A 72089-nucleotide genomic window follows, 5' to 3' on the forward strand; every position below is an offset into this window, starting at 1 on the left:
AGGTCAATAGAACTACCATGCACTGACTTCTTTTTAAACTTGTGATTTGGGTAAAAGTTTACAGAGCAAATTGCTTTTCCATTCAACCACTCCTATACATTTTGTGTTGTGACATTAATTGCAATCCCCACAATGCAACCGGATCATCCTTTCCCCCCCCCCACCCCCATTCATCCTTCTTAACGATCCCTTCCTGCTTCTGAGCTATCTCCCGGACAAATGCTGCTCTTTTGAGCTCATTTGGCTGATTGTTCCATGGCACGCATGGCTCTCTGCTATTTTTCACCTTCTAGGTCTGTCTGCAGGTTGTTTTAAAGTTGAGCCACGATGGTGAGTTCAGCTCCAAGCTTGACGTTGCATCTTAAATGGCCACTCACAGGCTTTTCAGACCACTAATTGCTACTCACGGATGTTGGATGTAGAACATTGTCTTTGTGGACCATGTTATGCCAGTTGACTTTGGTGTCCCCTGAGACTATGGTCTTAAGCCTCCAAGCCCAGTGACTCATTCCTTCAAGGTAAGTAGTTATGGCTAAGAAGTTTTAAAAAGTTTTCTCCTCTGATGTTCTACTGTAAGGAGCCTCAGGGGCACGGCCCGAAAGGGACTGAACTACATTAACCACAAGGTTGATGCTTCAAGCCTACCAGGTGCTCCCTGGGAGAAAGTGACGCTAACTACTCCCAGGAAGATTTAGAGACTCAAAAACACTATAGGGTCACGATGACTCAGAATCCACGTGATAGCAGTGGGGTTGGCTTTGAGTTTGGTCTATACTTTACTATATTCATGGATATACTTTCAGCCCATATACAGGTAAGTACATATGTAGAAATGTTCCCTTTCAAATTGTTTATTAATGGGTATACTCCAATTTGCCTTCCCACATCTGTCCAGCCTGAAGCCCATGCATCCCAGCCTCAGTAATCCGAGATGGTGCCTGGCGCCTCCACCACTTGTCCGTCAGTGTGTCATATTGTGGCGGCTTCTGTGTTGCTCTGATCCTGGAAGCGATGTCATTGGTAGTTCAAGTAACAGCAGGGTCACCAGAAGTGAGCAGGTTTCAGCAGAGCTTCCAGATGAAGATCAAACAACCAAGAAGGACTCGGCTCCCCACTTCAGAGGAAGAAACCGCTGACAACCCGGTGCAGAGCTTCAAGTCACGGTCAAATAATGACAGAGTAAACAAAGGAAGCAAACCACTGTCTTCTCTACTGCCAGAGGTCCGAGGGCACTCAAAATGTGATTGAAGAGGAGCTGATTTCTTAGAGGGGAGTTGACATGGTAAAGGCTGTGGGAATGAAGCCTTCGGGGCCTTCATTTGCTGATGGGGCATGACTCAAGGTAAAGAGAAACAGCTGCAAAAATCTGCTGATGACTGGAAATTGGAATGTGAAGAGTATGAATTTAGGAAAATTGGGAGTGGTCAAAATGAATCGGAACTCATGAAGATTGATATCCTAAACATTTGTGAGCTGAAATGGATGGCTATTGACCATTTGGAATCAGAACATATGGTTTACTATGCCAGGAATAACCCAATCAAGAGGAATGGCATGGAATTCATTGTAAGAAAGGATCTTGATAAACCCATCATGGAGTACAGTGCAGATTATATATATATCTGCCTTCAAGGAAATCCAATCAATACAACTATAATTCAATGTTATGCACAAAACACAAAAGCTAGTGATGAAGAAATCTAAGAATTCTACCACTGACTTCAGTCAGAAATTTGATCAAATATAATCAAGATGCAATGACAGTTATTGGTGATTGGAATGCAAAAGTTGGAAACAAAGAGGAACAGTAGTTGGAAATTATGGACTTGATGACAGAAATGAAGCTGGAGATCACATGAGAGAATTTTGCAAATCCAATTACTTGTTCATAGCACATACCTTTTTTCAACAGCACAAAAGGTTTCAATATATATGGACTTACACCAGATGGGATACATAGAAATCAAATTGACTGCATCTACAGGAAAACATGATGGAGAAGCTCAGTTTCAGCAGCTGAACTCAGAACAGGGGCCGACTCTGGAACAGACCATCAATTGCCCACAGGTAAGTTCAGGATAAAGCTGAAGAAAATTAAAACAAATCCACAGAGTCAAAATACAACCTTGTGTCTATCACATCTGAATTTTGAGAGACATCTCAAGAACAGACTTGACCAATTCAACACTAATAACAGAAGACCTGATGTGCTGTGGGAGGACATCAAGACCATCATTCATGAAGAAAGCAAAAGGTCATTAAAAAGACAGGAAAGAAAGAAAAGATAGAAGTGGACGACATAAGAGATGCTGACACTCGGTCTCAATCAAAGAGTAGCTAAAGCAAATGGAAGAGTGGATGAAGTCAAGAGCTGAATAGAAAATTCCAAGGGGCAGATTGAGAAGACAGAGACAAATATTATAATGAAATGTGCAAAAACCTGTACCTAGAAAATCAAAAGCGAAGAGCACACTCTGCCTATCTGAAACAAAAAGAACCCAAGGAAAAAAAAATCAAGCCTCGAGTTGCAATTCTGAAAGATTCTAGAAGCAAAATATTGAATGATGCAGAAAGCATCAAGAGAAGATGGAAAGAATGCACAGTCACAGCACCACAAAGAACAAGTCAACCGTCCATCGTTTCAGGAGGCAGCATATGAGCAAGAAACAATGGTGCTGAAGGAAGAAGTTCAAACTACACGGAATGCATTAGCTGAAAATAAGTCTACAGGAAAAAGAATAAGTCTACAGGAATTAATGGAATGCCAATTAAAATGTTTCAGCAAACTGAAGCAACACTGGAAGCACTCACTCATCTATGCTAGGACATTTGGAAGACAGCTTCTTGGCCAACTTACTGGAAAAGATCCATATTTGTTCCCATATCAAAGAAAGGTGACCCAACAGAATGCTCAAACTATAGAGCGATATTGATATCACACACAAGTAAAATTTTGCTTAAGTTCATCCAACAATGGTTGCAGCAGGTCACTGACAGGGAGCTGCCAAAAGTTCAGGGCAGATTCAGAAGAGGCTGTGAAATGGGATATCATTGCTGATGTCAAATGGATCTTGGCTCAAAGCAGAGAATGCCAGAAAGATGCTTACTTGTGTTTCATTGACTATGAAAAGGCATTCGATTGTGTGGACCATAGTAAACTGTAGAAAACCTTGAGCAGAATTGGAATTCCAAAACACTTCATTATGCTCATTCTGACCTTGTATAGGGATCAAGAGGCAAGGTTTCAGATCAGGAAAGGTGTGCATCAGGGTTTATCCTTTATGCTTGTACGGGCTATATGCTGAGCACGTCAGCAGAGAAGCTAGATTATATGAAGAGCAGTGTGGCATCAGGACTGGAGGAAGGTGTATTAACAACCTGCAATATACAGATGACACCATCTTGCTTGCTGAATGTAAGGAGAACTTGAAGTGCTTGCTGACGAAGACCAGGGATCACAGCCTTCAGTAGGGATTACAACTGCAAAGAAGACCAAAATCCTCACCACTGGACTACTAGGGAACATCATGATAAATGCAGAAAAGGTTGGACTTGTCAAGGGTTTTGTCTTCCTTGGATCCATCAGCAATGCTCCTGGAAGCAGCAGTTCAGAGATCAAAAGATGCATCGCATTGTGTACATCTGCTGCACAGGACCTCTTCAGAGTATCGAAAGGCAAGGGTGTTACTTTGAGGACTAAAAATGTGCCTGACCCAAGCCATGGTATTCTCCATTGCATCACATGCTTGTGGAAGTTGGACACTGAATAAGCAAGACTGTAGAAGAATCAATCCTCTGAAGTGTGGTGCCGGAGAAGAATACTGAACGTACTAAGGACTGCTAAAAGGACAGACCCATCTGTACCGGAAGAAGTGAGGCCAGAATACTCCTTTTCAACGCAAGGATTGCAAGACTTCATCTTACATACTTAGGACTTGTTATCAAGAGACCAGTCCCTGGAGAAAGACGTCATGTGTGGCAAAGTGGAAGGGTGGTGAAACAGAGAAAGACCGTCCATGAGATGGATCGAAACAGTGGCTGTATCCGTGGGCTCAGGGACAGGAACAATTGTGAGGTTGGTGCTGGATGGAGCAGGGTTTCGTTCTGTTGGTTGGAGCTGACTCAGTGGCATCTAACAACAATATCTGGCTAGAGATCACAATATCTGAAAGGGATCACAATAGAAGATCCTAGATAGAAAGCCTCAGATAAAGAACAAATTGTTCTCATGATGTGGCCATCTCAGGAGTGAGCCCTCATCTACCGATCACTGCAGACATGGATGCATGGCAAAATGTGGTGAAGAATCAGATGGCTCCCAGCTCCCAGAAAAAAGAGCGTCTGGGTTTTCATGGCTTGCCTCGAAACAAGCAGCTGTCTAAGTGAAGTGTCGGGTAAGTCCACCAGAAGGCACACACCAGCCTGCACGGTCAAAGGATTATTAATAGTACAATCCATAATCAGAGGGAAGAATGGTATTTGAGTTTAAATTTTGAGTACTTTGGAAGGCTATAACAGTGGGGCACAAAAATCCATTCCCAGAGTCCCCCACATAAATCACATCTCTACCAAGTTCCTTCTGATCATTAACCAAGGGTGTATTGTCTTAAACCTATCTCATAGATAATGAGATAATTTAGATGAAGAGTGGAGAAATGATACGGGGAAGTGGAAGAGTTAGCCTGCTATTATTCAATATTAGAAATATAACAAGCTTTAAGATTTAACTTAATATTGCTTTTAAACTTAATCAGCAGGGATGTTCCAATTTGGGAAAGAGGTTAACAAGGTCATTAAGATAAGTAGCATCAGACACGGCAGACACGAAGCATCACCCCAATTTTGGTAAATATGGGTGCATGAAGCTTCAGGGGAGGGTAGTCTAATGGCCCCTGGATTCACACTGTCATCATATCCCAATGATCATTGTAAAACCTGCCTCCTTAGAGCACCAATTGTATCTTGTGACTCTGTAAGAACCCGCTCATCTCTTCCTGTAATCCTTGTAACAAACCTGTTTCTTGACACATATGAACTTGCTGGGTCAACACTGAACTCTGAAGCAGCTCTGAGGAGAATCCTGGCTGTGTTCCTTCTGCAAGTGCTTGCCAGGAATAAATTTAGAATTTCTTGAATTAAAATAAATAAGAGCCTGCATGGAGTGGGAGAAAAGTGTGGAACCAGTCTCAAGGTCATAACGAATACACGGCTTACTGGTCTGATAGAAACTGGTAGAACTCGGAGACTATGGCCCTTAGGTGCCCTGCATACCTGGAGCTGAACTATTTAGCTCACATACTGAGCTTTCTGATCTTGTGAAGGAAATGAACATATGTCAAAAATCACTTAGAGGCAACACACAGATTTCAATTAATAACCTAAATAATTTGCTATAGAGCGTTCCATGCAAAAGAAAATTCTATTACCCAGAGGTAATGGTAACACAGATTTTATCAAAAAGCTTATAAGATTGTGTTAAGAAAAGGTGACAGAAGGAAAAATGTTCATGGATGATACAGTATATTGGAATGAATAGAAAGGCGTTTTCTCAGGTAAGAAAGGCAGGAAAACACCAGCCAGACACTACCCACAACCACCACCAAATCTGAAAGTGAAAATGAGGTGGAAAATCTGAAAGTGAAAATGATTTATTACCACCAAGAAGAAAGGCAGGCCGAGTGGGAAAGGGAGGAAGGGCAGAATAGGTGATTTCTAGTGGCTGCTAACTGCAAGGTCAGCAGTTCCAAACCACCAACTGCTCCTCAAGAGAAAGTTGAGGCTTCCTATGCCTGTGAGGAGTTACAGTGTTGGAAACCCACAGAGGCAGTTCTGCCCCACCCTAGAGGGTTGCATGTGTCAGAATTGATTCTATGGCAATGAGGTTTTTTGTTTTATTCTTATGAAGATCACTGGATATAATGCTTATTTTATCTGTCTGTCTATCTATCTATCTATCTAATTTTGTTTGTTTGAGAAGAATGTAACTCACTAAAGCATTATGTACCTTAAGCCCACTAGTTTGACTCCATCAGTCAGCTCTAGGAGACGGAGCTAGAAGGCTGCTTCTGTACAGATGAGTGTTGGAAGTTCCGTAGAACGGTTCTATCCTATAACATAGGCTTGCTATGAGGGCAATGGGCTTTGTTTGCTTGTTTGATGGTTTCTAGCTTAAAAAAAAATCATTTTATTAGGAGCTCATACAACTCCTATAACAATCCATACATACAGCAATTGTGAAAAGCACATTTGTACATTCATTTCCCTCATCCTCAAAACATTTGCTCTCCAATTACGTCCCTGGCACCAGCTCCTCATTTTTCCTCCTCCCTCCCCCCCTCCCTCATGAACCTTTGATAATTTATAAATTATAAATTATTATTTTGTCATATCTTACACTGTCCGACTCATTTTTGTTTCAACTAAATGTTGTCTGGGTACTAGTTTTTGAACTTCTGACCACATTCAAATAAGACTTATATGCCAGCTACTACTATTAGTGTTATGATTTCTGCCTGAGAAAAAAAAGGCGCCAGTCATTATAAAATGACTTAGCAAGAAACCTCTCAAGGTTACACTCTCTGATAAAAATATAAGTAGTCATCAAAATAACACGAGACTGTTACTCACTAGTATATTTTACATTAGAAAATTCTCTCAGACACATACACACACCCTTACATTTAGAACTGTTAGCATTAGGTAAAAACGAGACAGAAAATTTCAAAGCAAGAAAAAGTTACTAGAATTTAAATATTTTGGCAGGGCTTCTTACCATTAAGTGAACTAAGAATGCTCCCCGACAAGTACATTTCATAAAACATGCCACCCTTGGCTCACCATCCAGGCTCGGTCTCACTAAACAGCCCAGGTTGGTAGTTAATAGTGCTGGGAGTCATTCATATTCTTTTCCTCCTTTGGAGAGTGGTTTCCAGCCGTCAGACTTGGGAAACAAACTTACTGAACTCCACCATGGTCAAAGTGAATGATTCTTTTTTCTTCCTGGTGGAAGCATTCCAACTCTTCTTTCTGCAAAGCTGAGAGAACCCATCTTTGCATTCCTATCTCAGTGACTTCAGGAAGTTTGGTCATGGCACATAACAGGGGTCCAAACCATTGTCCACAATCCCGGAAGTTTGATGGCCGAAGGCTGACATCCAGCTCCATGAGCTCTTTGAGGAACTGCACACTCTGACAGAAGACGGTCCATCCTGTGTCATGGATACTGTCGTTATAGCTTAAGTCAAGCTTCCGCAGTCTAGCCAGGTGACCCGTCCGTATTAGTGATGCTGAAAAACAAAATCACTCTAAAGGCTACAGAACAAGAATATTCCTACCATGACAGCTTTCCACTTCCCAATCACACAGCCCCCCAGGATCGGTGACGCGGATAGCAATTACTAGTGGTTTACTTTTCACTCTTAACTTTATTCAGGGCGTCTGAGATTAACGACCGACTTCTCCATGCATCCCAGGTAGGACTCAAACATGGATTTTAATAACACTTTCCAAATCCCAATCAAAGAATTTATATTTATGTCACATTATTGCTTTCTGTTCACCTGCAGTCCCATTTCTTCCTGCACGCATTCCCTAATTAGATGTGGGGAGGAATGGCTGATTGACTTTAAAGCACCTCCGTGTTGCTCAGTACTGCTTAATTGCCTTTGCTCCTTCGGTAATACTTTATTCAGCAATCACTGAACTGACCACTTTTTAATGGTTTCGTTGCCATATAGTGCACACATCATACAAGTCAATGGTTTAACTCTACACAAGAGAGCGGTGCTTTCATCACCGCAGTCAACTGTAGAACACTTTCTTCCTTCTTGTGTCCGTTATTAGCGCCCCATTTCTACCCAACTCCTCCTCATAACCCTAAGAAAGCTATCATTCTGATGGTTGTTGCTGTCCTGAGTTTCCTATGAAGAAAATCATAGGAACAAAATAATAGAAAAGCCTCAACTCAAAACATAGCAGAAAGTAATAAAAACTAGAACAAGTTAAAAATCGGTCAAAAGGGAAAACAAAGGGTAAGAAGTTAAATTTTAACCCAACTATATCTACACTAATTTACTTTCCAAGGCGCCTTGTCTAGGGACAAAACTAATCACATCCTTCATCAGTGGACTGAGGGAATTCCATGGAGGTTTCGTCCTTGTGGGGCTCTGTAAATTGACTTTGGTTTTCACTATCATTCATAGCCTTCTGTAACCTGGGTGCTTAGAAGTTAAGCTCTAGTACAATCTCCCCATTCTTATTTTGGATTTTATTATTAAAAATCTTTCGATCACACTGGCTGGCGTGCTTCATCCGTGAACTGAGCACTTTCTATGAAGTGATGTTCAACACTGCAGGTGTGAGAAAGCAGAAGCTGAGTTTTTGTTGGGTTGAGCAGGGCAGATGGAGGCCCAATGATAGAATTCTTCCTGTAGCCAGCTGGATAATTTCTAATTCACCTTAAGAGACACTAGACAATTTTCCTTTTGAACAGTACATATTACACTGGCACTCAATAAATATTAGCTAATGTTGAAGCTAAGAAAAGATGAGTTCCCTAAGATATATTGGCAAATGGGCACATTCCCCTTTCAAACAAAAGCAGGAATACATTAGAGAAAGCAGATGAGTCTATGGAACCTCCATGCTGGAATCTACTGGTGACTGACCAGAGCTGCCTGAACCATCCTTTCAAGGTTGTCCACTGTGTTGTGAATTAGCTTACAGCAGGAGGAATCCTGTCTTTGGGCCTCAGTCTGCCCTGCTCAGCCTGACAACATACTCAGCTACCGATGTCTCATGCCTGCAGTGTTGGACATCAGTCCAGCCATTCTTGAATCTTGCCTCTGTAATGCTAAACATGCCCTTGCCTTTCAAGTATTTCTCACTCAGCATGGCTTCTATGCCAAGCAGGATGATCCAGCCTCATTGCTTGTCTGTGCTAATAGTTGCGGCCATGGCCTATTTGAGAGTTTAGCAGCCCATACCCTTTAAGAACCAGACTGTCGCCAGGTGTATCTCTCTTCTGTCTCACATCACTCCCAATACTCTTAAGACCTAGCTAAAAGTTAAAGACAATATCAATATCTCTTCTTTAAAATTGTTTATATTATGAAACATTTCAAGCACAAAAGTGAAGAGGGCTTTTAGAGGCCAAGGTGCGGGGAGGGCCAGCTGTGAAAATTAAAAAAGTAGAGAGAATAGGAGAGCGAACCTCTACGGACCGATCCATCGTTCCATTTTAACAGTTGCCAGTATTAGCCGAATCATGGCTAAGCTGCTGTCTTCTCTCTTTTTGCTTTTTAAAGCTATTTTAAACCAAATCCCAGGCATCCTATTTCATTTCACTTCTGCACATTTCAGTGTGTGTCTCCAACAAATAAGTATGTTCATGTTTATACCCATCTTGTCAGTATTGTACCTAACTAATAGCATTAACAGTGATTTTAAAAACCAAAGTTCATTGTCACAGAGCTAATTTTGACTTATCAAGAGAGTAGAACCGCCCTGTCAGGTTCCTGAGATAGCGAGTCTTTAGAGAAATAGACGGCGCATCTTTCTCCCAGGGAGCAGCTAATGGGCTCAAACTGGCTGGCAGCCACGATTTTTCTTTCCCAAACCATTTTATTAGGAGCTAATGCAGACTACATTCTATTCCATCGTTTAATCACATGAAGCAGTGTTTTACAATTGATACCCAAATCAGTTTCAAAGCATTTTCTTCCTCCTTGATATCAGCTCTACCTTACCCCCCTCCTCCCCCGCCATGCCCCCCAAGAACCTTATTCTCCTTGCCGTCCCTATAGGTTAATCTCTCCTGCATTTTGTATACTGGAAACCATAGAAACCCATGAAAAGGTTCAAGAAGGCTACCAACAATGACAAAACACAGCAGGGATAACCCAATATGAAAAAGAACCCACAGAAAATGTTAAACATCAGATCCAGTCCAAAGTGTATCAGAAAGAAGGTCAAGTGACAAGGTTTTAACCATTCAGACTGATCATTTTAATCCTGTACAGTGGTCTCTCAGTACGCTCTGTCTGATCACCCGGTTATTCCCGTCCCTATTAGAAGGAAATCGCAGGAGGCTTATTCCCTGTGCAGATCCTGCAAATGTATTTTGGCTTTCTACTGTCATCCATAGCCTTCTGTATACCAGAACCCCACAATTTAAGCTCTGATACTGTTTCCTCTTTTGGATTTGGATTATATAATTTACAGTTCTTGGATCACAGCTGTTGGGGGGCTTTTCCATGTGGACTTAGTAGACATCTCACTTAGATGGCTGCTTGTTTGGAAAGAAGCTTTTAAGACCCCAGACACTATTCTATCTGATAGCCGGGCACCATCTAGTGTCCTCACCACACTTTGCTGTAGCACTCATATCTTCCGGTTTCCTTCACGAGGGCGAGCATCGAACAGCCATGTGGTAAGAACTAATTGTTCTTAGATTGGAGCTAGGATTAAGGGCAAGCCCAAGTCCACTCCTGAATCTATGTTTTTTATCTGCCTCAGGCTGACTTTAGAGACATCCTTGCTAATTTATGGTAGAGAAGCTTATCGATCATCTCCCTGGAGCATAAAGACTTGCTGTTAATAGTGTCACTGATTAGCCCATGGTACTAATTTAAAAACACTACAGAGACAGGGAAATTGAACCAGTGTAGGCTAACTACATATCGCAAAACTTTGCTTACTCAGTTGTACGGAATAACTCTTTACATGACCAGACGTAATTTGCACAAACAATGGGAGTTGGTGGTCAGGCAAAATGTAGAGAAACATTCACTGGCAATGCCAGTCATGCGTCCACCAGAATAACACATATCTCATGACAGCAAGTACAGCAGCCAAGCTTTTCCAACACTGTGCCTCCCGAGCTCCTTAAATTGAAAAATAATCAGAAGAATGAAAAAAATCCTGGAAGACAACTTGATGATGGGTATGCTATTTAGTGAAATATAATATTGCATTTCATATTTATTATCTAAACACTTGAGAAGCAATATTATTCACATTAACAAGCTAAAGAACACTGGAAAGCATGATCATCTCAATAGATGCAGAAAAAGCATTTGAAAACTCTTCTTCATTATGAAAGGGTGAGAGTGCTGGCTATCAAAATATTAAAAATATAACATAACTTAAGATTTAGTTTGTCTAGAATCCCAAATGTAACAGCTCCCAGTCTTGCAGTAAAAATTCCTTTTAAGGCAGAAGTCCGAATGGCTAATAAACATATAAGAAAATGTTCCTGATCATTAGCCATAGGAGAAACGGAAATTAAAACAACTATGAGATACCACATAACACCCTCAAAGACAGCCCAATTCAAAAAAATCAGAAAGTAACAAGTGCTGGAGGGGCTGTGGAGAGATAGGAACTCTCATCCACTGCTGGTGGACATGTAGGTAAGTACAGCCACTATGGAAATCAATTTGGTGATATCTAAAACAGATGGAAATTGAGCTCCCATACAACCCAGCAATCCCCCTGCTGGGCATATACCCAGAAGAGGCAAGAAACAAACCATAGCCAGACATCTGTGCTCCAATGTTCATTGCAGTACAGTTCACAATTACAAGGAGTTGGAAACAACCCAAATTTACATAAGCGGCCAAATGGATTAAAAATCTGTGGTACTGATAGGATCGCTGAAGACAAATGAGTGCATAAGCAAATGCGGCAAAGAAAGCTGATGGTGCCTGGCTATCAAAAGAGATAGTGTCTGGGGTCTTAAAGGCTTGAAGGTGAACAAGCGACCATCTAGCTCAGAAGCAAAAAAGCCCACATGGAAGAAGCACACCAGCCAGTGCGATCACGAGGTGCCAAAGGGACCAGGTATAAGGCATCATGCAAAAAAAAAAAAAAGATATATGTATGTGTGTGTGTGTGTGTGTGTGTGTGTGTATGTGTGTGTGTGTGTGTGTGTGTGTGTATATACCATATTGAATGAAGGGGGAAGTGCAGAGTGGAGACCCAAGGCTCAAGTGTCGGCCACTGGAGATCCCCTCATAGAGGGGTTTAGGAGAGGAGATGGGTCAGTCAGGGTGCGAGGTAGTATCGATGAAGAACACAGCTTTCCCCCAGATCCTGGATGCTTCCTCCCCCCAACTACCATGATCCGAATTCTACCTTGCAGGCCTCGATAGGGCAGAGGTTGTACACTGGTGCATATGGGGGCTGGAGGCACAGGGAATCCAGGGTGGATGATACCTTCAGGACCAAGGATGTGAGGGGCGATGCTGGGAGAGTGTAGGGTGAGTGGGTTGGAAAGGGGGAACTGATTACAAGGATCCACGTGTGACCTCCTCCCTGGGAGAGGGACGGCAGAGGAGGGGGGAAGGGAGACTCCAGATAGGGCAAGATATGACAAAATAACGATGTATAAATTACCAAGGGCACATGAGGGAGGGGGAAAAAAAAGAGGACCTGATGCAAAGGGCTTAAGTGGAGAGCAAATGCTTTGAGAATGATTGGGGCAGGGAATGTGCGGATGTGCTTTATACAATTGATGTATGTATATGTATGGATTGTGATAAGAGCTGTATGAGCCCCTAATAAAATGTTTTTTAAAAATCTGTGGTACTTACATACAGTGGAGTACTACATATCCCTAAGCAGCATTAATGAATGCATAAAGCACATTGCCTCATGGGAAGAGCTGGAGGAAATTATGCTAAGTGAAGTAGACCAACCACAACAGGACAAGTACAACATGAGTCTGCTGAGATAAGCTTAAAAATGCAAAAGGGATAGGGGAAAAGCTACTATATGCATATATTCCTGGGGTGAGGTCCAGGTAGTATGGCAGGGGCCAAACCCAATCCAGGGATACATATGGCAGTCAGCTAAAAAGGATGAGAAATAAAGAAAGAAAGGAAAGGGAAGGAAGGAAGGAAAAAGACATGGGTAGCAAGGGAACAGGGCACTAACCCATTCAAGGGGAGGGTATTGCTTATATCTCCACAGGAGAGGGAGAGAGGGACCAGACTTCAACCTGGTACACCAAGACATGAATGCAACATACCGGCAAGAATCAGGAAGCCAACATGGATTGCGGGGCCAGCCCCCATCCCAACTATATGGACACCACCCCTTCCCCCAGAAGAATGCACTTCAGAGGACAGCACTGAAGCTACAGCTCTGGGAGAGGGGCGCATCTGATCAGCGCACACGGGAGCAAATGAAGAGGAAATGAGACAGAGTGGAACACATCCTGGCCCACCAAGCCCTGAGGACCAATATTCCTGCTCAGAGCACCCAATGCACAGAAAGGACCACAGGGCCGGCCCCACCAGAGGAACACAATGTCTCTCACTGACCTATAGTGCTACATGGGGGACAACACTGGAGGCACAGTGCAGGAATTGTTCCCAATTTGACCCCACTACACTGGGGCAAAATGCTAAGGGCAAGCAACAGAGCAGCAAGGGGAGCAAAGCAATGAAGTCCCCAGGGAATACCAAAACCAGACTTTGACCAGAAAACACCCATAAAGGTCAACAAACAGACCTGTAACTATAAGCTTTTTTGTTGTGTTTCTTTTTTGTTTTCTTTTATTGATTTGTTTTGCTCTGTCTTGTTTTTGTGCATATTATTATTTCTACAGGTCTATCGAGATAAGATAGGTGAGATAAGCAATCTGGAGGAGAAAACAACTGAACCAGCGGTTCTGGGGAGACATGGGAGAGGAGGAGGCGGAGTAAAGGAAGTGAGTGTTAACAAATCCAGGGATAAGGGAACAACAAGTGATCTAAAATCGATGGCAAAGAGGGCATAGCATGCCTCATAGGGCTTGATTAAGGGCAATGTAACTGAGAGGAATTACTGAAACTGAAGGCTGAAGATGATAATGGGACAAGAGGAAAGTAAAAGGAAATAGATGAAAGAACTAGGAGGCAAAGGACATCTATAGATGTCTAAATATAGGCATGTATATATAAAAATATATTTATATATAATGATAGGAAAATAGATCTATGTACATATATTTATATGTTAAATATTAAGGTAGCAGATGGACATTGGGCCTCTACTCAAGTACTTCCTCAATGCAAGAACACTTTGTTCTAATAACCTGGCATTCCATGATGCTCACCTTCCCAACATGATCGCTGAAAACAAAATGGGTGCATAAGCAAATGTGGTGAATAAAGCTGATGGTGCCTGGCTATCAAAAGATATAGCATCTGGGGTCTTAAAGACTTGAAGATAAACAAGCGGCCATCGAGCTGAGAAGTAACAAAGTCTACAAGGAAAAAGCACACCACCCTGTGTGATCACGAGGTGTGGAAGGGATGAGGTAGTAGGCATGAAAGACCCAGAACAAAAAATCATATCAATGTGAATGAGGGGGAGTGCAGAGTGGAGACCCAAAGCCCATCTGTAGACAATTGGACATCCCTTTACAGAAGGGTCACAAGGAAGAGATGAGCCAGTCAGGATGCAGTATAGCACCGATGAAACATACAACTTTCCTCTAGTTCTTTAATGCTTCCTCCCGTCCCCAACTTCGACCTTACAAATCCAGCTAGACCAGGGCATGTACACAGGTACAGATAAGAGCTGGAAGCACAGGGAATCCAGGACAGGTAAACCCCTCAGCACCAATAATGAGAGTAGCGATACCAGGAGGGTTGGGGGAGGTGATGGAGAAAGGGGGAACCGAGCACAATGGTGTACATACAACCCACTCCCTGAGGGACGGACAACAGAAAGGTGGGTGAAGGGAGACCAGTCAGTGTAAGACAAGAAAAAAAATTTATAATAATAATCACAACAAATGGGTCATGAGGGAGGGAGGGAAAAACAAGGAGCTGATATGAGGGGCTCAAGTAGAAAAAATATCTTGAAAACGATGATTCCAACATGTCCAAATGTGCTGACACGATGGATGGATGTATGGATTGTGATAAGAGCTGTACAAGCCCCCAATAAAATGATTTTTTAAAGGTATCTCCTAAAAGCCTAGAGTTAAAATCACACTGAAGACATTGTTTTCTCCTTAAGACTGGGAACAGGCAAGGACAGCTGTGCTCTCATCACATTGGGCATTGTCCTGAAAAGCTTACCCAGCTAAGTAAGAGGGAGAATGATAACAAAGACATGCGCAGAGGAAAGGAAATAGTTAAACAAATGATCTCTAATCACAGATGATACGATCATTTATACAAAAACCTCCACAGAATCTACCCCAAAAACACCTAGGATTACTACGGGAGTTCAACACGTTTATCATGTAAAAAGTCAATACAAACCCATCATTTTAGTTCTACAGACTAGCAACGACCAATTTAAACAGTCAAACCCACTGCCGCCAAGTGCATTCTACTCAGGCACGTCTGCAGGACGGAGTGGCGCTGCCCGCAGGGTTTCTAGGCTGTAAAGCCGGATGGAAACACAGGGCCGCGTTTCCCCATGAGTCAGCTGCTGGGCTCCAGCCCCAGGCTTTCGGGTAGCAGCTCAGTGCCTCAGCACTGGGCATCAGCGCTCCTTAATGAATGATGGAGCATCAGACATTTTAAAACAGTACCTTTTTATAATAGCATTTAACAATGGAATATCTAGTTGTAAATTTAACAAAATATGTGCAAGACCTATATGTTAAAAACTACAAAACCCCAATGTAAAAAAAAATATCTAAGTCAGTAGCTAGATTAAGTTTTACACCCACTCCTCACCTATCAACATGGTAGGTTCTAAAGAACAGGTGTTCTTCCATGGCCATCAAGCCCATGCTGACTCATAGTGACCCAGTAGGGCAGGGTAGGACTGCCCCAGTGAGTTTCCAAGACTACCACTCTTGATGACTGTACAAGCCTCATCTTTTCTCCAAGGAGTAGCTGGTGGTTTCGAACTATTGACCACCTGGTTACCAACTCGTAACCACTATGGCACCAGGACTCTTAAAGAACAGGTAGTTCTCCTAATTGCTTCCTCCCCCACCCCCACAATCATGATCCCAATTCTACCTTGCAAATCTGGCTAGACCAGAGGAAGTACACTGGTACAGATAGGAACTGGAAACCCAGGGAATCCAGGGCAGATGATCCCTTCAGGACCAATGGTGAGAGTGACGATACCGGGAGGGTGGAGGGAGGGTGGGTTGGAAAGGGGGAATCGATTACAAGGATCTCCATATAACCTCCTCCCTGGGGGACGGACAACAGAAAAGTGGGTGAAGAGATACGTCAGACAATGCAAGATATGACAAAATAATAATTTGTAAATTATCAAGGGTTCACGAGGGAGAGGGGAGCAGGGAGGGAGGGGGGGAAAAGAACAGGTAGTTCTGCAAAAATTCACATTATGTGAAAATAGAAAATGGCCACATCAAATCACAGTATAGAGCAGGGGGTCCTCAAACTATGGCCTGCGGGCCCCATGCAGCCTGCGAGGACATTTATCCGGCCCACCGGGTGTTTTTGCCCCATTTGTTTTGTACTTCAAAATGAGATATGTGCAGTGTGCGTAGGAATTTGTTCATAGATTTGTTTTAAAACTATAGTCCAGCTCTCTAACGGGTCTGAGGGACAGTGAACTGGCCCCCTGTTTAAAAAGTTTGAGGACCCCTGAATAGAGGAAGACTGCATCATCATAATTGTCTAGTTACATCATTGTATAGCTGGAGCACCACTGAGAAACAGGCACAGCCCAAACCAAGCAGACAAAAATTCACTGCCATCAAGTGGATGTAAATTCACAGTGACTCTACTGGACAGGGTAGAACTGCCCACTGTGAGCTTTTGAGACCATAACTCTTTATGGGAGTAGAAAGCTCCATCTTTCTCCCAAGGGGAATCTGGTGGCTTCAAACTGCTGACCCTGTGGTTAGCACCCCAACACATAACCACCGGGCCACCAGTGTTCCACATGACCAGATAAGTGGACCCTTAACGGAGCCATTATGGCTATGATGTTATTCGTGCCTTACAATTTGGTGTTTGTCATTGCCAGATATACACTGTGAATGCTCCAAATAGAGTATATTTTCCACCATTATTGTTAAGGAAAAGACAAAACAGACTTGGAGAGAACTATTTGAAAATTACAAATATTTTTGGTAAGGAATTTTTATCCAGAAAATCTACAGAATCCCTTAAATCCATCAACATGTAAATAATGCACTTTTTTAAATTAGGTAAAGGCCTAGGACAGCCATTTCCCCAAAATATATACAGACAGCTGGCAAGGAAACATGTCATTTCGTCATTAGAGAGATGCAAATGAAAAGCTCAATGTTTTTATTCTCCGTCTTCTAATTACAGTGCCTTCCTGTCTGTTTGGCCAGAGCTTGTGTTTTGAAAAAATGCAAATTTGTTCAAACTAGATTCAAATACTTAGGGACCATGTGAACAAATCCTACATTTGCATACAAATGAGGCTTTCCTGAGAAACGCAAGGTGAACACACAGTGCACCTGACTGAAGCAAGCTAGGTGTAAACACAAACAGGGACAAGACTTGCCCTTCCCCATCTGGCGTTAGACCTCGCCACTGGAAGGAGTAGGAGCGCCTTCCACCACCTCCACGAAGTCACCAGCTGCAGCCCTCGGCCCGAGCCCTTTCTCCTTTCCTCCCAGCCAGTTTGCACGGCTGCCCTGCTTTCTCTCTGCTGCTCTCTCTTCTTTCCCGAGCTCCCCTTTGACCTCTTCCTCTCGCTCACAGTGGCGGGCAGGGGCAGCGGGGAAACTAGGGGAGGCAGAGCGAGGGTGAGTGACCCGCTTCCATAAACCCGCTTTAAAGAAAAAGTGCATGTCCCTGTAGTCTTCATGTACTTCTAAACTGTTTGACGGGTATAAAACTGCCACTTTCTTTTGAATGTATTAGGGATGAGGTTGTGAGTGTAAGGATGAACAAAGACACCACTGCAGGAGCAACTACCCCGGACCTTTCACTTGAAGGGACGCTTGTTCTTTGAGTGATCTGCAGTGGGGGTGGACAGTAGTGATGTGCAGTGGGGATGGACAGCAGTGATGTGCAGTGGGGGTGGACAGCAGTGATGTGCAGTGGGGGTGGACAGCAGTGATGTACTGTGGGGATGGACAGCAGTGATGTGCAGTGGGGGTGGACAGCAGTGATGTGCAGTGGGGGTGGACAGCAGTGATGTACTGTGGGGATGGACAGCAGTGATCTGCAGTGGGGGTGGACAGAAGTGATGTGCAGTGGGGGTGGACAGAAGTGATCTGCAGTGGGGGTGGACAGCAGTGATCTGCAGTGGGGATGGACAGCAGTGATCTGCAGTGGGGGATGGGCAGCAGTGATCGGCAGTGGGGAGTGGACAGCAGTGGTCTGCAGTGGGGGTGGACAGCAGTGATGTGCAGTGGGGGTGGACAGCAGTGATGTGCAGTGGGGGTGGACAGCAGTGATGTGCAGTGGGGGTGGACAGTAGTGATGTGCAGTGGGGGTGGACAGCACTGATCTGCAGTGGAGGTGGACAGCAGTGATCTGCAGTGGAGGTGGACAGCAGTGATGTGCAGTGGGGGTGGACAGCAGTGATGTGCAGTGGAGGTGGACAGCAGTGATGTGCAGTGGGGGTGGACAGCAGTGATGTGCAGTGGAGGTGGACAGCAGTGATGTGCAGTGGGGGTGGACAGCAGTGATGTGCAGTGGACGGTGGACAGCAGTGATCTGCAGTGGCGGGCAGAGGGGAGATGGGAGATGGAGATAGTCCTCTCCCATTCATTGTTTCCCCCTGGGCAGTGGGCACACAAAGGTGATTTTTGGAGATATTCAGGTAAAGTATGATATAACCTAAAATTTCATAACATAACATATTCTTTATTCAGTCTCTTCCCATCTCTCAAGATAGTCATAATCCTCCTCATCGTTTTTCGAGCTAAAAGAGAAGGAACTCTCCTTCACCCTTTCATCTGGAAACAGCCTAATAAGGTCTATGACTAATGACCCCTGTCTTTCACTTGTGGTGAAGATCAACTTTTCCTGTTTAAGCAAAAGTATTCATGAATGTTGCACACATGGAAGCTGTACAATGTCTTCATTTTTTTTGTTTGCACGGGAGGCTGATGCTTGGTTGACACTGAGCTTAGCAGGAAGCCCTGAAGGCTCTCGTGTCTGAGGGGAGTGAAGTGCAGAAGCTAGTTGCTGTCTCCTCACCATCACCTCTAGGTCCATCTCCATGAATGAAACAAACTTCGCTGTCTTTTCAGTTATAATTGATGACATAGAGGGCTGTGTACTGAGCTGTTAACCACAAGGTCAGTCGTTCGAACCCACAGCTGCTCTGAGGGAGAAAGAGCTCTGTTTCCCATGAAGATTTACACCCAAGGGCCAGCTCTACTCTGTCCTATAGAGCTGATGTAATTTAGAAGGGGCTCAATTACAATGGGTGCATTTGGGTTATTTGTCTGAAACGTGTCTCTCCTAATCAGCTGTTGGGGGAAAGGGAAGCTATGCATAGGATTTAGCTGGCCTCCCACCGCCTCAGCCCTGTGCTGGACAGGGCAGGTGTGCTGGCTTTGCCTGCACAGGCAGATCTGGAAGCAGTGATACAAACCCAGGAGAACCACGTCTTCCGTCACCAGGGAGCAGCTGCTCAGTGTCAGCACTTGAAGAGAGGATGACAGCTCCAGTGTGTCCAGGAGGAGATTCAGGTTGCCACCAACACATTTATTCCAAGAAAGGTCCAATACTTCTAGACCAGGCAGGTGCATGGAGGCTTCAGCTGAAGGTGACAGAGAGTAACAATCATTTAGGCTTCCCGAGCGATTAGGAGGCTTCATTCTGAAGAACTCACACCGGGACAACGCAGCAGTATCACAGGTTAGGAAGGTGGTCAGTACTGTTTTCTCCTGCTTAAAATTCAGGGCCTCCATTCATGTTTTCCATTGTCATGGAGGGAAAGGAAGAATTAAATGGGGTACACTCTCAGCCGGGGTCTTTCACTTCCTGTTGAGGAAGGAGAAAGAGGCCGAGGGCTCAAAACAGCTGGTCAAGGGTTCTAGAGGGCTCCCTGGTGGGTGACCATTCCACGGGGCACAGTCCACGGGGCACTCCCGCTGACACAGAGACAAGCAAGCCTCACCGGGTCTTTGAAACACCCACATGCGATAACGTAGCAACTACCAAGGCAAGGAAGAACACAGAGGTATCTTACAAACTTTTATAAAGAAAATTCAAAGACGGGCTGCTTGAGTCTTAGTTGACCCTAAGGTTAGCATTGGCCACAACTTTTCCTCTACCACAACGGCCACTTAGAGCTTTAATTATTCTGCTTTCTTTCTAAAATATGTGTTCAAGGGACAAACAACACATTCTTCAATAATATCTAACTGAGAAAAGCTCTCCCACTCAGCAGAGAGATCTACCAATAAGAAAAGAAACTTTTTTTCTTCTTCCAGAAGAAACTTAGAGAATGGTATACAGTTACTTGATTGTCTTCTTCATAAGAATGGGATGGCAGATTTATGCCAGATGGTGTAATTTAGTGTCAAAGCTACTTGATTACGATTCCTTCATCATACTGTTATATTTGGAAAGGGCTGTGTATTTTGAAAATACTTAAATTTCTTTTTCCCCCCATGAGTTTTAGCTTTTAAAATCACTTTATTGGGGGCTCTTGCAACTCTTGTTACAAATCATACATCGTTGTATCTGACATATTCGTATATATATTTCATCATTCTTTTCTAGACATTTACTTTCCATTGAGCTCTTGGGATCAGCTCCTTTGTTTTCTCCACCCCACCCCAACCCTTGTGGCCCCTTAATAGATTGTTAATTATTTTCATATCTCACACGGACTGCTGTCTCCCTTCCCCTCTGCTTTCTGTTGTTCTTCCCTCTGGATGGGGGAGTGTGGTTATGTGCCATTCATTGCGATCGGTGCTTTAAATTTCTTTAAAAAACATTTTTCTCTTAAGAATATCCCATTTTTCCAACTAAGAAGTATTGTTCTGAAACACCATGTTGTCCTCGAATTCATTTTGGGTGTCACTGTGCTAACTGAATGTTAGTCTAAGCAGTGGAATGTGGTGTGTGTGTGTGTGTGTGTGTGTGTGTGTGTCCTCTTAACCATTTGGGGGATGGTGGACCCTTCTGAGATATTATTTACTTTACCTACTTCGTTGATGCAGAGAATACCTACGAATGAAATCATCATGATCTGAATAATCCCCTTTAACATCAATGAACTGTGATGGTTTTCCCTGCCTTTTCAATGTTACTCCAGAGCCACGCGTACATACCTGAAGAGCCACCTAGGGCCATGAGCTGCAGTTTGCTGAGCCCTGTCCTAGGCTGAGGTGTCTCTGTGGCCTGCAGGCCTGTCCAGACTCCCAGCCAACACACAATCCCCATGGTCATTGCCTTCTTTGCCTCCCGAGCCACACAGTAACCCCAGTCCACAGGGCGCCTCATCACAAGTACAAGCTGCTGTGGACATGAGGCCGGCGCTGTCCATAGACAGTTTGCACGTTAACTGGTCAACCCGCAGTGCTAACCTCATCCGTGTGGCCCGCAGCAGAACACCCATTTCCTGACTAGAAGATACACACGCACTTCACCATTGGGCCCGAGGCCGGCCTGGGGTGGGAATCTGTCCTTGGAGGATCCAGGGCAGCTGTGGCCTGGTGCCTGGGAGGGTGGGACCATCCGTTCTCTTACCCAGAGCTGTAAAGGGCTCCTTTCCCAAAGCACAGTTGTTGAGCAGCAAAGACTTCAACGCGGGTAAAAACCGGAGCCTGCTGAGCAGGTTTTCTGAAGAACTGCCCATCTTTCTGTTAGCGGACAAATCCAGTTCTTGAAGATTCGAGAGCAAAGGAATGACCTGGGCTGTGAAAATATCACTCAGTGAGCACGACGCCGGCTCCAGCACGCTCCAAGTGTCTCCCGGATCTTTGGTCTCTAGCATCTGGCAGGCAGAGCTCCACAGTTGGACCCCGACACCCCTCTCCCCGCCCCCCCCAATGCATACCCGTCGACTGCATAAACCAGCCATTCTTCTCAGGAGGCAGTGTGCTTCTCTAGAGGTTGAGAGCAAAGACTTCAGAGAGAGAGAGAGAGAGAGAGAGAGAGAGAGAGAGAGAGAGAGAGAGTGTCCTGGACTCTAATCGATAGTCTGTTACTGGGGAACTGAGTGATTTGGGACAAATAACGGAACCTCTCAGAATATGGGGCTTTCTCCTGCACGATGACCTCATAGGGCCATTTGGATGATAAATGACTTGGTCTATGTAAAATGCCTAGCACAGAGTCTGGCATACATGAACTCTTCAATGAGTATGTAATATATTTTTTCTAAGACTCTGTGTAAAGCAATGTGACCGATAATTTATGCCAACTTGACTTTGTATAAAAGTGTCGGGATGCCAGGAGGGTAGAGGGAAGGTGGGGGGAGGAGGGGAGGAAGGGGGAACCGATGGTAATGACTGACATATACCACACCCCCCAGGGAGATGAATAACAGAAACATGAGTGAAGGGAGATAGTGGATAGTGTAAGACATGAAAATAATTGTAATTTATAATTTATCAAGGGATCATGAGGGTGGGAGGGAGGGAAAAAAAGAAGAGCTGGTACCAAATAGAAAATAAATGTTTAGAAAATGATCATGGCAACATATGTACAAATATGCTTGACACATTGATTTGATAAGAGCTGTAAGAGCCTCAATCAAATGATTTTTTAAAAAAGTGTCAGGATGGAATGTAGCCTGTCAATCAGGTCACAGCCTGAAGATGCCCTCCTGGGGCTGAGGCCTTCGTATAAGGGAGAAAGGGGGAAACTCCCGCTCCCTCTGCCCCTTCCTTATCAGCTTGCTGACACTCTGCCCACTCCCAGGGGTGGCCGCCTGTGGGCTCCCTGACCGTGACAGCTGTGGGTGCCCTGACATGCTTCCACTGACAACCTTGGATCCACGTGACTCTGCACCTACCAGCCTCTGATAGCTCTATACCCCCCGGGGGTGGGTGTGTAACAGCGGGGAATGGAGAGGGTAATGAGGAGAGATCAAAGAGGGCAATAAGGATTAAAGTGCAATGGAAATGACCAGCCAACACTGCTTGATAGGACTGAACTACATGTGGATTATGCTCTAGTGTAATGACTTAGGGGGGATATTAAATATGCACCTTGAACTTTCCCCGTTTCCAAACATCTGCCCATGTTGCCCTGGCCCTGCAGTACTCACTCAGCCACGTCACGTCGTCTGCCGTCAGGGAGCACTGGCGGAGACTGAGGACTTGCAGGTGCTTCAGCGTGGCCATGTGGGCTGGCGAGGCTTCAAACCCTCCGCCCAGAGCCTTGTTGCAGGACAGATCTAGTCTTCTTAGATTGCGCAGGTGTCTAAAAGCATCTGCAAGAAGTCCACATCCCTTCTGACATTATTGCAAGGCGCAGGAAGGAGGGCAGCAAGGGAGAAGGCGGCTTTGGAGGGAAGAGGTAACTCAGAGGAGGATAACTGGCTTTCCTACCACCCACTGAGGGGTGGCAACAGCACCCCTTCTTTATGATCTGCATGGACTGCCAGAGGTGACGACCCGAGCCCTGCACCTGATGCTCCCCTTCGAGTTTCCCCAGAACGTGAGACGTGAGATTACAAGAAGGCTTTTACAGAACGTGAGACGTGAGATTACAAGAAGACACAGTTTCCATCGACATGGACACGCTGCATCGGGGAACGCGTTTTGTTCTGTGTAGGATACGCATGGTCGCAACCAAGTGTTTCCCACGTGAACATTCTTTACCTGCACCATTGAGTGGCATCGTGTCCATCAGTTCCTACAACCATCACACACCCCCTCCTCTCTGCATTTTCTCACCCCCCCTTAACAGAAGCTCGTCTTCCCAAAGCAAGCAGCCCTCCGGGAGGAAGTTTTAACCACAGAGGCCACTAACGTCATTCTTTCATCAGTACCAACTCCATCCACTGCCGAGTACAAAGTAACGCAGAAAAATCTCGGAGGGAGAGTAAAATTGGTAGTGTAAGCAGCAATTTTGGTGATGGCAGAAAGCTTTGTTTTCCTCTATTGTTTATCATACACCTAAAACATCATACCCTTTTCGGGTCAGCCACTTAAAAATTATTTTTGTAACAAAGACAGTCTATGCTCACTGGAAACTATATTGAAAATAAGTAGAACACAACGATTTAAATTGCCTATAACTGTATTCCCCATAGCTAGTGAAACAGTTAAGGTTTATTGTGCCAACCTGGCAGATAAACACATGTGGGCTTAATTGAAGGGCGGAGGGATAAATGGCTCAGTGAGCCTCCCCTTTCGAGTTCTTGGGTCTCTTGCTTTCTGATGGTCGCACCAGGATGCCACTGCATTAGCCAGTGCCCTGCTTCAGCTGGCAAGGCTCACTTCCTGCAAGATATCCCTGAGGAGAAGCCGCATGGACCTACCCTGATGCAGCCCTGTGTGCTGGAGCAGCCGTGTGGAGACCCCTGCCAGCGCTGAGAGGCTTACATTCTCACTGACTCAGCTTTCCTCCTGCAGTCGGAATCATAGTGTGTGTTTTGTGAGATGGAGGAGGACTTTGAGGACTGGTGTTGGACATATGGGTTAATGTTGGACTCATGGGCTTGGGCAGCAGTGGGTAGGGATGCTTTCTTAATGTACACTTACTCTTTATATAAAACTCTCATATATATGTATATGTATATGTGTGTATATATGTATATATATATATATATGAGCTTCTGTGGACTTGTTTCCCTAGTTTACCCAGACTAACACAGCCAGTTTCTATTTTACTATATTGCCCAACAGTTTAAATAATATATACCAAGTTCCATCATTGTTAACTCACCCAATATTTTGATACTGTCTTGTGATAGTCCACACGAATGTAATTTCAATACCTTGAGATTTGAGGTACTTTCTAACCCCCGAGCAATACTGTTTAGACTACCGCAGATGTTTCTGTTCAAGGAAAGGTCAAGTATCTCAAGGTTTTGCAGCATAGGTAGCAGCTGACCTGGAAAAGGAAAACCCAACATGAGGGGAAAACAGGAAGATGCAGGTTGGGAAAGTTGGGGCAAGCAGTGGGGAGTATAGCTTAGTGTCACCGAGGGTTTTAGTCAGGTTCCTGGGACCCTGCTCTCAGCTACCTACAGGCTGGCAGTTCAAACCCAGCCAGTGGCGTTGTCAGTCCAGCCTGATGATGATCTAGTTCAGTTAGATGACAGCCAAGAAAATCCCAAGAAGCAGTTCTACTGTGTAACACACGGAGGCGCCATGAATAGCAATCACCGTAAAGGCCTCCCGGTTGTTTTTCATTTGTTCGGGGCGTGGTTTCAAGTTGGTGCATTCCAGTTCTTCCCTCTGCTGACAACTCGCACCTCCACCTCCCACTATTGCAGCGGAATCTCCATTTTAGGAAGACCACCCAATGATGATTCTTGTTCTTTGGTGTCTGCCACCTGATCCCTTCAACACCTCATGATCACACAGGTTGGTGGGCTTCTTCCCTGTGGACTTCCTTTGTTGCTTCTCAGCTAGGTGGCCTCTTGTTTATCTTCAAGCCTTTAAGACCCCATATGCTATATCTTTGATAGCTGGGCACCATCAGCTTTCTCTAGTTCTTAAATGCTCCCCCTCCCCCACTATCATGATCCCAATTCTACCTTGCAACCTGGTTAGACCAGAGGATGTACAGTGGTGCAGATAGGAACTGGAAACACAGGGAATCCAGGACAGATGAACCCCTCAGGACCAGTGGTGAGAGTGATGATACCGGGAGGGTAGAGGGAAGTGGGGGTAGAAAGGGGAAGCCAATTACAAGGATCTATATATAACTTCCCTGGGAGATGAACAACAGAAAAGTGGGTGAAGGGAGACATTGGGCAGTGTAAGATATGATAAAATAATAATTTATAAATTATCAAGGGTTCATGAGGGAGGGGGGAGATGAGAGGGAGGGGAAAACATGGAAAATGAGGAACTGATTCTAAGAGCCCAAGCAGAAAGCAAATATTTTGAGAATGATGAGGGCCATGAATGTACAAATGTGCTTTATACAACTGGTGTATGTATGGATTGTGATAAGAGTTGTATGAGCCCCCAATAAAATAATTAAAAAAGAAAAGAGGACCACCCAACAGGTTGTTTTTAAGGATCCTTGTTGAGATGTAGAGTCTGGTTCAGTCTGTCTGAGGTGGAAATACAAACTCTTAGCAGGGTGTGGAACCAGAATAAACTGGTTTGGGGATCTAGTGAGTAACCCTTTAAATTCAGGGTAAGGGAAAACACCACAAACTTGAATTCACGAGTGATACCATTGTGGTGTGTTTGGTGGTGCAGGGCTTGGTGGGTAGCTGTTGGGTTGCTCACTACAAGGTCAACAGATCAAATCTACCGACTGCTCCAGGGGAGAATGAGGAGACTTTCTTCTCCCATAAACACAGACTGGGGGTAGCTCTACTCTGCCCTACAGGTTCGCTGTGAGTTAGAATGGATTCGTCTGCCCTGAAGTGAGTTTGGGTTTTGAAGAGCAAGAACTCCTCTGAATCTACTTACCCATAAATGCCCCATCGTCTGAAGTGAGGGCACAATCCACGAGTTCAAGGGTTTGTATCTTGCTGCCTTCTTGGAACGATTGGAGGATCAGAGGCAAGTTCCCTCCCACTCTTCTGTTCCAGGACAAATTTAGCTCTTCAAGTTCCGGTATCACTTTCAGGGCTTCTCCTGTGACCAAAGGCGTGAGGTCAGGCTGGCCATAGGCTGCTCATTTGTAAATCTGCCCAGCCCTCTCTTAGGGAGCACTGACGCGGTGCCAGGGACGGTGCTGGCTGCCAAGAAACACAGGAGAAAAGGTCCCGCTGCCTGCCCACTCACAGCGGGTTGAGTTTCAACATTTCTAGACAGCAGTTCTAATCCTCCCAAATCCTGAAATCAAGGTGGCTAACTAAAAATGTTGCTTTCAAAACAACAACACTCTGAATCCACTGTGAGTAAGGTGGCTGCACTGGTCTGTCTTGGTAGAAGTGAGTGCTTGGTTTATATCCAAGGACTTTCCCTCGCCCACTGTCACTGGGACTTGCTTAATATTTTAGGGTAACGCCTCCCCGCAAACATAGCCCAGTTCTAATCCCTGCCATGTTTGAATATGGCACCTCAAATGAAGGACTCTTCTGGACTGAGTTGTACAACTTTCCCCTAAAGTAAATAGGTGCTATAAACCCTAACCCTAGGGTCGCTATGATGAGGTGTGACTGAAGGACAGTGAGCAGAGGTTTGTTGTTGTTGTTTTCGGTTTTAGCCTATGGCTACAATCCTATTTGAGAAGTGGTTTATTTTTGTAAGGCTTGTTTTAAGTCACTGTTTTTGAAATATAAAACAGCAGATTAAGCAAATAGAGCAGAAAGGAGTCGAATGATAGAAGCTAAAAAGAGACAAAGACCTTTCTTCCCAGTGAAGTGACAGTCTCAGAAACCCACAGGGCCAGTTCTACTCTGTCCAACAGGGTCACTCTGAGTCAGGATCTACTCAGTGGCAGAGAGTTTGAGCCACTGGACTTGAATTTCTACCACTGGCTACTAATTCTAGGGATTAGGTTTTGAATGTCCAGAAAATCCCATGTTAAAATACAAGTGTTCTGGGAGCTACAACATTTCAAGCCAGGAATAAACAGGATTTCAGTCAGCTGGGAGTGACTTTCTATAATTCTGTGTATCTTCTGGGATCAGGAATAAAGAATGCATGGTCAATTAGCTGCCTTTGATGGGCGCTGGAGAGAGTCAATATATTTTTGCCATCCTGATTTATACAATTTTAATGGTTGTGATGATTCTGAAATGACACTTGCTTTCTATTCTATCAGTAAATGAAAAGGGAACCCTAGTGGCCAGTGGGCTATGTGTTGGATGACTAACCATAGGGTTAGTAGTTCGAAACCACCAGTCCCTCCAAGGGAGAGCAATGAGGCTTTGTGCTCCAAGGTTTACAGAAGTTTTGATTTGTTATTTAGGGTCACTATTAGTCAGTCAACTCCATGGCAGTGTATGTTTGATCAGTAAATGAAGAAAACAAGATATCATCACAAGACAGGCAAAGAAAGAAAATACAAAAGTGGATGTCAGAGGAGACTCTGAAAATTGGCCTTGAACATAGAGTAGCTAAAGCAAATGGAAGAAGTGATGAAGTAAACGAGCTGAACTGGAAATTCCCAAGGGCAGCTCGAGAAGAGAAGGGATCCTAATGAAATGAGCAAACACCTGGGGTTAGAAAACCCAAAGGGAAAACGTGCTCACTCATCTCAAGCTGAAAAAACAGAAGCAAAACAAAACGAAAGTTCAAGCTCTGAGTTGCAATACTGATGAATTCTATGGGCAAAATACTGAACAATGCAGGGAGCGTCAAGAGAAGCTGAAAGGAATACGTAGAATTCTTATACCAAAAAGAACCTGTCAGTGCTCAGCCATTTCAAGCCTAGGATCAAGGCATTGGTTGGAAAACAAGGCTCCACAATTGGTGGAATATCAAGTGAGATGTTTCAACAAATGAAGGAGACACCTGCCTGACAAGTCAATCGGAAGCGATCGATGTTGGTGCCCATTCCAAACGAAGGGGATCTGCAATGTGGACATTATCAAGCACTATGATTAACAGCACACAGAGAACATTTCGCTGAAGATGACTCGCAAACAGCTGCTGCAGTGCATCCACAGGGGGCGCCAAGAGATTCCACCTGGATTCAGAGAGGACACGGGACACCGGTGGTCGCAGATGGGGCTTAGCTACCAGCAGAGGGTACATAGTTAACTGGCTATGCAAAGACACTTGAGTGCGTGGATCATGAATTATGGATAGCGTTGTGAAAAATGCTATGCCGAGCTGTCCCGAGGCCAACGGGCAGCCATCCAAACACATCAAGGGCCTCCCGCGTGGCTTAACATCAGGAAGGTCTGGGTCAGTCTTTGCACCATCGTTAGCAGATCATCTGAGAATCTGGGCTACATGAAGAAGACTGAGAGCCCCGGGTGAGAGGAAGGCTTATTCATGACTTGCATTACACAGGTGACACCACCCACAACCCCGAAGGCTGGACGTGAAGAGAACTTAAAGCTCTCACGGATATAGACACTTCGGTCTCGATCACCCCTCAACCCACCAAGACAGCACACATCCTTCCACTTTTTGACCTCCCCCGGGTGGACTCAGACCGCCAGCCTGTTGGGTAGCTGCTTTTGGTTAGTCCATTGACCACCTCCCGACCGAGGAGTCTCATGTTCAGCATCCAGATGGTCTTAATGGAGCTTCTCGCCACCTTGTTGCTTTCAATGGAAACTGTTGTTGGATCTTACCCAGGGCTCCCGCATCATCAGCGGTGAGTCGGCAGCTGCACAGACGCAGGATTTTTAACTTGCTGACAACATGCATCTTCGGGGCCATGAGGTAGAGGCTTCCACCGACAAAGTCATTCCAGGACAGGTCCAGTTCTTCCAAGTCGGGGTGGAACGGAAGGAAGGCGACTAGACGTGGACAGAAAAGGATACAGATGTGTGCACGTAGCTTGTGATCAGGAGCAAAGAGGATCGACGCCCGCATGTACGTCGACGGGCAGAGCGGGAACCTCGCAGCCGCGCATTGGTGACATTGTGACGCTTACATGACCTTCTTCCTGGGAGGCTTTAGATTTCTGCCAAATAACGCCACTCTGAAAAGGCAGTCGATTTCCCATAAGACATGAGCGAGTCGATGCTGACTCGCAGAGATCTTATAGAATTCTCAGGGCTGTCACCTTGATGGGAGCAGCCAGCCATGATTGTCTCTGCAAGCGAGGCTGGGGGCGTCCAACGCCAACCTTTTGGTAGCAGCCACGTGCTTAACCACCGGGCCCCCAGGGCTCCTTTGGAACCCAGAAGCAGTCTCCGTATTTTCAACGTTAGTTTCGCCCAATAGCAAAGCAAGTGCAGGCTGACTGGTGCTTACTTAGGAATCTGTAATAGTGAACAATTTCACAATTTTCCCACAACAAAGAGTCTGCTCCCAGGTAGGATGGCAGGTGTCTCTCTCCCAAGCCCCTAATACCTTCCTAAAAAGAATCAAAGCCTCTTTTCAATGTATAATCCCCGGCACTCACTGAGTCTAGGCTGGGAGTCGGGATCACAATGGGTCTGTTTGACAGGATGGAGTTCCTAATAAGCTAAGTAGGCAAGGGTTACTTGGGCTTATGTATGTTCACTACTGGTCTGTAACGAAAAGTCCCACTACCCCACGTGCTGCTGTCTCCGGAGATGTCGCCACGGTGACAGTGCTGTCTATGCGCATCCTTATATTTGACTTGGCATCCCCACCTTAAAAACGCACTCTGTTTAAATGAATCCACACAACGCGTGTGCGTGTTTCAACCTGAGCCAAGCCAGGCGGGCCCTTTCTCTGTATCTCAGCTGCTGTTCTTCAGAATTAAGTTACTGACAGCCTGCAAACAAGATCCAAAGGCCAGCTCTCGCTCTGGACCCGGAGTGGAAATACCAAAGGAGAAGGGACTGAGTGTCTGCTGGCTGGGCTTTTTAAAATTTTTTAAAAACATTTTGTTAGGGGCTCATACAACTCTTATCACAATCCATACATACATCAACTGTGTAAAGCACATCTGTACATTATTTGCCCTCATCATTTTCAAAGCATTTGCTCTCCACTTAAGCCCTTTGCATCAAGTCCACTTTTTCCCTCCCCTCCCCGCTCCCCCCTCCCTCATGAACCCTTGATAATTTACAAATTATTATTTTGTCATATCCTGCCCTGTCCGACGTCTCCCTTCACCCCCTTTTCTGTTGCCCACCCCCCAGGGAGGAGATCACATGCAGATCCCTGTAATTGGTTCCCTCTTTCCAGCCCACCTTCCCTCTAGCCTCCCAGTGTCACTGGCTGGGCTTTTACCTATGTAAAATCGCAGATTTGACAAATGTAGGAAATGGAATGGAGAGTACTTTGAAGGTGTTAAGATTGTTTTGTAAAAAAATTTAAATGCATAGCTTTAAAAAATTATGTTTTTTGGGGGAGGGGGTACCCGCATATGGGTGTCACTGGATTTGTTTCTCTAGTTAACCCAGTCTAACACCATAACCAAATACGTTTTGCTTGTTTATCTCCCCCTACCACCACCACCACCCAGTGCTGTCCGTCGTGACAATTCAGAGACCAGTGTGTGTCGGAGAAGCACTAGGCTCCAGAAGCCTGGGTTTCCAGATGTCTTTCTTCACAGGCAACTCTGGGGGACTCAAGACTCAGCTTTTCAGTTAGCAGCCAAGTGCATTCATTGTTTTCCCCACCCAGGATGCCCATCTCCACCGGGAGCACCTGTGGTCCTATGTGATGTCAGGTGCATACAGACCCAGTTCCCTCACGTCCGCTGCTGTCAGTCCACAGTTATTCAGGTCCAGACATTTGCCGGCTGCCTTTCTGCCCAACTTCTGCAGGAACTGCTCATTCTTCTCAACCCTGGACTCGCCTTCTGTTTCTGAGCTGAGAGGCTTCGGTTTAGCTATATCATAAGACAAAGGAAGAATTTGCTCTTAATGATAGATGCTAATCACAAGGTCAGCAGTTCGAAACCACCAGCCGCTTTATGGGGAAAAGATGAGGCTTTTGACTCCTATAAAGAGTTACATTTTCAGAAACCCACAGGAGCAGTTCTGTAGGGTTGCTATGAGTTGGAATGAACTCAATGGCAGGGAATTTAGAATGAGTTTAACACAAGCAATTTGATTTGAAGGGGCATGGATGCAACCAAGACCCCAAACTCACCTACAAGGTAATTGGACAGCCCCTCTCCGAAGGGCCACACAGAAAGGATGATAAATCCAGGGTGCAGTATAGCGCTGATGAACCACACAATTATCTGCTCGTTCTTTTGTATTTCCTCCCCTTACTACTGAGGCTGGCATTTGTTTTACCTCATTACTCATGCTAGGTTTTCATATGTTCATTTGTATATTTAAGATTGTTCGGTAAGTGAAAGCTAAGATAGATGACCCTTCATAAACAGTAACAGGAGTAATGGCTCCCTGAGACTTCAGGAAGAGTGGGGGGGGGGAGGGGAATAGGGAGCTGATAGCACGAAGACTTGATGGGATCGAACAAGAGAAATGCATGTGCATGGATATATTGGATTGTGTAAGATATGTCAGTAAAACTGTTATAAAAATAGAGTGAGTTTAGTTACAAAAAGGGATAAAAATTTCAGAGAAACAGCAAATATATTGGTATCAGTGAAAAATTAAACGATAATAGGGCTACTGGAGTAATAAACTTAGACTAAAACATTAGCAGAATAATTAAAACTCCAACTCTCGCCCCAGCGTGGCTCGGGGCTGCAGATTTTGTGGAAGTTACCCTCGTGTAGGCCACACCGTCTTTGCTGGGCTGTTTGATGCTGCCACGTTACGCCAGTAGGGGGCAGCACCACCCATCTTTTTCCTTTTCACAATGGCCTTATTAAGATGGATCCAATGAAGTTATTTGGTTTTGGATAGGGTTGCCTGATTTAGGAAAAGCACAAAACCCCTAAAACAGGGAACTCAGTTATATTCAAATTTCATTTAAACAGCAAATAATTTTCTAGGCTGGCTTCAAAGGCTTGCATGTTTATAAATTTCAAGAATGCCTTTGCCTGCTATCTTATTACCATAGCTTGTGTTTTAAAATTTGCTATCTCCACAGGCACCAAGTACCAGACCAACCAAACCTCCCCGGCCCTCTGTTTTCACCTTATATTACTGCCCTGTCATGCATTTCCTTTCTTGCTAAATGTTGGGAAAAAGTTGTTTATCCTTGCTGCCCCAGATTCATCATCACATTACTAATTAACCCCATTCATTCTAGTTGTCACACTCACTACCCAGATGAAATTGTTTTCTGAAAGGTCACCAACAATGCTCTACCACTGGACAGGCTCAAAAATCTCTTTTCAGTCCACATCCTTCTTGGGCACTCTCTGGTGTTCGACTCCCCAGAGAAGGCCGAGGTCACACAGTATGGAGAGCTGGCTCCAGCCTGTGAGGCTTGGCTTACTAGTCTGTCAGGTGCAGAGTGGAACATCTGCCAAGCTCATTTCTCAGAAGCATTGTGAGTCAAATGTACTCCTAGGAAAATCTACAGTTGGGTCCCTGCACGGTGTAAATGGTTAACCTAAAGGTTAGTGGTTCACGGCCTCCCACGGGAACCGTGGAAGAAGAGTCTGTTTCTATAATGATCACAGCCAACACCCCCCTCTGGAGTGGCCCACAGCCTGCCGTGAGGGAGAATTGGCTCAATGGCAAAGCTGTGTTAACAAATCTACACAGGAGGCCCATGACACCTGCCTGTTGGATGAACGAATGATTGGATGGATGGATGGATGGATGGATGGATGGATGGATAGATGGATGGATGGATGGATGGATGGATGATGGCAGATGAAAAGATAAACATTGGCTCTAGACTTCCTCAATTAACAAAATACACCAACATGGTAAATCTTTATTAAAACACCTACAGGTAAGTACTTACAAGACCTGTCTATTTCAATTTCTTCTTATTATTACTAGCAGCGCTTCAAAGGGTCACTGACTTCACAGCGCTGTACAAAGGGCAGGTGGGTCAGAGGAGTTCAGCTTTGACTGCGGGAGAGGGCATGGTGCTCACGGACGTGGCAGGAGGTGAGCTCACAGGAGCAGGTCTGTACAGTGATTCGGGGCCTTTCTCTGGCCACTTTGCCACTAACCCAGGCTCCAAGCCAAGGTGATTCTGCGAGGTCTGCAGTACCTTCTCCCAGTATGTTCCTTCCAGTTCACACCCGTCAGGATTGGCGCCTGCTGCTTACAACCCCCAATCCCAGTCCCTTTGTAAATAAAACATTATCGTGTGTTCTTAACATCAGTGGTGCTGCACCGGGAATGAACAGAAGGTGGTGACAAGTTCCTGTTTCCAAGGAGAGTGGGAACACATGATAGAGGGACCCAGAGTATGGCTGGCCAGGTATATCAGGTGGATCTGGGGAAGCTTGCGAGAGAGAAAGTGGTGAATTGCATGTTGATAAAGGAGGGGATGTAAATGGAGGGAAAGAGAAACCAGGGAGAGACGAGTGCAGAGGGAGGAGGGGACTCGGAGAAAAGGCTTCTCTCAGCCCAGGGAACCACTTCAGGAATTACAAGTCAATCCGGAGTGCAGGGTGAATGCGGATGTGATGGGAGGACAGGGGCAGGCAGAGGCCACAAAGCTGTATCCAAACAGTCGCCAACACCTTGAAGGCCGTGTCTAGGACTTCACCCTTTCTCTTCAAGGCAAGAGAGACATGGTGCTGACTTTTAAGTAGGTCAGAGAGACACCTTGATACCTGTGGTTTGGAAAGGGTGTGGTGGCAATGCGGAGGACAGATTGGCAAGCGAGCGAGCCGAAAAGCAGAGGAACCGGTTTGGAGACTAACACAGTGGTCCAGGAAGGAGGCGGTGAAGACACACAGCAGTGATGGAGAGGAGGAGCCGGGTCTGAGAACCACTTAGGGGGCAGAATCAACATGACTTGAAAAGCCCCTGCATTTGGGAGGAGGCAGAAATGGGGCTGCCAAGTGAGGTTGGTGGGGGTGGCAGGGAAGGCCCCCAGCAGGAAAAACCAACTGCTCAGTTTTGCACAATTAATTATGTCGCGGACGCTAACAGAGCACTTTGCTGAAGTTCTAAGTGGTACAGATGGAGAGGGCCTGCTTTCAATGGGCGACCGTAACTACCTAGTTACAAACATCTCTCTAAAATACATCTGATTGAATCTACTTACACGAGAGAGGTTTCTAAAAACTCATGGGAAGTGAAATGACAAGATAATGCAATTTACCCACAAACTTTCTGTTGCCCCCTTGTATTCTGTTTGATGTTTTATGCCAGATAACCTTGTTTCAATGAGGGTAGGTATAAAGTAAACTAGGTTGTTTAGAGGTTAATAATTGTTTAAGGTGAATGGCGTGGGAACTCCTTAGACCAGTGGTTCTCACCCTTCCTAATGCCTCCACCCTTTCATACGGTTCCTCATGTGTGGTGACCCCAACCTTAAAATTACTTTTGTTGCTACTTCATCACTGTCATTTTGCTACTGTTATAAATTGTCATGTCATAGCTGATATTCAGGATGTATTGTCATTGTTACAAATTGAACATAATTAAAGCATAGTGATGAATCACAAAAGCAATATGTAATTATATATTGTGAGATATTTATTTCTAATGACAAATTAAATTTTGTCTTGAAGCATGGTGTAGCGTGGGTAACAGTCTTCATGCCAGGTACTTGTATGTGGGTGTATCTGCATGTGGGCGGACCCGCCTGGAGACAGACAGAGGAGCGGTGTCTCAGTTCCTGAGACAATTGGAAATATGTGTTTTCCCATGGTCTTAAGTGACCCCTGTGAAAGGGTCATTAGACCCCCCCAAAGGGTTGCGACCCACAGGTTGAGAACCGTTGCCTTAGACTATCTGCTATACATTTCCCTCTGGTGAATCTAAAACCAACAAAACAAACACACCCAATCTTGATTCACTCTTCTATTTACATCAAGTGTCTAAAATGCGTTTAAAAGATCTTTAATCCAGTAGATAATAGATTGGTGGCATTGTATATGATACCTAACTTTTTCGAGAGAAATTTGGCAATATTTATTTAGGACAATAAAGGTTTCAGAACCTTTGAATTTAAATCCCTGTTATGGAAATTTGTACTAAGAAAATTATTGAAACACAGCGAAGCAAGGGTTAGGGGAGAGGGAAAGCTAAAAACATCCACTTAAAGACCTAAAAAAAAGGAAGTTACTATGTCATATGCATGTAATTGACTGTTACATGGTTATTACAATTATACACATGAAAACATAGCATTGTGGGAATTGCACAATAGAAAAATACATTTACTTACTGCCTTCCACTAAATCATAGGACAAAGCAGAATCGCATCAATGGGTTTCTGAGGCTGTAACTCTTCACAGGAGCAGAAAGACTGATCTTTCTCTCACAGAGTGGCTGGTGAGTCCACTGCCAACCTTGTACTTGCAGTTGGCAGCCCCCAGGGTTTCTGCCGACTCTGTCAGCTAAGTACAATCACTTCTCCAGGTAAGGACAACATGGCTTTGTAGACTTTGTTTTTGTTAGCTGTCATCCAGTTGGCCCTAACTCATGACACTATGAGGTATATAATAGACTGAAATGCTTAGGGATCAGAGCTTGGTCGTTTCCAGAAGTAGAACACTGGGCTTCTTTTCCTAGTGCACCTTTGTCTGGAAGCGCTGCTGAAGCCTTTTCAGCAGAACAGCAGCATGGAAGCCGCCAATAAAAGACAGACGGTAAACTAAACAATAACAGACAGATGGTGGTTGTGCATGAGATGCATTGCCAGGAACCAAACCCTCATCTCCTGCATGGAAGGCAAGACTTTGTACCAAGGGACCACCAATGAGTGCCCTTGACTGAAAGCCATGACAATGGTGCAAAGGTTGCAGGATTTGTCCCCCTCCCCTTATTTCTCTGGACTGTCCTGCTACTCCCTTCCTCTCCCCATTGTTCATCAGCTTCCGCATCACTGAGGCCACGCTCTCTCAGACACTCCAGACTCGGTCCCTCCAGGAGCCTCGGCACCTACAGTTCCCTTTCCCTGGAAAGCTATTCCCATAAACACATGCTAAAGCAATTCATTGATCCTACACGACGGACTTTACTCCGGCATCTTCTCACACGCCACCACCCGGAGGCTCTGTCTTCCAACTCCATCTAAACGAGCACACCTAACCTATCCTTCTCCTTCCTTTTCTGTCTCAGAGCCGTCCCCTCCTGAAGACCCGGACACAGTGGGCTGTTTTTGAAAAGGTTGTTTATAACACTTAGAACGATCTCCAGTCCAGCCCACGCACTGTGTTCATTGACTTATTAAGTAAATGGGTGCATGTGAGGGAGCGGCAGAAGAATAATTTGTGTGATCAAAACCCACCGCCACCAAGTGGGTTGTGACACAGCGTCCCCATCTGGGGTTCCCGAGGAGGCTGTAGAGTTTTATGGAAGCAGGGAGCTTCATCCCTTGCCCTCGGAATGGCTGGTGGGTTTGGACCACAGACACTGCCGTTAGCAGCCCAATTCTCACCCAGCAGCGCCGCCACAACCCAAGAAAAATTGCCAGCTTTCAATAAAGCTTTCTGAATGTTATTATTTTTATAATTCCAAAGTAAGATTATGTTAAAATGGCCAATGTTTTATGCACACAAGAGGGCTTCAAAAATTCGTGGACGAATGAATGAAAAAATAGACCAAACTCACTGCCGCTGAGGCAATTCCAACTCACAGTGACCCGACCGGACAGCAGAACTGCCCCTGTGGGTTTCCAAGACTAGAACTCTTTACAGGAGGAGAAAGCCTTATTTTTCTTCCACGTGAAATGAAAAGATGATGGAATTACTTGAAGCCTTCCTGGATTTAGCTCAGTAAAAACTTAGAAGACTATTGAAAACATGAACAGAACAGGTATTTAGAAGAGGGGCACGGGTTCCTGCCAGCTCACTCCAGAAGCTATGTTTAGGGGCATGCATGCTGAAGGTCAACACATCAGCGGGGAGGCGCTCACCCGGGTCTGCAGCGCTTGTCTCCGGTGCCCCACGGCTGGGTTGATGTGCGTTGGTCTCAGTACTCTTGCTCTCTCTTTGGCTTTCCGCTTCAGCTGACCTGGGTTTTGAGACCCGGAAGAACTTCTTGATAAATGAAATTTGGGGTTGAGTCTCTTCTTCTGGGGAATGTCTCTTCTTTGTGTGACTCATGGTCAAGGGGCTGTTCGTCGAAGGGGTCGTTCGCTTCCTTTTTCTCTAGGATTTCTGAGAAGAAAATTAGACTCCGTCAAGGCCATCTGAGACCAAAAAGCAAATGACTTTTTTTTCTCTCTTCTTTCTGTTTTTACCATTAGTAATGTTTACTATAAGAATGATGTCACCCAGGATCTGGGCTCCAGCAGATGGTTACAGATCCAAATCTAAACAAACTTGCATTTTCAACTTCACCTTGTTTTATTGTGTGAGATACAGGTCATTACACACCACTTTGGCAGGAGCACCATTTTGGGTTACCTCCTCCACTCCCCCCAGACTTTGGTACATACAGATGGATCTAGATCGCCTTTCAGCTGGGTGGGGCTACTGGTTAAGTCAGTCAGCAACTAACCCAACGGTAGGAAGTTCAAAAGCACGCAGGCCTGCCGATCATCTTCTGAAAAATCAGCCCTTGGAAGCCCCATGGAGGTGCCCTGAGCCACAGCAGGTAAGGAATTCCTGGGGAGTGCCAACAGTTTGGCTACTAGCAAAAAGGCTGGTGGTGTCAGTGCACCTCAGAGGAAAGGGCTGGCTGGCTGCTGGGGGGGGAGGGGGGAAGAACCAGCCAATGAAAACCTGATCCACCATGCACACACGCATGTGGGGTCTCCAGGAGGGGGAATCGCTACCTGCAACCAGGTTGGGAGCCTGTTCCAAAGAGGGGAGGGGAGACATCCAGGCTTGCAGGACTGAAGGCTTTGATTCCCGGCATGGATTTTTGCCTGTAGCAAGAGATTGCGTGAGGTGGGGGTGGGGAAGGGGGAGGAGGAGGGGGGCTAAATGGGGAGGAGGAGGGGTGAGGGTGGGGACAACGGTTAGAAGGCGGAGTTTGATGCAATTTGAGGCGAAAAAGAACAGACAGACTCCATCTATTAGCCCACCTGGGATTTACTTACAGTTGAAGGGAAGTCTAAAGAGGTAAGTAAACAAATGGCCTAAAACTACAAAGGATATTTCAGATCCTGTAAATAGTATTTAGATCCTGTCTTTGGGCCACAGCCTCACAGGTATTCTTGAAAACGACAATGTTACTGACTTCTTCCCATGAAATATTTCTCCCTGTGATGTTATATCCCAGGAGGACTCAGAAACATTTCACAGGGGGGTCCTAAAAAGGACCTTGCAGGGACCCCTCCCCAGACCACTCCAGACTCTTCCCGTCCTTTTAAAGGGCGGGGGGGCGGGGGGTGGGCAGCTAGGAGGGGGAGCACTACCCACACCTGTAGCTTGGGTTTGAGAATTATGATTGGGACATTCCATTCTCTTTCCAATGAAAGGTGCGCCCAGCTGTTTGACCAGGAGCAGTTAGTTAGCAGTGGAGCCAGATAGAGGGCCCAGGACCAGCTGCCCCGAGAGCTTGGGGGGGTCAGATGGGAAGGAGGAAGCAAAGATCGATATTATGATTTGCCTGTAAATCCAGCCACCGCTTGCAAGCCTCACTGCCCCACCATGATTCCCCCTTTGTGTGGCCCTGGGGCCTCCACCCGCGTCTTACCTCTAGGGCCATTTGTACCCAGTTTCCGCGCTGGGAGAGATGGGCAGGGACATTCTCTGGGGAGTCATCCCTTCAGTGGTTTTACTTTCCCTGTAACAGAGCTGATGCCAACTCCTAGGAAAACAGAGGCTGGACTCTGCTCCAGGATGTGGTAATTTACCAAACGAACCCCACCCACCTTCTGGGGCCCTGCTGGCCGCAGTGCAGTGCCGATCGGCACCCTGTGGAGCAGAATTCAGGGGTGGGGAGGGCCAGCGGGGGAAGCAGGAAACAATACCGAGCTCCAGGGGGCCAGTTAGAGCACAGATGTTTTGGAAGCGCATCCCTAGGACTTTCTTCCAAGGTGCCTCGGAGCAAACGTGGACCCCTTTAGCAGCCAAGCACTCGCCATTGGCGCCCACCCTGACATTGAAAACACCCAAACCCAATCAGGAGGTAACGACCAGGTGGTGGGAGGAGACAGCGAAAGAAGGAGGGTGGAGCTGACGAGGATTCCAAAGAGGAGCAACCTGGGAGGCTTTTCTTTGTGGTTTAAGGTAAGGTCGCTTCAGTAGTAGCTTATCATGCTCACTCTTGGAAAGAGAATTTCTTTTTCTTTTCAGACTGTGTTTGGGCAACTCCTCTTTAGCTGAAAAGTTTCACAAGCACTCTGGCTTTAAGTCCCCCTTAAACAGCCCGTCCACAGATCCCCTCATGTCTCTGCCCTCCACTTTACTCTGTAATACCTGAATTTCGGGACATTCAACATAATCACCAGACGACAGCGGCTGAAAAGTGGTACCTGTCTATTCCCCCAAGACCAAGATGCATTTACTTAAGAGGCCTTTGGCAGGCATGTACATATATAAATATATTTATATATGAGGATAGGGAAATAGATCTATGTGCATATAATTATAGGTTTAGTATTAAGGTAGCAGAAAGACATTGGGCCTCCACTCAAGTACTCCCTCAATGCAAGAATACGTTCTTCTATTAAATTGGCATTCTATGACACCCACCTTCCTGACATAATCACTGAAGACAAAGAGAGTGAATAAACAAAGGTGAAGAAAGCTGATGGTGCCGGCTATCAGAAGATATAGCGTCTAGGGTCTTAAAGGCTTGAAGGTAAACAAGTAGCCATCTAGCTCAGAAGCAACAAAGCTCACATGGAAGAAGCACACCAGCCTGCGTGATCACGAGGTGCCGAAGGGATCAGTTATCAGGCATCAAAGAACAAAAAAATCATACCATTGTGTGTTCGTTCACCTCCCTGATACGATTTCAGAAGACAAATGGGTGCATAAGCAAATGTGGCGAAGAAAGCTGATGGTGCCAGGCTATCAAAAGATATGGTGTCTGGGGTCTTAAAGGCTTGAAGGTAAACAAGTGGTCATCTAGCTCAGAAGCAACAAAGTTCACATGGAAGAAGCACACTAGCCTGTGCAATCATGAGGTGTCGAAGGTATCAGGTATGATGCATCATCAGAACAAAAAATCTTACTATAGTGAATAAGGGGGGGAGTGCGGAATGGAGACCCAAAGCCCATTTTTAGGCCACTGGATATCCCTTTACAGAAGGGTCTCAGGGAGGAGACAAGCCAATCAGGATGCAATGTTCCTAAATGGTTACCCCACCCTCACCCCCCCACCCCACTATCAAGATCCCAATTCTACCTTGCAAGTCTGGCTAGACCAGAGGATGTACACTGATACAGATAGGAACTGGAAGCACAGGGAATCCAGGGTTGATGATCCCTTCAGGACTAGTGGTGTGAGTGGCGATACTGGGAGGGTGGAGGGATGGTGGGTTGGAAAGGGGGAACTGATTGCAAGAATCTACATATAATCCTTCCTGGGGGATGGACAACAGAAAGATGGGTGAGGGAGACATTGGATAGGGCAAGATATGACAAAATAATAATTTATAAATTATCAAGGGTTCATGAGGGAGTGGGGAGCGGGGAGGGAGGGGAGAAAATGAGGAGCTGATACCAGGGGCTTAAGTGGAGAGAAAATGCTTTGAGAATGATGAGGGCAATGAATGTACAAATGTGCTAAAAAAAAAAAAAAAGCCACAGAGTGGCAAACAGATTTTTTTAAAAAGAAGCATCGTGTGGAGAGCAAATGTTTTGAGAATTATGAGCATAACGAATGTACAAATGTGCTTTATATAATTGATGTATGTGTGGGTTGTGATAAGAGTTGTATGAACCCCAATAAAATTATTTTTTTAAAGAAAGAAATGAGCTAGCAAGCCACAGAAATGCAGTATTATGGGGAGAGCGGGGAGGGAGGGAAAAAAAAAAGAGGACCTGATGCAAAGGGCTTAAGTGGAGAGCAAATGCTTTGAGAAGGATTGGGGCAGGGAATGTGCGGATATGCTTTATACAATTGATGTATGTATATGTATGGATTGTTATAAGAGTTGTATGAGCCCCTAATAAAATGTTAAAAAAAAGAAGGAAAAAAAAAAGAAATGCAGTATTATATTGACAGGGAGCTGCCAGAGGTTCAGGACAGATTCAGAAGAGGATATGGAAGGAAGGATATGATTGCTGATGTCAAATAGATCTTGACTGAAGCCAGAGGATACAAGAAAGAGGTTTACTTGTCTTTTATTGACTATACAAAGGCATCCAAGTGTGTGGATCATGACAAACTATGGGTGGCCTTGAGAATCATGGGAATTCCAGAACACTTCATTTGCTCCTGTGGTAGTTGTAGACAAATCATGAGGCAGTTGTGCAAACAGAATCAAGGAATACTGCATGGTTTTATATCAGGCAAAGTGGGTGTCGGGGTTGCATCCTCTCACCCTACTTATTCAATCTATGCTGACAAGTCATCAGAGAAGGTGGCTTATAGGAAGAAGAATGTGACATCAGGAAGGGAGGAAGGCTTATAAACAATCTTCAATATGCAGATGATCCAACCTTATTTGCTGAATGAAAAGAGGACTTGAAGCACTCTCAGATGAAGATCAAGGATTGCCACCTTCAGTATGAATTGCAGCTCATTGGAAAGAAGACCACAATCCTCACCGCTGGACCAACATAGCATCATGATAATCAGAGAAAAGATGGAAGCTGTTGAGGATTTCGTCTTGGTTGGATCCACGATCAATGCTCTTGGAGGCAGCAGTCAAGAGTTCAAACAATACTTTGAATTGTGTAAATCATCTTCATCAGTCTCTTTAAAGGGTTGAGAAATAAAGATGTTACTCTGAGGACTAAGGTGCATCTGACCCAAGTCATGGTGTCTTCCATTGCCTCATGTGCATGTGAAAGGTGCACACTGAATGAGACAGACCGAAGAAGGATCCATTCATTTGAATTATAGCATTGGAGAAGAATATTGATAGTACCATGGACTTCCAAAAGAACAATCAAATCTGTTTGAGAGGAAACACAGCCAGAACTCTCCTTAGAGGCAAGAATGGAGAGACTTGTTATCCTGAGAGGCCAGTCACCAGACAGGGACATCATGCTTGGTCAAGTGGAGGGGCAGCGAAAAAGAGGAACACTCTCAACAACAGGAACTGACACTGTGCCTCAAACACGGGAAAACTGTATGGCTGGTCCCGGACCAGGCAGTATTCCATTCTGATGCACACAGGGTTGCTATGAGTCAGAACCAACTCGCTGACCCCTCTCTACAACAACGACCTGATAGGAGGCCAAAAACAAAAAGGAAAGGCCACATGCTGTTTGATTCCAACAACATGACAACCCGAGAAAGAGACAGGAACAGATCAGTGGTTGCCAGAGGGCCAGGGGGAGAGGGGAGAGGGGACAGGAGGAGTAGAGTGGGTGATTTGGACAGTGATACTGCTTTATCTGTTAGCATCGAGTCAGGATATTGGTATTTGTGAAAATCCACAGAACTGTGCAGCACAAAGATTGAGCCCTCATGTAAACTACGCTGTTGGGTGATGGCGAGTCAGCTACAACTCACCGCGGCCGTGGGGACAGAGCGAGAACGATACCCACTGAGCTTTCTAGTCGTCATACTTACGGGAGCAGCTCTGTAGGTGATTATTACATGGAGCCATTGCTGGGTTCAAATAGCCAACCTTGAAGTTCACTGACCAGCGACAAACCATTGTATCACCAGCACTGCGTAATGCAAAAGGTGGATGATGTACCCAGGTTGATTCATCCACTGTAATAGGTATACTACAGGAAAACAGGATGTTACTCATAGGAGAGACAGGAGGAGTGGGAGGTACGTGGGAATGTAAATTTCCTGCAAACCTGAGACTGCTTTGGAAAAATCAAGTCCAGTAGAAGTGCTAATTCTCTAACTTTAGTTAGAAACTAAAGTGGCTTTAGTTTTATATCCTAATGCAAGCCCATGTTTTTTATTTTTTTTGCTTGAAAGCAGATATTTGCCATTTCTCTTTAATTGTCACGTTCTCAAATAGCTAATGCCCTGTTTTCATTTAGCCAGCCTAAGCTCAGGGCTTTATCAGGAACATCCTTGAACAATGAGGTTTCAGTCAGTAGCACGATTTGCTTACCAAAGCTGGTTTATTGCGTGTTTGTTGTCTTCACACAGACCAGAAGATACAGTGCCTCTGTGGTATACCACAGGTGTGTGCTGTTGCCCATACTAATTAGATGCTCTTGGATTGTTCCAGAACGAGGTCTGTGTGAACAGCCCACCGCACACTTACTGAACATCTAGTACCTATAATGCCTTTATCATGTGTTAGTCTGGGTGGACTAGAGAAACAAATTCATAGACACTCATATGTGTATAAGAAAGAGCTTTATATAAAGAATAATTGTACATTAAGAAAGCATCCCACCCTTTTCCACCAGAGGCCTACATGCCGCTGCCGCTGCCGCCGCCACGTCTCTCGTGATCCCCGAGAAGTTCCAGCACATCTTGCGAGTCCTCAACACCAACATCGATGGGCGGCGGAAAATAGCCTTTGCCATCACGACCATTAAGGGTGTGGGGCGAAGATATGCCCATGTGGTGTTGAGGAAAGCAGACATGGACCTCACCAAGAGAGCAGGAGAGCTCACGGAAGATGAGGTGGAGCGCGTGATCACCATCATGCAGAACCCACGGCAGTACCAGATTCCAGACTGGTTCCTGAACCGACAGAAAGACATGAAGGGTGGCAAATACAGCCAGGCCCTGGCCAACCGTCTGGACAACAAGCTCCGCGAGGACCTGGAGCAGCTGAAGAAGATCCGCGCCCACAGAGGGCTGCGCCACTTCTGGGGCCTTCGAGTTCGAGGCCAGCACACCAAGACCACTGGCCGCTGTGGCCAAACTGTTGGTGTGTCCAAGAAGAAATAAAGACTATCAACATTGTCTGTTAATCGTTTATAGACAATTAAAAAAAAAAAGAAAGCATCCCACCCCGCCCAGATAAAGTCTGTAAGTTCGATATTAGCTCATATGTCTGATACCAGTCTATAAATTCCTCTTCAGACTCAAGCAGCACAAGCAATGATGCTGAATGCAGGAAGAAAGATCACAGGCCAGTGAGTGGAAAGTTTTGTGGATCCAGTGGCAGTGGAAACATGTCAGTGCTGGCGTGGGGCTCCACATGGCTCCTTCAGTTCTAGGGCTCTGGCTGCTATCAGCATGGCTCCATGTGGCTTGTCAACAGGAATGTCAAGCAGAGAGGGAGTGCGTCCTGTGTCCAGGGAAGAAGATGGGAGTTCTCAGAATCCTCAGAAGGTCATGCCCGTAACCTGATTGACAGGCTAGACTCCACTGCTTTGCAAGTTGACAGGAGACTATGTAACTGCCACACCATGAATTGAGGAATGCAAAGAAATACAATCCATGCCTCATGTCCTCAGAGAGGAGCCCTGGTGACCCAGTGGTTAAAGCACTCAGCCACGAACCCAAAGGCTAGTGGTTTGAATCCACTAGCTGCCCTGTGGAGAAATGATACAGCAGTCTGCTATAATAAAGATAGACAGCCCCAGAAACCCCACAGGCAGGTCTGCTCTGTCTCGAAGGCTCTCTGTGAGTTGTAATCCACTCAGCAGCCAGGGGTGAGGTGGGATGGGGAGGGTTGGTGGTTTTCTATTTCGTTTTGTTGATGACCTCACAGACCTGGTCCACTAGCTGAGGAAACAAAATGTAGATGCCCACAGTATCACCTAGGAAGTGTCACCTGGTTCATGGCGGCATATGTTTATATAACGAATGGATGGGAAATGCAAGGATTTCAGAGGTGGGAAAGCTGATTGTAGCAGAGATGTAGTAATTGTCTAGGAAGATGGGGAAGGTGGTAAGACTCTGGGGTGGTGGAGCTCAGACCTGAACTTCCCCAGAAAGATCCCACCAGCAGAGGCTAAGGGAGGAACACGATGAGCAGCAGGGACAAGTGGGAAATTCTTTACGACCAATGACTGCGGAGCGGGTGCTGCCAAACCAGCAGCTGAGAAATGTCAAAGTGCTCCGTGTTGGCTTCCTGTTTGCAGCCAACCCGCGTCCTGACTTGGATTCTTCCCAGGGTCACAGTCCTGCCTGAGATGCTTGAAATCCTATCTGTGTAGGAAGTCAACTTTTTAATTTATTATTAATAAAAGATCATTTTTATTTGGGACGCTTACAACTCTGATTACAATCTATACATCAAGTCTATCAGGCATATTTGTACATATGTTGCCACCATTCTTTTCTAAACATTTACTTTCTAGTGAGCCCTTGGTATTAACTCCTCTTCCTCCCCCCCACCCTCGTGACCCCTTGATAGATCATAACATATTATTATTTTCATATATCACACCCACCACTGTCTCCCTTCCCCCATGGTTTCTGTTGTTCTTCCACCTGGAGGGTGTGTGTGTGTGTGTGTGGTTATGTGTTGATCATTGCTATTGGTTCCCGCTTCCTCCTATCCTTCTGGTATTGAGGTTTCCAATCCTGCTCCTGGATTCCATGTGTCATAAGCTCTTATCTCTTATCTGTACCTGTGTACATGCTCCGGTCTAGTCCAGAGTGAGAAGCAGCATGGAGGTCATGATAGTGGTGGGTGAGGAAGCCTCAAGGAGCTAGATGAATGTTGTGTTTAATTGGTGCTTTACTGCACCCTATTTGACTCATCCCTTCCCTGTGACCCCTCTGTGGGGGGATTGTTCCATTGTCTACATATAGGCTTCTTAGCAGAGACCCTCCTCATTCTCAACAATGTTTTTGTTTGTTGGTTGGTTATGAGTCTTCTGATGCCTGTTACCCGGTCCTGATGATCGCACCGTCTGGTGTGCTTCTTCCATGTAGGCTTGTTGTTTCTCTGCTGGATGGCCACTTGTTTAACCTCAAGCCCTTAAGAGCCCAGAGACTATAGCTTTTGATAGCCGGGCACCATCAGTTTTCTTCACCACATTTTTTATGCCCCTGTTTTGTCTTCAGCGATCATGTCAGGAAGGTGAGCATCACAGAATGGCAGGCTATTAGAACAAAGTGTTCTTGCGTTGAAGGAGTACTTGAGTACAGGTTCAATGTCTGTCTGCTACTCTAATACTTAACATATAAATATATGTACATAGATCTACTTCCCTATCATTATATATAAATATATTTTGCCTCCTAGTTCTTTCCTCTATTTCCTTTGACTATCCTCTTGTCCCATATCATGTTTGGCCTTCATTCAGGTTTCAATAATTCCTCTTGGCTACATTGCCATGATCAAGCCCCACCAGGCATCCTATACCCTCCTCTAGCTATCAATTTTAGATCACTTGTTGTTCCCTTGTCCCTGGGTTGGTTGATACCACCCTTCTTTTCCCCTGCCTACCCCCCTACCCAGCACCGTTGGTCCCATTGCTTTCTCCTCCAGATTGTTTATCCCACCTATCTTATCTAGATAGACATGCAGAGATAATAATAAGCACAAAAACAAGAAAGCAAAACAAAGCAACAAAAGAAAACAAACCAACAACAAAAGAAAACCAAAGACAAAGAAAGAAAAGCCTATAAATAGTTCCAGGTCTGTTTGTTGACCTTTAGAAATGTGCTCTGGTTGAGTCTGATGGGGTGCCATGACCTGGCCCTAAAGTCTACTCTTGGTATTCCCCGGGGACTTCATTGCTTTGCTCCCCTTGCTGCTCTGTTGCACGCCCTTAGTGTTTTGATCCAGTGGGTAGGGTCATAGTTGGCACAATTCCCACATTGTATCTCCAGTGTTGTTCCCCCCCACCCCCAGCACTATGGGTCAGTGAAGGACATTGTGTCTCACTCATGGTGGGGCCCAGCCCTACGATCCTCTCTGTACTTTGGCTTCTCTGAGCAGGAATATCTTCCTCAGGGGAGGTCAGACATAGCTCCCACACCACTTCCTTGGGACAAAAAAATTGAATAGATGTTACCTGAGAGGAAGGGATAATGTGAAGGTGTTGTGTGCTGGATGTAGAGTTTCCATTTGGGATGATAAATAGAATGGTCTGGAAGTAGGTTATGGCGATGGTTATGTAACATTGTGAGCAGACTTGATATCACTACATTGTACACTAAAAATGGCATTGTGCACCACAATGGGGAAAAAAATGGAAGACGACATTATTATAGTTTCAGAGTTGTTGTTGTTTTTTTTTTAGGATAATAAGGGCCAATTCCAAGTACCTTGCTCTTATCGTTGAATAAACTATTTTGGAAATCTTTTCATATTAGTATACACCCACACACACATGCAATATCAAAGTGAAATATTGAGAGATGTTCTTCAAGGACATAGGATGACCAGAGGGGCTAGTAGGAAGTTCTAAGGAAATGAAAACAGCACGGTGAGAAAAGGGCAGGAAATCTGCACTGACTTTACCTCCCTTTCATCACAGAGACACAGATGCTCTGTCTTCCAGGGTAACCAGGAACCCCCATAGAGAATTTGTTGGGAGTTCTTACCTGATCCACCCTACAGCCCTGATCTTGCCCCTTCAGGCTTCTTTTGGTTCATAAAATTCAAAGAACATTGGAAAGAAACATGCTTCTAGTTCCTCATGGATGTCAAAATTATTGTTTTGATGTGGTGCAAATCTAAGAGCACAGAATTCTATCAAGATGTGTGTTAGGCTGGGTTCTCTAGAAAAGTAGTTACATATATAAATGTATATTATATATAGATATATTTAATTTTTTAAAAATACTTTAATTTGTGGCTCTTACATCCCTTATCACCATCCAGTGTGTCAAGCCCATTTGCACATATGCTGTCATCATCATTTTCAAAGCATTCTCTTCCCACTTGAGCCCCTGATATCAGCTCCCCACTTCTTCCCCCTCTCTCCCCTCACAAACCCTTGATAAGTTATAGATTATTATTTCCATATCTTACATTGTCCTCCATCGCCCCTCACCCACTTTTCCATTGTTCGTCCCCCTGGGAGGAGGTTATGGATTGATCCTTGAGATTGATTCCCCTTTCTCCCCCCACCCTCCCTTAATCCTCCTGGTATCTCTACTCTCATTGTTGGCCCTGGGGGAACGGGAGATAAATTTAATTTATGTCCAGAAAGTGGCTCACACAGTTGTAGAAATTGGTACCGTATGTCCACTCTGGTTCAAGTCTATGGGTCAGATGTTAAACTGACTCACATAACTGCAGGGGTGGATGAACCAGGAAACAGGACACTAAAGCAGGAAGACACAGTTGGTGTAGGCAAAGGCAGATGAATCTAAGGTCAGCAGCTTAGATGGTAGGTCAGATGGAAGGCTGCAGATGGCTCCCAGGCTTGGCTCAAGCCCCAAGACCTGGTTGGGGGTTGATGACCCAGATGCAGGGTTCAAACCAGCAAGAAGTAAAGGAAGAAAGGAGGAGGACTGGGGAAGAAAGAAAAAGAAATATATATATATATATATATATATATATATATATATATATATATATATATATATAAAGATATATATATCTTTTTCTTTCATATATATATAGTATGTTTCTTTAAAAGAAAATATCCCTCCAGATTCCTTATCCCTCAAATCTAAATCCTGGTCTGAGTGGCTTGAAAAATCAAAGCAGGAAAAGTAAAATGGAAATGGACTTGGAATCTTTAGTGACAAACAAGTTCATGTCCAATAAACAAAGACCAGACACGCTCCGCAGCTTCTACTTCTGCCTCAAGGAGGCTGCAGTCCTGAGGACGCTGCATGGGGCGAGGACCTGACCTGAGTAAGGAATGTTGCTCCAGCCTTACTTCCCACAGGGCTTCGCTGCTCACAGCACATCCCACCATGTGACGTGGATCACATTGCTTGATGACATCACGGAGGAGGCCTCCACTGCCAAACTGAGAATCCTGGCCCCGGTCAAGTTAGTTGACAGGAAGGGTTGGGGGGGTGAAATAACACCTGCAGAAGTGTGTCGAGCTACATGGGATGTGCCAAGAAGTAGCATCACGTTTTAATAGTTTTGTTTAATTTTGAGCAATACTTTTTTACTTCCTTAGTATGAGTCAATTAAAAAAATACATAATCTTACATTCTTTGGCAAATCACAATTTATATAACTAAATTTTCTATTTGTTCTTATGATAATTAGTTCAATGGAAGGTTTAGGTGTGTCCTCTTTCCTCCTTTAAACTGCTCTTAACTTGCATTTCAGTGGGATCTCTCCTGAGCAGAGAAGTGGGGAGAACTAGCCAGCCTGGACTTGACTCAGTTAGGCCAGAGTTTTATATCAAGAATTAATTATATATCAAGCAAACATCCAAGCCAGCCCATATGAAGTCCATAAATTCAATACTGCTGCGTAAGTCTGACACTAGTCCACAAATCCCTCATTACGTAACCACACGTAATGACACAGAATACAGGAAGATCACAGGCTGGTGGGTGCAAAATGTAAATCCAATGGCAGTGGACACATCTCCAGGCTCTGGCTGCCATCAGCGTGGCTCAAAGTAGCTCATCAACAGGAAATTGAAGCAGAGAGAGAGAGGGGAGGTTCCCAGGATCCTCCTTAAGAGAAGGCCACACCCACAAGGAGGCACCATCAGGCCCTAACCTGATTCACAGGCTAGACTGCACCCCTTCACTGTATTGATCAAGCCGACATGAGATTATATGTAACTACCACCATGGTACTTTCAATATTCTCGGCCAGCACCACAATTCAAACACATCAATTCTTCTTTGATTTTCCTGATTCCATGTCTCTTTTACATGCCGATGAAGCAATTGAAAGGACCATGGCTTAGGTCAGGCACAGCTTATTTCCCTAGACCTAGAACATTCAGATCCCTGGAGAGCCACATAACCCTCTGGGGCATCTCAGAAAGCGGGGATGTACACTCACGCTTTTTGAGTGCTCCGATAGCTTACTGTATCTGCCCCACCTCTGCCCTTGTGCAACATTACCTCCTCTGTTTACCTGTACAGCTAGAGTATGAGCACCCTCCACCCAGCACCAGTGTACCCCCTACCTTAGTACATGCTGTGCGCTGCCCAGCACAACAGGCTCTAATGACCACTGTCGAAGAATGTAATGAATGTCGTTTCAAGGAGTATTTGTTGAGAATGAAACTATTTTCTATTGTAAATTCTCAAAGACTTCTCTGACTTCCATGTCTGTGGAAGCTGATGTACAGGAAACAGAATGACAAAGAAGTACAGCACAGGCTGGTGGATGCCAATTGAATGAATCTGAAGTCTGCCAAATAAATCCAAGGTTGGTAGTCTACTGACAGCTCCTGGGATCAGCAGGCGACACAACTGGAGCTTGAGGGGTCAGACGCAGGATCCAGCTCCATCAGAAGGCGAAAGAGCAGAAGAGAACTCTGCTGAAGGTCTCTCTCTTCAAAGGCCACATTCCCAAAGACAGTGTCATCAAGCTGTGACGCAGTGGATAGGCTGGGCTCCATCCCTACCTTCACCTAGGAATGTCTAGATAACATAAATTCTATCACTTTTATATTCACCTCCAATGGATTTATTGTGGTTGTTTTTAAATGAATTGATAAATATTGTTAAGTCTTTTGTTTTAATTTCTGATATGGAAGATATCGATATTGGAACCCATGAGTGGTGTACATGATTAATACACTCAGTTGATAACCTGAAGGTTGTTTGTTTGATTTCACCCCGAGGCACCTTTGAAGACAGGCCTGCACACATGCTGCCAACAAACCAATCTCTGAAATAGAGGGAGCACAAGTCTTCTCTGACACACAGGAATTGCCATGAGGTTGGAATTGACTCAGTAGCCACTGGGGGAATTTTTTTTTCATTTTATTTATACAAAAAAATAATTTTATTGGTTACTCTTGCAGCTCTTATAACATTCCATACATTAATTGTATCAAACATATATTTGTACATATGTTGCCACCATCATTTTCTAAACATTTACTTTCCATTTGAGCCCTTGGTATCAACTCCTCTTTTTTCCCTCCCTCCCCCTCTCCCACCCTCATGACCCCTTGATAAATTATAAATTATTATTATTTTCATATCTTATACCAACCGCTGTTTCCCTTCACTCACAATACTGTTGTTCATCCCCCTGGAAGTGGGGTGTCATGATCGTTATGATCAGTTCTCCCTTCCTCCCCTCCTTTCCCATCTTCCCCCTACCTTCCTGGTATTGCTACTCCCATTGCTGTTCCTGAGGGGTTTATCTGACCAGGATTCAGTTTGACCTTTACTCTTATCTGTACCAGTGTATGTACTCCGGTCTAGCCAGAACTGAAAGGCAGGACTGGGGTCATGATAGTGGGGTGGTGGTGGTGGTGGTGAGGAAGCCTCAAAGAACCAGAGGAATAGTATGTATTTCATTGGTGCTGTACTGCACCCTGGTTAACTCATCCCTTCCTTGTGACCCTTCTGTGAGGGATGTCCTATTGTCGACAAATGGGTTTTGAGTCTCTGCTCCAATGCCCCTCATTCTCAAAAGTAGGTTTGTTTTGTCCTTGTTTTGGGTCTTCTGGTGCCTGTTACCTGATTCCCTCCATACATCATGATCGCACAGGCTGGTGTGCTTCTTCCATGTGGGCTTGTTGCTTCTCTGCTAGATGGCTGCTCGTTTAACTTCAAGCCTTTAAGACCCCAGATGCTTTATCTTTTGATAGTTGTGCATCATCAGCTTTCTTCACCACATTTGCTTATGGACCCATTTTGTCTTCCGCGATCTTCTCAGGAAGGTGAGCATCACAGAATGTCAGGTTCTTGCATTGAGGGAGAGCTTGAGCAGAGGCTCAAAGTCTGTCCACTTTCTCAATATATTGCCATATTAATATATGTACATAGGCCAATACCTCTATTTTAATGAATTAATATATTTACATAAGTGCACACCTATGTTAATCCCTCTATCTATAGCTTTGCTTCCTAGATCTTGGCTCTGTTTCCTTTTACCTTCCTTCTGCCCCCCCAACATCACACTCACCTTTCTTAGGCTTCTTAGTAATTTTTCTCAGCTAGATTGCTGTTGCTCCAACACCACCAGGATCTCTACGTCCTCCTTGTTGTTGACTTTAATTCTCCAGTCCTTCCCCTGCCTGTGGCATTATTTGTTTATTGCTCCTGACCCCAGCCTCCTCCTGCTGCAAGTTCCCCCAGAACTGTTGGTCCCGTTGCTTTCTCCTTGGGCTTGTTGCCCATGCCTATCTCTGAACTTGCCGATCTAACAATGAGAGCACTGGGCAGGTGATGCTACCTGGGTGCCATCTTGACTCTTCCTCATCTGGGGGAAATTAAAAAAAAATAAAACAATATCTAAGAGACAGGGCTTCAAAATGTTCATGGAAAAAGTCCATTCTCTTTCAATTCCATTTTTGCACAAACTTTTGAAACCTTTCATGTGTGTGCACATATATTTAAGCAGCATCCTGAGATAGTAAATAAATTTTAGAAGTAAAAAGAAACGCCGAATCCTATAAAGTTTGAGAGCTATTGAGGTAGAAGATACGGTAATGGCTTTGACCTGAGACGACCCTGCCATTAACTAGCCGCCTCATCTCACCACACACTACATCCTGAGGGGTCTACACTCCATCCTGAGGGGTCTACACATACACACAGCAGCCATGCGCTTTCTCGTCGGTTACCTAACCAGACAAAAGCCCGCTCTAATTCAACAAGTCAATATTAAGTGACTCCACTAAGCAACTGAAAGAAAATAAATTCCTGAGAAGTGAAGATATTCTTAGCTTACAGATGCGAGCAGGAAGCAAGAGCACAAAATGAGTTCAAAGCAAATGAATCCCAGATTGTACTGGTATTCTACATTATGAACATCCACGCTGACTGAGTTGGGTATGACATTGAATTTTTTTCTATTAAAATATTTTCTAAGTAGTGTTACAGCTCTTTTAGAATTTGTCTAGAAGGTTTTCTGTGTTGTTTTTTTTTTTCAGAAACCCCCTAAAATATGTATATATATTTTCTATGTAAAATGTTTTTTTCTATTAGTTGGACGTGATTCAGTGGCAGTGGTTTAATGGTCTTTTACCTTTTTATGGATGCTTCAATCTCTTTTATGTTGAACACATGTGGTCATTTTTTCTTTTCTCGTCACAAGTCTATTGAGGCATACATACGTATTAAAGTACAAAGTTGGGTAAATGCTGGCATATGAATGTACCTGTGAAGCGATCGCCACAGTCAAGGTCAGAAACATATTCCTTCCTTCCCATCTCTGTGCTCTTCGGTAACCACCCCGCGCCTCACCTTTGTCTCAGACAGACACTCAGCTGCTGTCCGTTCACAGCAGAAGTGTGTGAGTTATCGAGAATTTTGTACATATGAACTCATAGGGTATATGCTCTTTTTTACAGCATTATTTTGAGATTCATCCATCTTTCATTTTTCACCAACTGGTTTTATATTCACCTTGCCTGAGTTGTATTCCATTGTATTGATGCACTAATTCACTTACTACTGGGCATTTAGGTTGGTTCTAAGTATGGACTATTGTAAAGCACTGTGTATATTGAGAATAAGTCTTTGTGTCAATGTATGCTTACATCTCTCTTGGTTAAATACCTAGGAGCGGAAACTCGAATTATATGGCAGGTGTTTGTTTAATTCTATTTAAATAACGATCAAACTGCCACACTCTTTTCACAACATGATCACACACTTCACACACACTTCAATCCACAGTGTATAAGAGGTTCCCATCACTCCGCCTTTGCGCCCATGGCCAGGCTTTTTAGTTTTAGTCACTTAAGGATGTGTACTGACAACTTCTTATAAACCATCCTTTTTTCTTCTTCTAATTTCTTAAACCCACTCATCATTCTAAGCCAGGTACAATGCAATATGTTCTTCAATGAAATATTAAGCAATTATAAAAGATAATAAGGAACTGCCTCAACTATATAGGACCAAAAAGGAGCCCTCCTGGTGTAGTGGTCACATGTTGGGCTACTCCTTGAGGTCAGCAGTTTGAAACCGCCTGCTGCTCCATGGGAGAAAGGTGAGGCTTTCTACTCCCAGAGAATTACAATTCTGGAAAGCCACAGGGGCAGGTCTACCCTGTCCTATAGTATCATGATGACTTGGAATCGACTTGATGGCAATGAGTTCACATAGCTCTGGAACCGACAGAAAATTTGCCTAAAATCAAAGATGAGACGGCAGGAAGGGGGTGAATGGAAATGGTGAGCTCAGTGAGGAAAGGGGAGTGTGCTGGCACATGGCACAAATTGGAACCGTTTGTGTATGAATTATTGATTGGAAAGCTAATTTGCTACGTAAGCTTTCACTGGAGCACAAGAAAATGTTTGCTTGTTTGTTTTTTAAAAAAAGGAATTGCAGGCACAGTTAATTATTGAATATGGCTCTTCTAGCCAAAGTCTCTAACTCCTAGCGCAGTTAATTATTGAATATGGCTCTTCTAGCCAAAGTCTCTAACTCCTAGTGCAGTTAGTTATTGAATATGGCTCTTCTAGCCAAAGTCTCTAACTCCTAGCAAATGACCCTTTCCTTCACAAGTATGGGTGAGATAGAGTGTTGCAGTTGACAGAGCAGTAACGTAAAAAAAGAATAAAGTCACTCTAGATGCGATGTTAGGGGACAATCTACAAGATAGAAATGACAATCCTGTTCTTCTGCTTGCTCATTGCCTTTGAGTTAGCTCTGACTCACAGTGGCCCTATAGGCGTGCCCTACAGGACAGAGCAGAACCGCCCCTGTGGGTTTCCCAGACTGTGAATCTTTATGGGACTAGAACCCCTCATGTTTCCCCCATGAAGTGGCTGGTGGCTGAGAACTGCTAACCGCGTTGACAGTAAGGTACTAGTCCACCACTTAACCTGCTGTGCCACCAGGGCTCTGCTACAGTGCTTTCTAAATGCCAGGTAGTCTTTGAAATATATGTATACGTTAATCTATGCAGCAGCCTTGTGAAGCAGATACGTATATTACTACACGTTTAGAAGTCAGGATTCTGCGCCTCAGTGAACTGGCCTGCGCCCCAGAAGAACCTCAGAACTCCACCTGTCTGGGTCGCCATGCATACATGAGCTTCCATTTGCAACTCTAACGAGGGTGGAAGGAGGCCTGCTGGCCACAGAAAAGAAATACATGAGTATAGAAATAAAAATTATTGCGACAAAATCATAGAAACCTTTATTAAACAAAAATATCAAAATGTGAAGCTATTGTGTTTTAACATATTGTCTAGTTAGTAATACTCTTCTGAAAGGGGCATTTCTATATCTCTAGCCCTTCCCCAAAGGATTCTGGTTTTACACTAGGTCAAAATCACAGTCCTTGTTTTTTGTTTGTTTGCTTGTTTATTTTAATCATGGTATTTGTTCTGGTATCCTCAAGATACTAAAAGCACATACCTTTTTAATGTTCTCTGAGTGTTTGGTAATAACAGAACGAACAGAGTGGATGGGGCAAGTTTTCCCAATGAAATTCTCTAGGACTGCCTTTGTTTTTCTAAGAATGAGAAGCTGCGTTGCCAGAATAGAGGGAAATTCTTCAGTACAATTTTCCTGTTGTTCCCCTCCTCCCTCACCAATGCATTTTTAATTTTTCTCAATTTTCCTTCCTACGAAATTCCTGACTGCTCCATGTCTGTGGAGAAACATCTGTCAAGATTGCCCTTCTGGGACAACCCCCCCACCCCCCATAGCAGCCCCGTGACCTTCAGAGCTGACCTTGCTGTCCTGGGTTGAGCCGGCCCAGCAATCTGTTTAAACATGTTTTGTTTGGAATAAATTCACACGGGTGTGATTTGCAATCCCAGTGGCAATATCTTTTTATTTACTCTTATATATTGGCCATTAAAAGCCTATGCATCAGGTTTCTCTGAAAAAAAAAATATGAGGGTCTTCAGAAAGTTCCTGGGGGGGAATGGAATGAAAGAACATGGAATTTTGAAGCCCTGATATAAACCGAAGATGGTATCATTTGTGTTAGGCTGAGTTGTCCCGGAAAAGGAGACCAGAGATACTCATCTGTGCACAGGAAAGCGCTGCCTGTGAAGAAGTCATTTTCTATCCAGAAGGTATCCCAGCCCAGTCCACCTCAAGTCCATGGGTCCAATGCAAGCCGTTGACTGGTGCCATCTTCAGACTCCCCTAGGTACATGCCAATGGCGCAGAACAACGAAGCAGGATGCAGGCAGATTGCAGGCTGGTAGGTGCCGAGTCCGGTGGAGCCAAGGTAGGTTGAAACATGGCACTGTGCTGACCGCTGTCCAGGTCAGTGGCCCACAGGAGGCCACCCTTGTGGGCGGCCCCAAAGTGCCAGCAAGGAGGCATGAGAGAGGGAGAATTTCTCACTGTCTCTCACAAAAATGCCACACACCCAATGAGGCATCCTCCGGCTGTGTGACTGATTGATAGGTCAGACTCCATCCCTAGACTTGACCCAGCTTCAAGTTAACATCAAATCTAACTGCCACATCGTGGATTGCCTTGGAGGAGAGAGATTAACGTTAGGAGACAAGAGAGAAAAGATATTTGGAATTTTGAACCTAGTGAATTTATCATTACTAAATTTTTTTAATTAATCATTTTATTGGGAGCTCCTACAGATACAACAATCCATAATTCAGTTAGATCCAGCATAATTTTACAAGTGCTGCCACTATCAGTTTTAAAACATTTTTTTCTTCTTGAGCTCTTTGATATCAGCTCCCCCTTTCCCCCTCCCTCCCCACCCTACCACTCCAGAAAACCTTATTTTTATATATTATTATTATTTACCATATCTTACACCATCCAATATATTCAGTCACCTGCAATTCTGTATTCGTTCCCCTTGAGTGGGGTTATATAGGAACCATTGCTCTCAGCAAACCTTTCCCCCACTTCCCACCCCGCCTCTTCCCAAGCACTCAGGGAATCATTAGTCCTGTTACTGTTTCTGTGGGGCTGTCTATCTTGGCTTTCATGAATTGAGCATTCTTAGTTATATGAATGAACACATGCAGGTCTAGCAGGATTAATGAGGTGCCACAAAGACCATATGGTAAGGGGAGGAAATCTTAAAGAACTAGAGGATAATCATCCGTGCTGTACCACTCCCTAGATTTGGCATCCCTTCCACGTGGCCCTTCTGTGAGGGACTGTCCAATTATCTTACTGGTGGGTTTGGGTCTCCACTTTGCCCACACTCCTTGGCACCAATTTGATTGCTTGTTTTTGAACTTCTGATACCTATCCCTGTCAAAACCTCATGATCATACAGGCTGGTGTGCTTCCTTCATGTGGGCTTTGTTGCTTCCCTACTAGATGGCTGCTTATTTAACTTCAAGCCTTTAAGACCCCAGACTTATATCGGTTAATAGCAATGCACCGTCAGCTTTTTAAAAAATTTTTTTTAGCACATTTGCTTTTGCACCCATTTTGTCTTCAGTGATCGTGTCGGAAAGGAGAGTATCATTCAGTGCCACATTATTAGAACAAACCATTCTTGTATTGAGGTAAGATTTAACTAGAAGCCCAAAGTTCATCTGCTTCCTTGTTTTATTTGCATACACACACAGAGAGACAAATGCACCTATCTTTATCTACTTACATAATGCATATCTATGTTTATACCTATATGTATAATTTTTACTTTCTTTTTATTTCCTCCTGCCTCACTATCATGTGTTTACCCATCATTTACCTTTTAGTAATTCCTCTTAGATACATGTCTTTTGTTTGCTTGTTTTTAAAATCATTTTATTGGGGGCTCATACAATTCTTATCACAATCCATCCATCCATTGTGTCAAGCACATTTGTTGCCCTCATCATTCTCAAAACATTTTCTTTCTACTTGAGCCCTTGTATCAGCTCCTCATTTCCCCCCTCCCTCCTTCACCCTCCTTCCCTCACGAACCCATGATAAATTATACATTTTTTTTCACGTCTTAAACTGTCTGATATCTCCCTTCACCCACTTTTCTGTTGTCCATCCCCCAGGGAAGGGCTTATATGTAGATCAGTGTGATCATTTTCCCCTTTCTCCCCACCTTCCCCTTATCCTTCTGGTATCTCTACTTTCATTATTCGTGCTGAGGGGCTTATCTATCCTGGATTTCCTGTGTTTCCAGCTCTTATCTGTATCAGTGTACATCCTTTGGTCTAGCCAGATGTGTAAGGTAGAATTGGGATCATGATGGGGTTGGGGGGGGCAGGAAGATTAGAGAACTAGAGGAGAGTTGTATGTTTCATTGGTTCTATACTGTACCCTGACTGGCTCCTCTTCTCCCTGCAGGTCTTCTGTCAGGTGATGTCCGTTGCCCACAGATGAGCTTTGGGTCTCCACTCCTCACTTCCCCTCATTCACAATGATATTATTTTTTTTGTTCTTTGATGCCTGATACCTGATCCTATCAACACCTCATGGTCACGCAGACTGGTGTACTTCTTCCATGAGCGCTTCCCTACTAGATAGCCGCTTGCTTATCTTCAAGCCTTTAAAACCCCAGATGCTACAACTTTTGATAGCTGAGTACCATCAACTTTCTTCACCCCATTTGCTTTTGCATCCACTTTGTCTTCGGTGATCATTTTGGGAAGGTGAGCATCATGGAATGCCAGGTTAATAGAACAAAGTGTTCTTACATTGAGGGAGTACTTGAGTAGAGGCCCAATGTCCATCTGCTACTTTAATATTAAACCTATAAATATATGCACATCGATCTATTTCCCCATCATCATATAAAAATATATTTCATCTGTACATGCCTCTATAAATGCCCTTTGCCTCCTAGTTCTTTCCTCTATTTCCTTTTACTCTCCTCTTGTTCCATTATCATGATAAGCCTTCATTTGGGTTTCAGTAATTCCTCTTGGTTACATTACCCTTGATCAATCCTTACCAGGCCTCCTACACCCTCCTCACTATCAATTTTGGATCACTTGTTGTTCCTTTGTCCCTGAGTTTGTTAGCACCACTTCCTTTCTCCCACGTCCCCGTCTCCCATGTCCCCCTGAAACTGTCAATCCCATTGTTTTCTCCTCCAGATTGTTCATCCAGCCTATCTTATTTAGACAGACCTGTGGAGATAAAATCATGCACAAAAACAAAGCAGAGGAAAATAAAGCAACAAAAGAAAACAAAGCAACAACAAAATCAATGGCAAAAAAAAAGAAAAGTCTGCAAATAGTTCAAGGTCTATTTGTTGACCTTTATGAGTGTTTTCAGGTCGAGTCTGATGGGGTGCCAAGCCCTGGCCCCAAAGTCTATTTTTGGTGTTCCCTGGGGACTTCAGTGCTCTGTTCCCCTTGCTGTTCTGTTGCACACCCTTAGTGTTTCGTCTCAGTGTGGTGGGGTCAGATCGGGCGCAATTCTTGCACTGTCTCTCCAGTGTTGTTCCCATGGCACTATGGGTCAGTGAGAGACACCATGTCTCCTAGTGGGGCTGGCCCTATGGTCCTCTCAGTGCTTTGGCTGCTCTGAGCAGGAATATTGTCCTCAGGGCTTGGTGGGCCAGGATGGGCCACTCTCTCTTCCTCTCCCTTCATTTGCTCCCATGTGCTCTGATCAGACCTGTCCCTCTCCCTGAGCTGTAGCTTCAGTGCTGTCCTCAGAAGTGAATTCTTCTGTGAGGAGTAGGAACTGTCCACGTAGTTGGGAATGGGGATGGCCCCTCAGAACCCTCTTGGATACATTTCAATTGATCAAACATGACCAGAAACACTGCTCCCTCCTCACCATCAATTTTAGAACCCTTGCTATTCTCCTGTCCTGTCATTATGGGCTCACCACTCACCTCTCTTGCCTCCTTCCCCTCCCATTACCCACTCCCTTTGGAACCATTAGTCCCTTTACTGTCTCCTTGGGGTTGCTTATCCTGCCTATCTTATATAGATAGACACCAAAAGAGAAAAAGAAAAGAAAAACCATACAAATAGTTCTCAACCTCACTGTCATCCTGACCCAGGGTAGATGAGTATCTCTCTGTTACATAGCAAGCAGGACCTGTTATCATCCAATCCCTTTTCTTGCAGGGTTCCATATCCCGGGACCTGCTAACCTAACAGCCCTTCTACTGCTTTATCCCTCAGCGTTCATGACCATGAGGCAGGCCTCCTACAAGGCTGCATTGCTCTTCCTGCAGTCAGGGATGCAGCTGTCTAGTGCCCCACCATCCCACCGCCTCCCGTCTTTACACCTTTATTCTTTCAGGAATATCCCCCAAACAGTTTAGATGGGGTTCCAAGCCCCCCATGCTGGAAGTCTACAATCAAGTTTCCTCTTGCTAGTCTGTTGCACTCCCCTCTTGGTTTGTCCCATGTGGGCGGATCAGACCAACTGTTCTCCCCAAACTGTATCTTCAGTGCTGTCCTCTGTGGCACTGTCATCCAGGGAGGGGACTTCATGCCTCAAGCTGAGGTCAGCCCTGCAGCTCTCTCTGTGAATGAGCAGGATGTCACCCTCAAGGGTTGGCAATTGGAATGGGGTCTAGTCTCCCTTTCCTGTTAGAGACATAAATAATACCCTCCCCTTGGGTGGATTAATGTCCTGGTCCTCTGTTGCCATCTATTTTCTTCCCTCACCCCTTTGAAGACCTTAAGGTCATATAGGAGGGGTGAGGGAAGCGATATCTTTCAGCACAGGTGCTATCTGCATATATATATATTTTTTTTTTCAGTGACCTATGTAAGCATCATTTGGTTTGGTCTGGCCCATAGCAGAGAATCTGATCCTGAGCCCGGGCACTATGCAATAAGAACATTTCCCCCTATGTCTGTTCTGCTGGTTTAACTGACTTCATCAGACTCATACTGTACTTGTCCTTTTGTGCTTGACCAACTTCCCTCAGCATAATATAATATCCTCCAACTCTTTCCATGAGACAAGCAGCTTCAGCTCTTCATCACTGTTGATAGGGATGCGTAGTACTCTATTTTGTGTATATACCAGTTTTTACATCCATTCATCTATTGTTGGAAATGTAGGGTGTTTCCAACTTAAGTAGTACTTAAATTTAACAAATTCTAAGCTCCAATTCCTTCCAAAATGTCTCACAATTATTCATATCCAGATTGAAATTGTCCACAATTATTCATATCCAGATTGACATTGTCCATCATTCTGATATTTGATTGTTGCCCCATTGGTAATGCATTTCATCTTTATTGACCAGGTCATAAATTCTTTGGGTGAAGCAACTAGCTTTAAATGTACACGTCTTTGAGTTCCTGTAGCACAGTGGTTCTCAACTCTCCTCATGCTGTGACCTTTTAACACAGTTCCTCAGGTTGTGGTGACACCCCCCCAACCATAAAATTATCTTCGTTGCTACTTCATCACTGTCAATTTGCTACTCTTATGCATTGGGTGACCCCTGTGAAAGGATCATTCGACCCCCAAAGGGGTCGCAACCCACAGGTTGAGAACTGCTGTGACTCAAAACGAGTTTGTTACTATATACACCTGTTCCCAAGGGCCTGAAATCCTGGAACTGAATAAACTTGACCTGAAGAGTTGCCTTGTGTGATGAAAGCACAAAGGGCTAGTCAACTAACGGGAAGACGGGGCACATACCACGAGAGAATCAAAAAAAAAAAAAGGATAAGTGTATGTAAAAAAATTGATGTTACATATTTTTTAAAGTGTATATTGAGGTAGCCATCATAAATATTTAAAATTCTTTGCTACATTTCCTAAAAGAAAAATAAGTAAAAATTCAAAATGACAAAGTAATAAGGAGGGTGTTATCTTTCTAGTGCCTGCGGTTTCAAAGAACAACTGGGAAAATAGAAGATGAAATAGGAGATTTTTTTTCTCCTATGATAAAGTTTGGCTCCATTTTTGGTGGTCAATTAGTGGTGCTGAGGATTTGTAGAAAAGCCATTTCGAATTCAAGGTGTGGTGCAATGAAGCCCCTCAGGGTGACTCTTCTCTTCACAGTCTTCGTAATGCCAATCAAATAACTTGGTGGGTGCGTGCAAACAAAGTGTGTGAAACTCGAATGAGGGATTGGTCAGTTTTGCCAGCCTTCTGAAGATAACTCCAGCCATTGCAGAAGCAAAAACAAAGGATTCCACAACCAGCAGAAAGGAGAGTCACAATGAAACACGCTGAGATTCCTGTGAGCACATGTTGGTGGCAGCAGAGGCTGCAGGACTGCGCAGCAGGCTTTCCAGCCCACAGAACACGGAAAGCTGAGTGCCTTCAGAAAGGAGGCTGGCTTGCAGAGGGGGTGCCCTTGTGCGCCTATCAGTGCTGGAGGAAGCAGGGCAGAGCGCAGAGATCTGAGTGGCTGAGAGCCTGGGGACTTGAGAGCGACATGGCTGTAGGCATGACTGAGTTGAAGCACTGGGACAAAAGCCAGACTAATTAATCAAGATGGTTTATAGATGGCCAGCACCTGCTTGAATACCAGAGGCCCAAGGCCACATGCATCTGAGTGGGGTTAGTCCCGGGGTGGGGAAGAGAAAATTGAAATGGAGTGTTTTAGAAAGGGTTGTATGTTTAGCTGACTGTCCTATGGATATTGGTTTCTCCTACCTAGTGTTCTAACGATTTTATCGGTAAATATTAGATGATGTAGGAATCATCAAGAAAAGATGGAAAGAACACACCGAGTCTCCGTACCAAAAAGAACTAGCTGATAGCCCGCCATTTCAGCAGGTAGCACACAAGCAAGAACCAATGGTGCCAAAGGAAGAAGTTCAATCGGTACTGAAGGCATTAGCCAAAACCAGGCTCCAGGAACGGACGGAATGCCCGTTGCAATGTTTCAGCAAGCCGAAGCACTAGAAGCACTCACTCCTCTGTGCCAGGATATGGAAGACAGCGACTTGGACAACTGCCTGGAAGAGAACCATATTTGTGCCCCTTCCAGAGAAAGGTGACCCAACAGAATGCTCTAACTATAGAACAATATCATTGATAGCGCACACAAGCAAAATTTTGCTGAAGATTACCCAACAACAATTGCAGCAGTGCATTGACAGAGAACTGCTCGGGGTTCAGGCTGGATTCAGAAGAGGATGTGGAACAAGGGACAGCATTACAGATGTCAGATGGATCTTGGCTCAAAGCAGAAAATACAGGAGATATGTTTACTTGTGTTTCGTCGACTATGCATAGACGTTTGACTGTGTGGGCCGAAATAAACTGTGGAAACCTCGAGGAGAATTCCAGAACACTTCAGTGTGCTCATTCAGACCTTGTAAGTGGACCAAGAGGCAGTTGGGCAAAAAGAACAGGGGAATGCGGCTTAGTTTAAATCAAGAAAGGTGTGCATTAGGGTTCTGTCCTCTCACCATACTTACACAGTCTGTATGCTGAGCAGATCCTCAGAGAAGCGGAGCTATATGAAGAGTGTGGCATCAGGGTTGGAAGAAGGCTGATTAACAACCTGTGGCATCCAGATGACACAACCTTGCTTGCTGAAAGGAAGGAGGACTTGAAGCACTTGCTGATGAAGAGCAAGGATTATAGCCTTAATCATGGATCACAACTCAATGTAAGGAAGACCAAAATTCTCATAACTGGACCAACAGGTAACATCATAATAAATGGGAAAAATTGAACTTTCCAAGGATTTTGTCTTACTTGGATCCACAATCAATGCTCATGGAAGCAGCAGTCAAGAGATCAAAAGACATCTTGCATTGGGTAAATATGCGGCACAAGACCTCTTTAGAGTATTGAGTGGGACGGTCCCAATTTTTAACTATTTTTCCCACATCCTGTGGCTTTTTTAAAAAGTCCCGATTTTTTTTTAAAGAATGCACGACAAGCTAGGGTATGCGGTTTTCAGCTGCCATGTGGCTATTTCGCCAAGATATGAGTTTTATCAATGGTGTCTCGCTTTACCAATGTTAAAATCTGGTCATCTTAGCAATGATGTAACTTTAAGAACCAAGGTGTGCCTGACCCACCATAGTATCCAGATCATACACTGTGTTAGGTAGCCAGAATAGGGACTAAGAGAGGGGGGGTTGTCTGCCCAGATCCCTGCATAGGGTCACAACCAAGGGGTTGGAATGAAATCAGGCACCCATTAGACACCTATGGAAAGATCCAAACTGAGCATGCTCAGACACAGGCCCCTGGACCTAGGTGGGAGGACCACCTGGGTGCACAGACTAGGGTGCCACATGACATCACACAGGTGGGCCTCAACTCAGCCAATGAGGTCAGCGAATACCTTTAACCACACCTCCTCAACCCGAGAAGATGAAAGCAGCCCTGGGCAGCCCTCTGGTCACTGGATTTTGACGCTTCTCTTGTTTGGGGACCCTCTTGCAGGTCAGAGGGCCAAGGCGCATATGGGCCACCCAGGACCTGGGGTCCAAGCGCCCTCCCTGGCCTCTCTCTCAGGGCACGCTTTTGGGATTTCCTGCTCTTGGCCCCTGGGGCTTCCTGTGACTACCTGAAACTTCCGTTTTCCTCATACCAGTCACTTGGGTTACAAACGTGTTTCTGCCGCGTGCACTCTTTCAGTGTTGCGAAGCAAGAACCAAGGTATATACCAGCCCAGAAACCTAACAATTGTATCATCCGCATATTAAAGTTGGACACTGACTTAGGAAAACTATAGAAGAATTGATGCATTTGAATTGTGGTGCTAGAGAATATTTTAAATGCCAGGAACTGCTAAGAGGACAAACTGATCTGTAGAGGCCACAGTGCTCCTTAGAGGCCAGGATGGGAAGGCTTTGTCTTACATAGTTAGGACATACGGTTCGGAGAGACCAGTCCCTGGAGAATTCCTGGTTGCTGAAGTGGAGAGACCGTGAAAAGGAAGAAGGCCCGGGACGAGATGGATGGACACAGTGCCCGCATCAATGGGCTTAGGCACAGGAACAATTGTGAGGATGGCGCAGGACTGTTGGGCATAGGGGCACTGTGAGTCGGCGCTGGCTGAATGGCACCTACCCACAGAGTGTTAGAAAATAGACGTAACTGTGTTCTGGAACTGCATATTGGGACTTATGACTGCGGAGCACTGAAAAGCTTTCCTTCAGACTTGAGTGAGTGTGCTGAAAGGGAGTTAGGAATTGTCTGAAAGAAATAGGTCTGCTTGTTCTAAGGCCAATGAGGGTATGATGCCTTATGTAGAAAACATGAGCCCAACCCTGGACCTTTAGCACACATACATTTGCATTTGAAAAGGCATGCAGATCCACCCAGAAATGCTGAGATAATAGGAGATTTACAGTGGAGGAAATATCTGTAGGAGTAAAAAAAAAAAAGAAGCCTGACTTTTACATTTTTAAGCAAGGCATTTACCATTGGAGGCATTGAAGTAGGAAAAGTCTGCATCTATCCAAGCAAAGCCCATGTTAATCTCAAGGTCAGCAGGTTAGAGATGAGAGAGGAGAGGAAAGGCTGGCTGGTCTGAAATTTAAAGAGATGTGCTAAGCACAAGCTGAGAACATCTTCAAAGAAAATTTTATAAAATTTTTGATACTCATATAAAAAAACACAACCATTGAATTAGCCATCACAGATAATAGAAATTCTTTGCTGTGTTCCCAGAAGTATTTTATAATTGGGAATATTAACTTATTTAGTTAATAAGGAAACCATTGTTATCTTTTCAGTGCCAGAAACCTCTGAAAAACTTAGTCCAATTGGAAAATTAAATGAATTGGGGGCTTTTTCCAACCATCATTATAGGGCTTTATTAGGGATCTTAACAGATGTGTTAGTCTAGTTTGACTAGAGAATCATCTGTGTATAAGAAAGAGCTTGATATACAAGAACAATTCAATATTGAGAAAACATCCCAGCCCAGATCAAATCCATAAGTCCGATATTAGCCCATATGTCTAGTACCAATCTATGAATTCCTCTTAAGACTCATGAAACACATGCAATGATGCCAAATGCAGAAAGATCACAGGCCAGTGGGTGGAAAGTCTTATGGATCCAGTGGCAGTGGAAGCATCTCAGCACTGGTGTGGAACTCCACGTGGCTCTGCCTGCTCCAGGGCTCTAGTGTAGCCTCATGCGTCTTGTCCCCAGGAAGATGAAGCTGAGAGTGTCAGTGTATCAGGCCTCCAGTGAGATATTTATCTCTGTGACACCTCCAAATGAGGTCATCAAGTTTTAACCAGATTTACAGGCTAGACTCTACTTCTTCCCAAGTTGCCACAACAGAACACTAGTCAAGATCAGAAAATACGAAGGTTACTGTTCTTTTGTCCATAGTGTCTCTTCTCAGCCAGACATGGTGGTTTGTTTGTTTTTTTTTTGGGGGGGGGGCGTGGTGGCCCAATGATAAAATAATAATAATAATAATATAAATATCAAAATACAAATAATGAATAAGAAAGAAAAAAATCACTATCAATACTTTAAAAGCTGGTGTGTTAGGCTGGGTTGACTAGAGAAACAAATCCAGAAACACTCATGTACGTAAGAGAGAACTTTATATCAAGAAGTAATTTTGCATCAATAAAACATCCCCGCCCAGTCCAGATAAAGTCCATGAATTCCTCTTCAGACTCACACAGCACATGCAATGTTGCCGAATGCAAGAAGATCACAGGCCAGTAGATGGAATGTCCTGTGGGTTCAACAGCAGTGGCCGCATCTCTAGGGCTCTGGTTTCCATCAGTGTGGCTCCATGTGGTTTGTCAAGAGGAATGTGAAGCAGAGAGTGTGGTCCCTCTACCAGGAGAAAAAGGAGCCATTCCCAGAATCCTCCTGGTGGGTGTTACCTTGTAACCTGATTGTCAGGCTAGACTCCACTTCTACATTCTATTTTTCAGGTTGACTTGAAATGATGTAACTACCACAGTCAGGGAAGAAATTTTTATCATAGAGCAAGCAAAAAATACTTGAGCCTAGAACAAATTCAGGTTGGGTCAAGAGGGAAGTCAACTGGCCAAGTCTCTAGTTCCATCTGGCATAATCGAGTTTACGATGATCTGTCTGAGAGTAAAGCTCTTTGAATCCCTTGCCTGTGCTGTGGCTAGAGGGCATCTGCCAGAGGCTTCATCTGACTGGGCAGTCTGCAGATGGGTTTGGGGCTCCCACTGCCCTCCATAGCCTTCTACAAAGGGGGTGTTCACAATTTAAGCTCTGATATTTTTCCCTTCCTTATAATTGGATCTTGTTATTGTCATCTTTGGATTATGCAAGCTGGTGTACTTCTTCCATGTGGAGTTAGATGGCTTCTTGCTTAAATACAAGACTTTACGACCAATTTTTGGTTGTTTATATATTATTTTTCCTTGATTTTTAGGGTACTGTGGTTGACTACTGGTTCCTCAATATCATGGTGTGTAAGCTTCTGGGCCATATAGGGGTAGTTGGTTCTGTCTAGTGACATGGGAGGTGTCTCATAGGAGCCTAGAAATATATGGTGATGAGATGGGGAAAGGGGGAGAGAAATGGGTAAGTGGGGAAAGTAGGTGGGAATGTAAGGTCTCTCTGGGGATAGAGTTGCACCTCGGTCCTTGGCTCCACACCAGAAAGAACTCACGCGGAAGCCTGGCTCGTGATCCAAGTGAGTTTAATGAGAGTTAGAAGTTCCAGGTTTTACACGGCACCCATAGGATTCCTCCCGACCATGCAGTCTGGCAGAGACTGCTCAACGTCACACAAAGATCTCTTCTCCCACGACTCTGTTAGATCTCTCCCAAGTTCTCCTCCAAGTCCTGTCTCAAGTTCTTTCTCAAGTTTTCTCTCCAGTTCCTCCTCTCTCTCCCTGGCTCCTGCCTTTTCAAGGATTCCAGAGGGAGGCGTGGTGGACGACCCCAGATTAACCCCATTGGCTGGATTGAATTCACCTGGCCCAGGTGGGCCGATCAAGGTTTAACGCCCACCCATGCTCACAGCGGGAAAACCTAGGCCTCTGAGCATGTGCAGTGGCCGCCCTTTGTTCTCGTGCTTGGCTCTCTGGGCATGTGTCAATGGGCATCCCATCCCTGCCTATCTGCCTAACAGGAAGATAAGAAAGAATAAAATAAAAGTGATGATTGTAATAACAAATGGCTATCTGGATAGGTTAATCAATATTTGAAAATAAAGGGAAAATGCATTTTAAGAGGGGTAATCAGAATTAATAGGTTCTGTGGCAATATATTTCACAAGGAAAGAGAGAACAGAAAGAGATACTGGATGGATGTACAGGGAAGAGGAGGGAAAAGATATAAATGACTTGGGTGTGGGTGCTGAAATTTGTTGCTATGGCAGCATGAATGTGGGTGTGTGTGCACTGGAGGAAAAAGAAAAGCGCTTGTTTGGGTGGGTAGGCAGCAATCTGTTGGCCCGCCTGCCTACTTTTGCTTGAGGGCAATGCATAGTTTCAGGAAGGTGGGGTCACCCTGGAAGGAAGTGGGTGAGAACTAGAAAAAAATAACAAAAGTATTGTAATATAAAAACAAATGTACACAAATGGAGGGAAAGAACATTAGGTAAAAATAAAACTGCCTGGTGGGTGGTGATTCTTGCTCCTTTGGATAGTTTGTTATTATGTGAATGCATGTGCCACCTGGGGGAGGAAGGCCACCTGGGGGGCAGGGCAGCAGAGAAGCAGGAAAGAAGGAAGGGGAAACGTGGCAAAAAATGTAGCTCAGGTACTGAGACTGTTTGCATCCAGTCGCCAGTGTTGTCTGCACTCCATATTTGAGCCCCAGAAGCCCACAAGGTAAGAAGTTTGGCTGGCGTGCTTGAAGGGGGTATATTTTATACACAAAAAATATACATAAAGAGAGAAAGAGAGAAGGGGGTTATACATATATATATAGAGAGAGAGTGAGATTTACTTGAAGGAAATGACTCATGCAGTTATAGAGACTGGCAAGTCCTAAGTCATGGGTCAGATGTTAAATCAGAGGTGTCTCCTGATGAATTTGCATGCACTGACAAATCCAAAATCAGCAGGTTTACTGGACTAGGGGAACTGATGGATTCCGAAATACGTGGGTTACAGGATAGGTTGCAGGATCAAGTTCCAAGAACCAGAGGTCAGAGGGTCGTGAGGAAGAGCTTTGCCAGAACATCATAACGCAGGACACATTTTTCATTCTCAGAAAGAGACAAATAGCATTCTCTTCCCGCACCTAAGAAGCCAGCCTTGTTTCTCTCCTCTCCTGAAAAATTAACCGATAAGCCGGCTCATCAGATTGTTGGGGCATCCATTGCGCATGCTCAGAGGGTTGAGCTGCTGGCCAGGAAGGGGTGGTACACCTAGGTGGGCGTTACACCTGGATTGGCCCATCTGGCCAGGTGCATTTAATTCAGCCAATGGGGTCGACCAGTATCGTCAACCATGCCTCCCAATGGTGGGCGGGGGTGGGTGAGTGTCCCCGAAAAGCCAGAAGTTTGCTCTGATGCTCTCTCCCATCCGCTGCGCATACAGTGCAACTTGGCCAGGTGCAGTCCCGCACATGTGTGCTGCTTCTAACCTTCATAAAAACTCACCTGGATCACAACCCAGGCCTCCGCGTGAATGCTTACTCGCGCGAAGCCACCGTCCGAGGTATATCTCTCCCAAGAGAGATCTAACAGGACGTGGAAAGGTCGTGGTTTGGAAGCCAGGGAACTTCAGGAATCTCAGCCCAGCTCATGGTCTAGAGCTCTTGGCAGGAAACGGAGCTGAAGGCTTTGGGCCCAGGGCGGGAGGCCAGCAGTGTGACCTTGCTTGCCTGGCCTCTCACCATGCCAGGGTGGAGTTTTCTGCCATTGCCGAGAACCTGCCCTCTGGGCTGGCACTACCCAGTGAACATTGAAGTGCAATCCTTTATCTCATCGTTGAAGGGTCTACTTGGTGGTGTCTTGTCCTTATCAGATAACCAAGATCCCTGGTGGTGCTGTGAGTTAAGCACTGGCCTACTAAATGTAAGAGCTGTTGAAACCTCTCCGCTGCTAAACCTTACACAGGGTCACTATGGGCTGTAATCAACTCAATGGCGAGGTTTGGTTGGGGTTTGTATCAGATAATAGTACATAGTTTATAAATAACTAGGAAAAAAGCCTATAGAGGGGATTCATGCTTGGAAAGGTTTTCGGATGGGCGCTCACAATAAAAAAAAAGTTTGGAGACCACTGCTGTATGAGTAAGTTAAGAAGCAAGTACCAATTTAAAAGGGCTTCAAATGATCAAAGTGGTACAGTGTTCTCATTAATTCCAACAAGAAACTAAAACAGCCATGCCATAAGCAAAAGTAGACGGTGGGAAACTCGAGAGGAAAATCAATCTGTTTTCTTAAACTGTATTTCAAGGAAATACAAAGGGGAAAGAGTCTATAGTTGTTTTTTTTTAAATGTAAGAAGCAGAAATCAATTGCATTGTTTAGGCCTTTTCTTTTAAGTTCTTATTCAAGCAAAATAACTGTTTACAAAGTTATGCCCCAACCTGAAAAAAATAGCTGACTGAATGGTAGAGGATGCTAAAATGTTAATATCCTAGGTGTGGCCGATTTACCCCGTTTTGTTGTTGTTGCAGAGGGCTTTCTCCGTCAGCCATCAGTGATCAAATATGTATGACTGGCATTTGCTTCAGTGGCATTCACTGTGAGAAAGAGGTAAAAGGTATGAATGGAGCAAGAATGGGCATCAGTTTGTGATGGTTACAGCTACATAATCGGTACATCTAGATTGTTTTGTCCTTTTCTCCTTCAGTGTATGTTTTCAACGGTCTATAATAAAAATTTTGTCGTGTGTGTGTTTTAGAGACTTACAGTAGGTCCGACAACCACCCTCTTTTGTATTCCTAAGTCACAGAGAAACATTTCTCAGAAAAAAAGGAATTTCAAATGCTCCACCACAAGATGAGTGGATTACATAGCCATATGACTCTGCGCCAAACGCATCTCTGAGGACAAACCATGAAAAGAGAAAATGAAGACACGGTTATTTTTATGATCCCTGCCCTAGAGAGAGAAGTTATAGCAGCTAGCACTTTCAATGAATGATTCTGTTAGGCAGCTTAGCCTAGGGAAGTGGGAAGTCCATTGACGCATGCCCAGGAGAGCCAGCAAAGGACAAAGCTGGATTTTCCCGCCGGTGGGCGGAGATGGGCTTTACACCTGGAGCAGCCCACCTGGGCCAGGTGACTGCAATTCAGCCAATGGGATCAACCTGGGGTCGTTCACCACGCCTCCCCCAGGAACCCTTAAAAAGGCAGGAACCGAAAGGGAGAGGGTCATGCTTGCTGGTCTGGTCGTCTTCGTGGGAGGAGAGAGATCCTTGCGTGACCTGGGGCAGTCTCTGCCAGGCCACATGGTCAAAGGAATCCTATGGGTGCCGCGTAAAACCTGAAGCTTCTTTTAACTCTCATTAAATTCACTTGGATCACGAGCCCGGCGTGAAATCTTTCTCGCGTGGAGCCAAGGACTGAGGTTGGAATTTAGCCCGGAGAGAGAGAGAGACCTAACAATTCCATACGGAAACTACAAGGTGTTGTCGATGGAAGCACACCTTGCTTTGTGCACTTTCCTGGTCTCCATCCATTACGCCCCCTTCTCTTCTCGCAACATACACCTAGAGGACTGG

At 44.8% G+C, this 72089-nt stretch overlaps 2 protein-coding genes and 1 pseudogene across 2 annotated transcripts; 2 read left to right on the forward strand and 1 right to left on the reverse strand.

Annotated features, from left to right (window-relative positions):
• Positions 1-6954: 6954 nt before the first annotated feature.
• LRRC31 (leucine rich repeat containing 31) lies at positions 6955-37733 on the reverse strand. Its single transcript, XM_075547880.1, has 9 exons — positions 37544-37733; positions 31305-31454; positions 29272-29439; positions 26486-26653; positions 24777-24944; positions 23152-23316; positions 21627-21794; positions 19519-19686; positions 6955-7286 (listed from the first exon to the last, which is right to left on the reverse strand). The coding sequence occupies exons 1-9, from the start codon at positions 37731-37733 to the stop codon at positions 6955-6957; spliced, it is 1677 nt and encodes a 558-aa protein (XP_075403995.1).
• A 5456-nt stretch (positions 37734-43189) lies between these two features.
• On the forward strand, positions 43190-44571 carry LOC142446115 (small ribosomal subunit protein uS13-like). Its single transcript, XM_075547881.1, has 2 exons — positions 43190-43284; positions 44082-44571. Exons 1-2 carry the CDS (start codon positions 43190-43192, stop codon positions 44569-44571), a joined length of 585 nt encoding a protein of 194 aa, XP_075403996.1.
• Positions 44572-53518: 8947 nt separating this feature from the next.
• LOC142447565 (U7 small nuclear RNA) lies at positions 53519-53588 on the forward strand (annotated as a pseudogene).
• Positions 53589-72089: the final 18501 nt, after the last annotated feature.

This window comes from Tenrec ecaudatus, chromosome 4 (assembly GCF_050624435.1).
Source record: "Tenrec ecaudatus isolate mTenEca1 chromosome 4, mTenEca1.hap1, whole genome shotgun sequence".
In the NCBI taxonomy this organism is placed as follows: domain Eukaryota; kingdom Metazoa; phylum Chordata; class Mammalia; order Afrosoricida; family Tenrecidae; genus Tenrec; species Tenrec ecaudatus.

Excerpts from the sequence above, each read along its gene's own strand:
- LOC142446115 (XM_075547881.1), top strand. The coding sequence starts at position 43,190 with ATGGCGAGTCAGCTACAACTCACCGCGGCCGTGGGGACAGAGCGAGAA. Across the intron at positions 43,285-44,081 it reads ATACTTACGGGAGCAGCTCT|AGGCCTACATGCCGCTGCCG; the intron begins GTAGGTGATTAT and ends CTTTTCCACCAG.
- LRRC31 (XM_075547880.1), bottom strand. The coding sequence starts at position 37,733 with ATGAGTCACACAAAGAAGAGACATTCCCCAGAAGAAGAGACTCAACCC. Across the intron at positions 31,455-37,543 it reads GACAAGCGCTGCAGACCCGG|CTAAACCGAAGCCTCTCAGC; the intron begins GTGAGCGCCTCC and ends CTTATGATATAG. Across the intron at positions 19,687-21,626 it reads GGAGCCCTTTACAGCTCTGG|CTGAAGCCTCCATGCACCTG; the intron begins GTAAGAGAACGG and ends TGTCACCTTCAG.